Source organism: Chelon labrosus, assembly GCF_963514085.1.
Source record: "Chelon labrosus genome assembly, chromosome: 15".
Classification (NCBI taxonomy): Eukaryota; Metazoa; Chordata; class Actinopteri; order Mugiliformes; family Mugilidae; genus Chelon; species Chelon labrosus.
Window position 1 is genome coordinate 26,165,714 of NC_140348.1, and position 72,089 is coordinate 26,237,802.

At 42.8% G+C, this 72,089-nt stretch overlaps 2 protein-coding genes across 3 annotated transcripts; one reads left to right on the forward strand and one right to left on the reverse strand.

Moving 5' to 3' along the window:
* Window positions 1–32,986: 32,986 nt before the first annotated feature.
* LOC311500422 (uncharacterized protein) lies at window positions 32,987–52,869 on the reverse strand (the record flags this gene model as incomplete). The annotated part of the gene is made up of 3 exons (XM_084561820.1): window positions 32,987–33,158; window positions 50,462–51,533; window positions 52,642–52,869. The coding sequence occupies 3 exons, from the start codon at window positions 52,867–52,869 to the stop codon at window positions 33,097–33,099; spliced, it is 1,362 nt and encodes a 453-aa protein (XP_084417946.1). The 3' UTR covers window positions 32,987–33,096.
* Window positions 52,870–53,483: 614 nt separating this feature from the next.
* soul2 (heme-binding protein soul2) lies at window positions 53,484–58,170 on the forward strand. Of its 2 annotated transcripts, XM_084561256.1 has the most exons (6): window positions 53,484–53,510; window positions 54,860–54,916; window positions 55,348–55,509; window positions 55,590–55,716; window positions 57,200–57,368; window positions 57,675–58,170. In XM_084561256.1, exons 1-6 carry the CDS (start codon window positions 53,499–53,501, stop codon window positions 57,844–57,846), a joined length of 699 nt encoding a protein of 232 aa, XP_084417382.1. In that variant the 5' UTR covers window positions 53,484–53,498; the 3' UTR covers window positions 57,847–58,170. The 2 variants fall into 2 exon arrangements, with proteins under 2 accessions (XP_084417382.1, XP_084417383.1); XM_084561257.1 differs by lacking the exon at window positions 54,860–54,916.
* The last annotated feature ends 13,919 nt before the right edge of the window (window positions 58,171–72,089 follow it).

The window sequence follows — 72,089 nt, forward strand, 5'->3', positions numbered from 1 at the left end:
TTGCTTTGCACATTATCTGGTTTAATGTGTTAAGAGATAAAAAAGGATCAGATGCTTGAAATAACAAATTCGAACTGTGACTAAGTAGTTGTTGCACCCGTCTGTGTTCATCTAAAACCTTTTAGAATTGTAGTTCTTCTCATTTTAAGCATCAACTTGACTAAAAACCAGCAAGAAAATCACAATAGCTTTTTGAGCTCATTTACGATCAAAACACTTAAAGCGAGTCAAATGCTCCAACACAAAAACGTGGTAGGCAAAAAGAAATTAACTGGTTACAACTGGTGTACGAGCATGAAGGGGTGTGCACACAAGAAAATAGCTCTGAGCTCAAGCTACGATAGATTCAGTCCCAATTTGCGATCTCATTCTTCTGGTCATTAAGTTCTCTCTGTCGGGATGCTGAAGAATCTTTTGCATGAAGCTCAGACACTTGAAAGGATCTAGCTAGCTGCTAGCTTGCATTCTGATTAGGAAGCCACCGGTGTTTTTACCTGCACAACCAACCAATGAATGACCAGATGTCTTATCTGGTCTGGGAATGCCTTGTGATCTCCTGGAGGAAGTGGAACATGCTGAAAATGACAGATTTTAGTTTGTAGCAGTGTTGTGCTGTCCAGCCTCTTCTTGTGGAAGAAACACTGGAGCTTCTGTTTGCAGAATCGCTCCATTAAATACTAGACTGACCCCCTGTAAAACAAGAGAAGGCTAATCGGCTCAGGAGTTACGGGTTCTGCTCGGGCCCCGGAGGTCCTGCTGCTCGTTGGAGCTTGGAAACGATCCTGTTCTCAGGACCCTCCTCATTTTTCATGCCTCTGTTTCTCCCGGCATAAAGCTGTCCCACACACACACACACACACACACACCGGCCTTCACGCTGTGATCTACGTTAGCCTGTGAAGAAATATGATGTCAAACTCAGTCATAAAAACCTTTGAGGAATCGTGTGTGCTTTTGCTGACACCAGCGGTGTTAGAAAGGTAGAAAGGTGCTACAGCAGCGTCTCACTCGGCCTCCACAAAATGTGCACGTGCTAAAATGTAAAAAAGATCAGTTAAAGACAGGAGGGCCCACAACAATCACCACCACCACTCCCACCCCCCACCGTAACCTCTGTCCTCCAGCAAGCGTTGGTACCATCAGAGTTAAATGTGCCAAACTGGTTAGTTCTGAAACATACCTTCAGCACACAGTAAGCCACGCTCCATTTACTTTTTCTATCATGAAATCTCAGTCAAACTGCACCGTGGGACGTCCCGTGGTACATGTCTCGCTCATATAGACTTTACAGATTTATAGCAGCGGCTGCAGATGGCTGCGTTTTTGCTGACACTCCCATTCATTTGGCTTTTAACCGTGTCTGCTCGTAGGGGTTTTGCAAGATTAGTGACAAAAAATGTACAATTATATTATTATATTTCTTTTTCTTCTTTACAGTGGAGATTGCACATGCTGTCATTCACATATAATATGATATATGGCCTGGTTCTGAAAATCTGTAGCGTGGTAAATTATGGACTACGGGAGTTTCAGGCCGATTCATCTCCTCCCCACAATCACAGACGGAGTCAACTCCAGATAATCTGTCATTTTGAGGCGCTGCAGTCGATCCAGTCTAACCAGACACGTCGAACCGCTTGTAGTCTCACTAGTGTATAATACATTAGCATTAAGCAAACTAAAGATGTCCATAAATGTAGTTCCTGGAATGAATCCTTCTTGTGAATGCTACCTCTTTTATCTGTTTGTAGAATATGATCCAACTTCAAAAAAAATGATAAAGGACAGCACAGCAGGCTGATCTCCAACTCTGGTAAGGGATATATGAAGAATTACACAAGAGAGCAGTGTTGATGCAGCCTGGATTCACATTTCTGCTGCAGATATAAGCTTCAATTAAACTTAAAAAATGAAAATTCTGAGTACTATTTAGTCTAAAGACGACATACAACATGTATAGCTGCCAAAAGTACTGATGTCAATTGCAGTTTGACTAAATGTAATAATTAAAAGTTGGCTTTTTGACGACTAAAACAAAAAGAGAGGTGAAAGTGTGACTAAAATGTGACTAATAAGCATTTTTGTCTTGATTTGATTTGATTTGTCACCAAGTCACCATAGGTTGTTGCAGCACAGTTTCTCCTTCACCATGAGATTATAAGAGGTGGTGCATTTATTTAACGCTCCCTGATCTGGCATGATAATCTAAATCTTATCATGAGGCATGCATTGCACTGTTTTTCTCAAATCTCATGACTTGAGATGTGTGTTCACAGGAAAAAACCCACAGAGCACCTTTTTATTGTGATACTGCTTCTTTTTGCATATCTTCATATCGTTCAGTTTTTCAAGCCAAGAAAACATCCAACAAATGTGTTGTTATTATACTCCACCATTAGCTGAAGGCTGGTGTTGCGGCGGATGACGAATATCTACAATATCGTTGATGCAAATTAGTTCTAACCATCAGTTTTCTCATAATTTTCTTCCTTTTTTCCGTTTTCATTCTTTATCTCAGTTCTGAATTCTCTCTGTTTGCTGTCTTTTTTTGTCGCTCCTCCGTTTTTACACATCAGCCTCCCTCTGTGTGTCTCCTCCCTCCTTCTCGCCTCTTCTTCCCTTTTTTACATGCAGCGAACGAGTCGAGCTTCCGTCTTCTCTGAGAAACTCCGCGTTCTCACAAGCTGTTTTAATTCTCACCTCTGGCTCGTACCTGCTCCGTGAACGTTTCCCCGTTTTTCATTAGCACTTCTGACACAGTCGTCAAAAGCATTTATTTTTTCTTCTTTTTCTGGAGAAGTGAAAGTAATCATTTTGACTGAAGCTGAACTCGGTAGAAACATTATTTGTTTTGGAAAAGCAATAATCACAAGTATATCAGGCTGAACTTTGTGTGAAAGCAGTTTTTAATCTTCAGTTTTGACCTCGACTTTCACTTTGAAAATCTGAAGGCCCTTTACTATTCAATTTGAAATAAGAAGAAGACATCAATTCTGCTTGCTGTGGCCACGAATATCACAGACTATGCCTTAAAAATCAGAATGGCACAGACAGGCAAAAACAAAGAGTTAAAAGACGCTAAAACAGCAGCGTTAATGCTTTATAATATCAGCTGATTGTGGAGTAACCATCTCCTCTCTGCTTTGACCTCATTATCTAAACCTTTAAATCCCCAAACGGATGAGATCAATAGCCCACCGTCCACCGTCGTGACCCTTGACATGATGGAGTGTTGTCACGCCAGCTGACCAGTGGCTAGTTTGTTTCAATTAAAGTTAATTATAAATGAAAGTGAACAATAATTGATCGGTAACATCATCAGTCTTTTCATTTTAAACAACAATTTCAAACCATAGACTGTATATAAATATGGACAATGTGTCTCCACTTCCAAGTGGTTATTTTATTTTTTGTGTATTTTAGTGTTTTGGTTTGACCCAAGTCCCGCCCACTAACATGGAGGGGGTGGAGCTTATGACCTATACTGCAGCCAGCCACCAGGGGGAGCTCAACTTACTTTGGCTTCACTTTTGAGGAGCAGTTCCTCATCCAGCTTTATACAGTCAAAATCAAAATAATTATATGAAGAATGTAAAGACAGAGTTCAGTTAGCAAATTTCTACACTTGAATTTGCTCATCCTTATGCAGTGAACCACAAATTTCTGATTTGTCATTTGGAGTCATACCCAGCTTTCTCACTCACTCACTCTCTGATGGTAACCATCTGTTGAACCACTATATTAATTTTGGAAGTTACTATAATTAAACACAAGGAGCTACTCTGTCCACCTAAACCAGATTGCATCTCGTCTCATGTCTTAACTAAAAAAATACTTTTCTGTGTTGAGAACAAAACCTGAAATCTAAATCTTAAACTTTTAACTTTAGGTTAAAAGTCTGCACTAATTTTCACACTGTCCCAAGCTACACACAGTAAAGACAGAAGACTACAGTTTACAAAACAGAAGACCGTTTGTTTCTAAGGATATGGTCCATTTTCATCACTGTATTGGCAGTGCTATAAGGGTACCTTCTCAAACGTCAAAGATAATCAATATTAAATGATGAACTGAGAGTTCAAAGGTCACCAGATCAATGAGCACAGTTCTCAGTTACTTTCAAATGCACCGTCTCTCTCTGTGCTCTCATTAGTGGGGTCAATTTAAACAAGCAACTGAGGCGCAGGTAAGCCATGCGTCCACCATTTAGGTGCTTTCTTGGAAGAAGAGCGAAGGAGATTTCTGTAGAAAATCTGTTTGGCCGATCATTTGTCTGCGAAGGTTCTCAGGTTCATGGTATATTGTAAAAACGAACTGAAACAAGGGCAACTGGACTTTTTGAGCTTCTTGAAGATGTTTCACCACGCATCCACAAGTAGCTTCTTCATAGAAAGTAATGCTCTGCAACAATGAAATCTATATTCTTGACCTGAATCCATATACTGAGAACAGACAGCTCATGTGCTACATACTATGAGCTGCAGATATGTATAGCCTGTATAAAAACAGGCAGCACCTCAGCACCATCAGTAGCATTTAATAGTACTCCACAGCGTGTTGTTAGATGGGATAGTGTAGCAAGTATTTCTCTGAAACCTTCTCCGTGTACTGCAGCTAAAGGTCTAATAACGTCATTACTGCAGTTTACTCTTTCCTCTTCCATCAGGAAAACTGCCACTGAAGGCTGAGGAGAATTGATTTGATCATATATGCATTGTCTGAATCTCGGTTGTTTAGAAGCCGTTTGTTTTCACATCTTCAAGGCGAGGAGAGGGACGCACTGGGAGCTCTGAGCAGCGTCCTAAAAAAACTGCACACCAGAAAGAAAGAGAAAGAGTGCTCAGTGAGACATTTTTAAATTCTAATTTATGAATAAAATAAATCATCTGGCTTTTATTAATAATGTATGACAAATAAATTAGTAGTCATTCATCGTGAGCAGAATAATTATTTGAGTCTATAAATTTAAATTTTATTCAGGTCAGTAGTATTTATACAGCCTATGCCATCTCAGGGTATTTTTACATAGCGAGGTCAAGAAACTAACCACTGTACCCTTGAGCAAGTCGTGGAGGAAGGAGTCACATCATTTACAACTGCACTGTAATAAGAACGTACAACTGAAAACCCTGCACTCAAAATGTTAAAAAGAAGTGATTATTATAAGTTAAGTAAAACTACACAGAGTTCTGCAGTAAACCACGTCACTGTGTCAGTGTCCATATATGTTTGGACCCAGTTTTTCTTATTTTAGCTGTTTACCAGAACATACTAAAGGTAAAACTGTGTCATTAATATGGGATTAACGTCCCCAAACCTACACCCTCTACCCCCTGTTATATATTTCTTAATTCCAGGGTCTCGTACTGGATGCAGCCATACATAGGATGTTGACTTTAAACATGCTGTTGAAGGTTCGGTCGGCACAGTGGTGTGGTGGTTAGCACTGATGCCTCAGAAGCAAGAAGGTTCTGGGTTCTAATCCACGCCGACTGGTTCCTTTCTGTGTGTAGTTTGCATGTTCTCCCTGTGTCTGCGTGGGTTCTCTCCAGGTTCTCCAGCTTCCTCCCACCGTCCAAAGACATGCTGGTTAGGTTCATTGGTGATTCTAAATTGGCCGTAGGTGTGAGTGTCTCTCTGTCTTAGCCCTGTGATAGACTGGAGACTTGTGACAGTCCCCCGACCCTCCAGAGGACAAGCGGTTACAGAAAATGAATGAATGAATGTTGAGGATCCTTTGCGGGTAATGATTCCCTGAAGTCTGGAGCAGATGGACATCACCAAAGAATGTTTCCTCCCTTGTGATGATTTGCCAGGTCTTTACTGTCGTGTGTTTGTGGGTCTTTCTTCCTTTAGTTTTGTCTTAAGTAAGTAAAGTGTAGCTTGATTAGCTTGAAATAAGGTTTGAGCACCGTCCAATCAGCTTTGCTTGTGTCCATATACAGTTTTGACCATTGACTTCATACAAGTCAGGTTGACATGAATCCAATTTTAATGAGGCTAATGAATGGTGAAGACTCTGTAGTTGCTCTCATGAAGTCTTCTCTTCATGGTAGACATGGACAATGCCTACCTCCTAGAGAATGATGTTCTACACTTGGCTGGACCCTTCCAAGCATAGGAGAGCGTAATAACCTTCCAGGAGAGGTGCTAGAGAAATTACTGTAATGACACCATATTGGCTGTGAAGCACAACGTCTCATCTTTCAGAAACCGTTAGTGCAAACTGTGATGTAATTACGGTGCCACATTCAGTTTTAAAGGGTTAGACAGCTTTATTGATTAACATACACAGAAGCCTATTTTTCTGTCAGACACACGTGAGACAACTCAAGAGCACGGCTGAAACCCTAGAGTAGTAAATACTGTGCTGGCATAGGATTATAGGATTTACCATCATGTGTTCCATCACCGATTGTTCTCCGTGTGTCTTATCTGTCTACACAGTCCTCCAGCTATCTTTTCTCGAGCCAACGCTGACGTGCCAGCCCAGTCGAGGGATTATTTGCTCCCTCGCCCTGACCCCCTCGCAGGTCAGGCTCTATGGGTTAACGCCGCATCATAACTCTCCGCCGTCTGCGGTGCTGGTAATGCGGTCTGCAGGGAGAGGCGGGCGCAGACAGAAAGCTGGGGGCGGTCGAAGGAAGGTACCGTTGAGAGGTTGCCAGGGTCAGGGGCTCGGCTGTGACCTTAATGGGTGACGAGGAGTATCGGGATAAAGGAAGGTTGACAAATCAGTCATGTGGTCCCGTTTGTGTCTGCACACTGAAATACGGTATAGTCTATATCATAGATTGACAACCGGTTGTCCGCGGACCCCTAGTGGTCCGTGGTGTAATTGCAAGGGGTCCGTGAAAATAAAATATCTTTTAAAAAAGATCCTGTGACATTCATAGTATCCGCGCAGTATCTTAGCTGTTCCTGGGACTGAGGCTTCTGATGTTGTTCATGGGATCTGCTGGAGCCACAGTTTGGGGGTCACTGCCCCAAGTGCTCCTACTACCACGGGGACCACGGTCACCTTGACCTTCCACATCTGCTCCAGCTGTTCTTTCAACCCTTGGTACTTTTCAACCTTTTCGTGTTCCTTCTTTCTGATGTTGGCGTCTGCTGGTATCGCCACATCTATCACCACCACCTTCTTCTGCTCTTTGTCTACCACCGGTTGGTAGACAAAGAGTAGTATGTCCCGTTGGTTAGCCAGGAAGCTGAATGAATGAATGAATACATATTTAGGGATGTCAATCACAATCATCTATCTTTGGCTTGTTTGAAATTAACCTCTAAAATCAAAAAATGTGGTGTTGTCACAGATCACATATATCTGAGTTTATCTACTAACTAATGTAAATATATCTAAAATTGCCAGCAGGTGTGCATGTGTGAATGGATTTTGGTTTCTTAATGTTTGATAGACTGGCGACCTGTCTAGGGAAACCTCATGATGTCACATTCTGCTGGGGTCATGACCTCATGACGTCACATTCTGCTGGGGTCATGACCTCATGATGTCACATTCTGCTGGGGTCATGACCTCATGATGTCACATTCTGCTGTCTTTGTTTAAAAAATAAAATAAAGACTTCTTTTATAAGGCCAAAATACATTTTATCCAACACAGACAGAACCCCGAAACTATTTCTTTGATTATTTCAAAAACTAAATACACAAACTGAGCTCAATTTCAAACTTTCCATTGTCACCACGACCTTAATTTTGATTGGCTATGTGCTCTGACAGTAACATTCACATTGTGCTCTTCAAATGAAAGGTTAGTGCAATATTTGATATTATCATCTCTTGTGCTTTTAGTGCTAGGTGCTGCACTGAATGCAATTTTATGATGCATATATACATTTTAAGATGTTCTGTTGCCGCATGGATTTAAGCCTAAAGAAATGACACAGCATGTTGTTATGTTACTGTTCATTTGCAGATGTAGGAGCATCACCAGGTCACCCCTCAGCTGACAGACCGCCCTACAAAAATCTGCTTGTGCTATTTTAGTTTAGCACAAAGGTTTGGCATCCCCCTTCCTCTTTGGTTTCTACATTCAAATCTGATCTTTTATTTTAAAATGAAGATGAATTCTATTTATTTTTTGGTGACTTTTATGCATAAGCATGTGTTAAATCTATTCATAAATAATGAACTGTATTGAACGACACTGACATTTCCGTTAGTGTAACAGCAGACGACAGCTTGTCCTTTGCCATTTTCTAAACTACCCACTATCGGATCAACGCCATCATCCACAGCAGCACATGCATGTTTTAAGAAGCTTGAGCGCGTTGCACAAGGTACCAGCCTCTTTGTTTGTGATCATTTCTCCCGTACGCTCTACGCAAGATGTGAAATTGTTGCACAAAATGAATTTGACATGAGAAATAGGCAAGAAGAACAGAACTGAAAGAGAAAAAGGCTAAGTGTCAGGGACAAATGGCCGTGCGGCGAGGATGTGACAGTGACTTTATGGAGGCAGCCGTGGGACGCCCACTCAAAGGGGAGGTGCCACGATTACATCACGATGACAGATGCGGCTGCCGGTCGAGGAGATGGAGACGGGAGTGTCGCGGCTCGGTGTGACGCCGCCTCGCCGCTCGTTCACCTCCAGAGACTAGAGGTGTCAGGCGTATCCAGTGGCAACGAAGGATGTCGGCATTAATCATTTAACTGCCACACATGTAACAGACACTCAATAGTTGTGTTATAGACGACATCAGTCTGTTTACACATTGCCGTCACATGACTCTCATCTAGGAACCATAGGTAGGTCTCTATAATATAAATGAGAGGATCTTTGTCAGAGACTCTACTAGGGTAAGGGTTTAAGTTGGAAAACGTTTCTAGGACATTTATGCAAATCGGAGTGATAGCCTCTGAAGTGAGGAAGTCATGGCTGTGAGTGCATGTCCCCGTCTGTGGTGTCAGACAGCCATATGTGCCATGTATGGCAGTCTCTGACACTGTGCCACGTTTGGAAAAAAATGGGTTTTGTTTTACCCAGAACACAAAATGATGGACAAACAACTCAAGAGATGAACTAGGCCCTTAAAAAGAGGTCAACTGAAGAGAACAAGACTCAAAACAACATCATAACGCAACTAAGTGACCAAAAAATAAATAAATGGTGTCACAGTCGATGGTCTGGTCCATTTTCTGGGCCTCTGCATTTAACCACCTTTCAACACATCCTTTGGCCAAACCAAAGTTATGGTTTAAGTTATTATGTATTGATCTTAGCCCTGACGTGAGTTAGACCTGCACAAATCTCAGATTATAACTCCAACCATAGGCACCGTTAATCTCTGGTAATAAAGACATTGGTGATTATTGAGGAAATAGTAACTTATCTCCACATGACTCCTTATACATCCACTGATGCCGGAGCACCCCTGATGATTAGGAGGTCTTTAACTGCGTTAACACTACCAAAGGAATGTTGACACCACCTCCTGACTTAGTCAGAGATCAGATCTCTCAAATGCAATCTCAAATTCTTGGGGGTGTTCGACTGCCCAGATCGGATCTTAATGCAAGGTCTGAACAGGCCCATTGACAAAGAAAAGTCAGTCAGTCATTCTTCTGTCACCACTTGTCCTTTGAAGGCTCGTGGGGGGCTGGAGCCTATCCCAACTGCCATTGGGTGAGAGTTGGGGTCCACCCTGGACAGGTCTCCAGTCTATCTCATGGCTAACACAGAGAGACACTCACACCTACGGCCAATTTAAAATCACCAGTGAACCTAACCAGCATGTCTTTGGACGGTGGGAGGAAGCTGGAGAACCTGGAGAGAACCCACGCAGACACGGGGGCCAATAATCTGGAATTTCCCCCAAAACATGTCCTCTTGTTTTTAGTTAAACGACTAAACTGCATTAAACTATGCGTGGGAGGACGTGGAGGCATGGAGCCAGGAGTTTATCTTGCTGGAACGCCGTCTCAAGAGTCGGACACCTCTAAGGACGGCAGCCGTTTTCAGCACCTTGCTGTGATGGCCGGTGGCTACAGAATCACTGGAAGAGAGAAAAGACTCTGAGATTAAAAAATAAATAAATGAGAAAGGGATGATAAGTGAGATGTAGCAAAGGGAAGAAAAAAAACACTCTCCTGCATAGCTCCTCTTATCTGTCTCAGCGGGGAATCTTGTCAAAGGCTGCTGGCGTCTTCTTCACACCTGTGTCGACACTACTGGTGTCTCCTGCTATGTGTTACATGAAACACTGAGCTGGGAGACAAACACTACAATCAGGAGAACAACGGAGACTGATTGAGTGATAGCTGAACAGTGGTTTTTTTTTGTTTGTTTTTTTGCGTGGACCCCAAAATGCAATCACAACAAACGCAACAAACGACGGGGATGGAGGAATGGGGTTTCCACGGTAACTGAGAGCCAAGCTGCCAGGCTTCAGAGCCTTGAGGGGGGGGGACCTCGGCCGAAAAAGATGTATGTGTGTATCCCCCCAAGGCTCGGTTTCTCACGGCCAAAGCAAAGGCAATAAATCTTCTGGTGTCCCGTTGCAACGTGAAGAAAATCAATTAGATGTATCGTAGTCCCACGCTGCATGACACACGGGTGTATCCACCCGGAATCGATGGGAGCGGCACATTTAGCTACACGAATAAAGAAAAATACAATGTGTGCTTGTGCAGCCTTAATGTAGACTTTAATGAAACGCACCAAACAGAAGAATCGGTGTGGGCCTCTGTTAATAACAAGACACAAAGAATGACGGATTTTCTAGTGGGGTTTTATAGGATTTTCACTCTATACATATGAGCAAACGGCACATTGTGCTAGGCTAATAGGCTACGTCCATGTGACATTTATCTGCTTATATTGTGAAACAATACAAGGAAAGGTTGGCCTTCTATTTATATATCCCTGAGCTTCAGCTATTCTTCAGCAATGTGTGTTTTTTTCTGTTAAGAGACGGGCCTAGAACTTTATTTGATATGATCAGGTGTTTTGATTTGAATATCGGACGTTCAAAATGTGCGTCCCTGTCGCTGGATTGGATAAGACGGGTTGTGCGGTGGCAGCGTGGAGGGGGGTGACTCCAGGACGCTGGAATTCACTGTTAAGTCTTCTCGAGGTGTCGTGGGCCTAACTTAATGAAACATCAGTGAAGGGAGGTGCCCACTTGAAAAGCCCAATGACATGCTGCATACTGCTGTTGTTTAGGCCAGGTTCCTGATGTCTTCATATTGCTAGGTAGCTATGGTTAGCTGCTGAGCGGACCATACAAGCCAGCAGCGTTAGGTTAGCTTATGTTTCACAATGTTTGAATTATCCTCTGCTGCTCTGTGGGCCTACCAGCCAGCAGCATTTACTTAGGTACATAGGTACAGGTACACACCAGGTCTGGCCCCGATGACAGCTGGGATAGGCTCCAACTCCCTGCGACCCTCCACAGGACAAGTGGTTACAGAAGAAGAGGACCATGTAATATACATAAAATAGCTAAAATTTATGTTGTTAGTTGCAATGGCGACTAAAACTATGAAAAATAACAAAAATGTGACTAAGACTAATAAACATTTTCGTCTGAAGACTAAATCAAAGATGGGAGTCAAAATGAACCCTGGTGTAATGTCACTGTGACGTGAAAGGCTGATGCAAATTATACACTGGTGAAGATCACATCATCCATTTGCTGTGAATGCAACATGAGTCAAACAGCTATAACTGTACTGTGTAAACATATCTTTCATATTCTGCATGACGCACCATTCCTTGGTGACTCCCCGTTCACAGATCACACCTCACCCTCACCCCTCAATGTGTGAACGGGAGCGAGGCAGGGTGACATCTCCAACACAGAGAGGTCTTTTACTGGAGACAGTTATATTGTCAGTTGTGTAACATCCTCAACAAGAAGAGCCCCGGCTGGCCCAGTGCGAGTCAGACACAATAAACCAGATGGGAAATTACATTACAGCGGCTAAGTTATGCCAACTTCAGCACTGGGATTTAGCATCTAATTCTGTTAGATTGGTCTCATTTGCAGCCCTGCTAATAATTGAGTTTTGAATTCACAGTGGGGCTGTCTGACTCATACGGCGTCCTTGCATACATCTTGAACAGAAATTCAAGAGAGGAAACTATTGGTTATCCATGAGCCTGTTGGAAGTACGTCAATATCATTGTACTGCAGACTTGAGCGCCGGCTGCGGAAGGGATTTTTAAAAAGCAGACCAATAAAAAGGTCCACGGTCAGAGAAAATGTAGCGTGATGCTGCTCCCATCACTTTCATTTCATCAATCCCTGTGAACATGGATTGACAGTTAACTCTTTTGACATTCAAGGTTCATGTCAGAGTCCTTCAACTGAGCTGTCGTCCAACAGAGAGACAGTTTTAGCTCCATTCTTCACTGTCAACCATGGACGAGATGAAAGTATGGGAGCACCAAAGTCTCCAAAGGTTTGTGGACATAGTCACAGTTTGAACATAGATAAAACATAATTGCAGTGCAAACACTACAGATCTAAATTCCAACCCCTTGTTGCGATGCACATCTACGATAAGTCTTATCTACAAAAGGGGGTGGAGGCCTTGCAGAAAAATGTTGAAAACCACTTCATGCCGTTTAGCTTCTTTCTGCTACAGGATATCCACGTGGCTCGCTGAACAGTCTGCAGGAACAATCTGCCGTCAGAACCAACAAAGAAGAGGAAAAAGACGAAATCGGCAAGCAATTTAGAAGACAGCCCTCAAACTGGACCAGTGGTAACTTCCCAAAAGAACTTGTCAGGGAAAGGAAAAGGAAATATATACTCTCAAAAGATGCTTGCCTTCCTACACGTGGATCATTTATCTCGAGCAGCTTAGCAGCATACTTTACAAATGCGCTAATATCCGTCTCTTCTTGAATCTTCTTTCATCTTCACGTGCTCACAACAAAGAACAAGACGGGAGAGGACTTATTCATCATTGTGACCTTGTGTTTGTCTTTTGTTTAATTCGTTTTTTGTTTTTTTTGCACAGCCGAATAATGTTTTATTCATGCGATCACATCAAACACAGGTAATCGTTAACTGAGAGCCATTAGTTAGCAACCTGGAGATGTCAAAGAAGGAGTCCAGTCAATTAGACCACAGAGCCGAGCTTCACAAATTGCTTAGGCTGGCAAAATGAACCAATTCCTTCCCCTGCTCAGGATAACAGCAGCACGAAGCTCTAACACCATATGCTAGCTCTGTGACCTCAACCTTCTACTGAAGACAGATCAGTATTAATTATCTTGAATTGGAATTAAACTTACTGTACTGAGCGTTGAACTTCTTGGAAATTTTAAATGACACAGAGTTAGGTAAAGACATATGGGTGCGTGATGTCTTGTTTAGAACTCCAAACACACGTTTGTTCAAGAATACCACCACTAACTCAAGTTCTGTCCTCAATCTTAGCAGTGCATCTCACTGTTTGCCCACATCAGCTGATTATTTAATTGCTTTAGTCTCCCTAGCTTTGCTGGCTCATCTACAGACAGCTTTGCCATCCACCTCCACCTCCGCTCCCACTTTTTAATGTTCCGTCTCACTAATGTCATGTTTCATTTAGATTCTGGGAGGAACAAACAGAAAAAAAATGTCTCAACAGTGATGCCAAAAGGGAACATGAAAGCCAAAGCTGCCATAAACACGGCTAGTAGTTGTTGTAGATATGTTTTTCGCATTTCTTAGTCCTCATTTATTTCCAAAATGACACACACTAAAGTCACAGCAGACATCATACATGCAGTACAACCCAGAAACACACACATGGAGGAATTTTATGATAAAAGTAGTAATCATTCATATCATATTGATCCCAGATGGGGAAATTCTCTCTCTGCATTTAACATTTGTTCACATAGTAGTGTGTACACTTGGAGCAGTGCCACCTGTGTATTGCTTGGGGAGCAATTTGGGGTTTAGATGATTGCCATGGGCAATTGATATTATTTAAAACCTCTATGTACCCCTGTAATTTCTACCTGTGGTCATGTTTGTTGTCACTGGGTTCTGCTTTGTTTCCTACATGGAGGATTTGATGCTGCTCACTGAGACTTAAGCCACATACACCGATCAGCCATAACATTATGACCACTGACTTCTGGACCTGGCATTCATTGGTGTGGATGTTACTTAGACATGTAGCACCCACCTAGACCAGACCAGGCACCCCCACCCCATAGCAATGACACTCCTTGATGGCAGCAGCCATCCCCAGCAGGATGCAGCCTGACACAGACACACACACAAAAACACTTTAAAAAAACATGAAGAACAGCACAAGGTGTTGACCTGGCCTCCAGATTCACTAGATCCCAAACTGATCAAGTATCTGTGGGATGATCCACAGAGGCCCCTCCCCTCAAAGGCCCCCCACTAACAACATTCTGTTGCTAGACACCACAGGACACCCTCAGAACGCCCATGTCCATTCTCTGATGAGTCACCACAAGGGAGACCTACACAATACTAGACATAATGTTATGCCTGATCAGCGTATTGTTGACTATAAGATAATGGTTTGTAAAGATAGAGGCTCAACGACAAGCACGGAAAAGGACAAAGCAACGCTGTAAACAGCAAGTATACATTTAGAAGAATACATGCAAATATTAAAGAGAAGCACAAGATATTATTTTAGTTTTACTCTTGAACAGATGCACCTTGACAAGCATAGCACACTCAAAACATTCAATTTAAAATCCATCAGTTTAATACTGTAGGACTTCTGAAAGGATTTCAAATATAATGAAAAAGACATTTAAAAACACACAGTCATTCCTTGGGGTAAAAAATAAAAATGACAAGGCAAAACAAGTTTTGCAAATATTAAGTATTCTGAGAATGTAACAGACTGAAACTCTGCAGATTTCTCCTGATTCAGTTGAGGTGAATTCATTTGCATCCAAACAGGTTTTCAGTGTTCACTGCAAGTTAGTTTGTGTAGTGTCTTCAAGTACGTCTCTGTGTCCCTCCTTGATGCTTAGAATATAAACCTGGCCAAGATGGGAGGAAGCCTCAGCCGGGGGAAGCATCCTAAACATTTTAACAGCTCTGCAAGACTTCTAATGAGGAGGGGAAACTGCTGAGCACTGTTTCTCACCATCTGTGTCACTTTGAGATGTCACCCCCCCCACCCCCATCTCAATTCCTTCCCAGCAGCATTAAATAACATCGCCAAAACACTGTATTTTTAATGACGATGCTGGCAGCCAGTTGCGTTCTGCTGGGAAATCATTTCACTCAGATTGGTTTTATTGATGACTGGGAAACAAATCTTTCCAACAAAAAAAATGCAGTCTACTTTAATAAATGTTTGTTAGCCGAGATTCCCAAGAAATCTATGATAAAGATATGACCAAGTGCTCCAAAGGCAATATTTCATTGTAGGTATACGCTCATGCTAGTGCAACCTCACAGGAAATACCCACACCCTCACACAGATGGTATGTCCCAAGAGTTCACATTTATGTGAGTGAGATTAAGTGCATTGATTGTGAAGTCTCTTGCTGAAGGGCTGAATGCTCACCAGGACCACACCAGCATGTGCAAAGTTAACAACGGGAGTCCACATAAACTGTTTAATGTCTGGCATGGTGCTACTCCACTATCTGGACTATTAACAAAAAAAATAAGTAGAACCTGCTAATATCATGGGAACTGGAACTGAATTGGGACATTCGTCTTGATTGTTAAAATAAAAGTAAAACAGTACAGTCCATACCACAAAAGGCACCAAGGAACAACAGAGCATTTTGATTCCATAGTGTTCTGACTGACGTCTCCATGGTAACGTAGCAACCACTCCTTGAGGCTTATGGCCATATTTAGACTTGCACAGCATCCTCAAATTACTTGATTTCTGCAGAAGCAAAATTACCAAAAGGCAGTGTTAATCTCCATGAGTAATTTATCAAATAGTCTTCTCGCAATGTGCAGTAGTCAAGTCCTAGACACCTGTCTGTTTAGAGGTATGCATAATTTAACAGTGTGGCTAAATTATTAAAAACTGGTCACACCACAGCACAGCTTAATCCTCATTGTGTTCTTGGTTCTGAAACAGCAGTAGAGTAGTCTATTAGAGGCAGAAGCTGTTAAACTATTCTACTGGGACCCAGGTGATGTCAGTGTTTATTTACATACAGAGAAAAATGAGATCGGATCTGGAGAGCTGGCTGGAGACGCATTTGGAGACACATGCTAACGCCAGGTCTGAACACACAAACCTAAAGCTGGTCACTTGGGATCGGATTCTCCAGGGTGAATGTTAATGCAAGGTCTTAATGGGGTCTCAGATAGACTTGACTAATTTACTCAATTTTTCCCTTCATCAATTTTAAGTGCCAACATAAGTCAAATTTTCTTCTGCTCTCATAGAGTCCCCAGCTGAACACAGAGGTGTTTATTACCTCTGGCTAGCAGCCACACTGGCCTCATTCAGATAGCACTCTTATTGATTACAGTCTGGATGAAATGGATTCCCTCATTACTGGCCTATTGACAGTAACGGCTGCCCATAAAATTAACAACCGCTAATGTTACCGTTTGTCGTGTTCAACATCTACTGCTTTGTTAAAAACACATTAACACGGTGTTAGAGATTCAATAGGACTTTAAAGCCAAAGGACGAAAACTAAGTGTAGGTAGCTACGGCAGACTGTCACAGAAGGTTCACTAGATGGATACAAACCCTTTTCTCACCACTAAAAACTTTGCTGCTACTTGTCACCGTGGTTTTACTGACCAAAATAAGCTTAGTGCGAATATTTATTTTGCAGGATGAGAACTGTTGTTGAGTATCAAAGCAAAATATTCATGTTTCTAATCCCAGAGCTGCTGTCATAACTCACAACACTGCTATACACTCATCTATTAGCATTCATTTCTCACATGAAAAACACATTATTTATTCAAAATGGTTAAAGTAATACTGAACCCATGAGGAACCCCCAGAGAGCCTTCCCCAGTTTAGATTTTTTAGCTGTACAGTTTTCTTTCCTTTTTTCCCCCCACTTTTAAAGCAACATTTCTGGTTGCAGGAAGAAGTTTCAAGTGAAAAACGTTCTGAAAATCGTCTACTCTGTGGTGAGCTGGGGAGACAGCACTAAGAAGAAGGGCAGCTCACGGCTGGACAAGCTGATACAGAAGGAGGGCTCTGTGGTAGGGGCAGAGCTGGAGTCCCTGGCATCAGTGGCAGACGAAAGGACCTTGAACAAACTCTGTTCCATCATGAACAATGTCCACCACCCTCTACAGGACACCATAGTCAGGCAGAGAAGCTCGTTTAGTGACAAGCTGCTGTCTCTGCCCTACTCCATGGACAGGTTGAGGAGGTGGACAATTTCCCTAGGGATAAATAAAATATCTATCTAAAACAGAGAAACACAGTTATAGTTGATTTTAGTATTTGATACCACAGCATGCTAAAAGTATTTTTCCTAAAGAGCTGGTGGAGACCAAAACAGAGCAAAAACTGAGAGTGAATGTTGGGCATACTAGGCAACCAGAAACTCAACTCTAAACAATCATTAAGTAACACATTTGTCTGATCATACTTGAATACTTAAGTAGGATTTTTAATTCAGAACTTTCAGTTGAAACTTTTAACAGAGAAGCAAGAAAATCCATTAAAGTTACTGCTTCAGTGAAAACTCAACTCAGTGAAAATGTGGAACAGAAAGTGCTGCAGGGTAGGCTAGTAAAACACAAATCAAAAATAGGTGAAATCAATGAAAGAAAAAAATAAAAACCAAAGCACATGGAAGAGAACACAGGCAGAATCATTAAAAAAAAAAAAACAAACAGGTTACTCAAGTGACAGCCTGACAAAGAGAAAGAGGGCCATATATATACACCCAGGAGTGGACGAGACACAGGTGAAACTAATGAGGGCGGAGCACACAAGGAGAAACCAATCAAGCAGTCAAAGACAGGAAAAACACAGGTAAAGCAAGAAATAAAGAGATAAAACACCAAGGCTTAAACTTTCAGAACAAAAACAGGAAACACACACAAAAAAGGATTACAACTGTGGAAACAAAAACACAATATAATGACAAATGAGGAAAGTACACTACATTGCCAAAGGTATTCACTCGCCCATTCAGATAATTGAACCCAGGTGTTCCAATCACTTCCATGGCCACAGGTGTATAAAATCAAGCCCCTAGGTATGCAGGCTGCTTCTACAAACATTTGTGAAAGAATGGGTTGCTCTCAGGAGCTCAGTGAATTCTAGTATGGTACTTTGTTGAAGCTTTGACATGCGATTCAAAAAAAGGTTCATGACTCGAAGCTTCAATGACGCAGTGCTCTATTAGGACATCTAGTGGACAATAAAATGTAAGGCAATTGTAATGTGTCTTACTGGTCCATGCTTGTATGGGACTTGATTTGCCATGCACGTTCCTGTTCGACTACACAACATGGATATGTGGTTTAAAGCTGATTAGAAATAAATTGTATACATATAACAATAAAATATATAATAAATTAGAAAAATCAATGGAAATTGAACCCTTGCTTGATTAATGCAAGACTGTTGTTTTTTGGACGTACAACTTATCTATGTAACTAATTTATCTATTTCTCTCTGTAACTTACTATCAATCTACAATGATTCTCCACAAAATACAAAATCTGATACAACACTACTAACTCTCAAAGCAACTAACACCAACAACAGCAACAAACCAACCTCTGCGAAGAAACATTCAAATGAACACCACACACCAAACACACTCGATCCCACCAAGTGATTCATATGACAAACCACACAGTGGTTCGATACAATCGCTTCATGATCTACCGCGCATGTGTCTGAGCCTTGCGTGTCAGAGGACCATCACTAAGTACTGCGATAGGATGCCACCTGTACAAGTCCAGTCGTGAAATTGCCTGGCTACTAAATATTCCACAGTCAACTGTCAGTGGTATTATAACAAAGTGGAAGCGATTGGGAATGACAGCAACTCCGCCATGAAGTGGCAGGCCACGTAAAATGAGTGGGGTCAGTGGATGCTGAGGCTCATAGTGCGCAGTGGTCGGCAACTTTCTGCAGAGTCAATCACTACAGACCTCCAAACTTCATGCGGCCTTCAGATTAGCTCAAGAACAGTAGAGAGCTTCATGGAATGGGTTTCCATGGCTGAGCAGCTGCATCCAAGCCATACATCACCAAGTGCAATGCAAAGCGTCGGATGCAGTGGTGTAAAGCACGCCGCCACTGGACTCTAGAGCAGTGGAGACGTGTTCTCTGGAGTGATGAATCACGCTTCTCCATCTGGCAATCTGATGGACCAATCTGGGTTTGGAGTTTGCCAGGAGAACAGTACTTGTCTGACTGCATTGTTCCAAGTGTGAAGTTTGGTGGCTTGGCCCCTTGGTTCTAGTGAAAGTAACTCTGAATGCTTCAGCTAAAAGCATTCAGCTCCCAACTTTGTGGGAACAGTTTGGGGATGGACCCTTCCTGTTTCAACATGACTGAGCACCAGTGCACAAAGCAAGGCCCATAAAGACATGGATGAGCGAGTTTGGTGTGGAAGAACTTGACTGGCCTGCACAGAGTCCTGACCTCAACCTGACAGAACACCTTTGGAATGAGTCAGAGCCAGACCTTCTGGTCCAACACCAGTGTCTGACGTCACAAATGTGCTTCTGGAAGAATTGTCAAAAATTCCCATAAACACACTCCTAAACCTTGTGGAAAGCCTTCCCAGAGGAGATGAAGCTGTTATAGCTGCAAAGGGTGGGCCGATGTCATATTAAACCCTGTGGATTAAGAATGGGATGTCACTTAAGTTCATATGCGTGTGAAGGCAGATGAGCCAATACTTTTGGCAATATAGTGTGTGTCTTCCTAATACGCCAACTGGAATGTGGTGAATTTAAATTTTAATGACTATTTGTGGCAACTTTTAAATTTACCCCTTCGAAATCACCACTGATCTCCAGCAGGCACAAAATCTACAATAACGTGAGAGTGATTCTTATAATCAATTCCTAACAGGACAGGTTGTGCCATGCATTTGTCCGGTGTTTTCTCTTACAGAAAACAAAGAGACATGTTTAGGTTTTAGACAGGTTTGCGAATCATCCACGTAGATCCAGACCAATGGTTGTTGCATTTAAGAGGAGGATGATCAATAAAAGTCATCTCTGTGCAGTTTCAGCGTTCTGGAGTTACATTTGCAATATGAACTTGTGTGGGACAGCCACATCAATCCACCAGTGCGACCATCCCACGTTCCCAGTCTATTAGCCCGAGATGAGATTGTTTAGGGTAGGGCAGGGTGGAGAAACTGGGAATTGTGGCGAGCCTGGAACGAGTCTGGAGTCAGTCTGTTCAAACAGCGGGGAAAGCGAGCCCATCCATCACAGTGGGAATCTCATTTCCACCATGTGTCCAATGCAAATGAACAGCCCTCGCAATCAGGAGGCTGTTGTTTTGCCAATAGTGGCAGAGTAACGGGGAGGACGTTAGCTCATCCGTCGTGGCTTCGAGTAAACAAAGCTCTCAAATTCACGTTCGCATAGCCAAGCCGGGAACGCACACAATGTCGTTTACCATTGTTATTGTGTGTTATTTGTGGTAATGCGACGTTACTGTACTTTCATTGATGGAGATCACTGAATAGAGAGCAGCTTTTGTTCTGCTTCTTGTGTGCTTATCTCTAACATTTACAGAGAGAGGGAGGGAGTCAAGAAGGCCGGAGGAGATATAGAAGGAGGCAGATGTCTTTCTATTGTAATCCAAGTTATCTGTCTGCACTGCTTGACCTTTTTACGAGTGGTCCTTTCATAAACCTTATTCAGCAGATTATTCCTGGAATAAAAGAGCTACAGGAGATCGGCAGCAATAGCAGCCATTAACAGGGAGATTGTGGCGTACCTTACGTATCTCTGCCAATAAAATGAATCAAACCATAGAACGTTTAGCTGTTTGATTTGAACCATGCTTCCCCCAGAACTATCTAGTGGATGAGTAACATGCAACGCTTTGTGACATCTCGCTTACAGCACACTGAAAGTTGACACTAGTGTCAACGATGCATCACCACAACGATAGTATTTGTTCTAACGGGCTCCTCTGATTCGAAGGACCAAATGTGAGCTTGGTCCAGTTCTTTACATCTTATTTCTCAGGCTGTCTTTGCAGAGTGGTGTGTTCTTGAAGTAGTTTCATGACCTCTGCTTTTTTCTCTCTTTCAATTACTTTCTTGCCTGTCTTGATCTCCCTCTCACCTCCTTTATTCTTTTGTCTCTCTAATCCTGCAGAAGGGCATTGGAGACTGTGATCAAATTTCTAAAACAGTGTCCTCCTGCATCTTACACACACACACACACACACAGATTTACATAATCGCACAGCTTTATGTGTGCCGCTCAGGGTGTTGGATGAGCGAATTGCAAGACAGCCCGGGCCGGCACACCTGACAGTGACAGATGAGAAAGCAATAAAGTTCCTGAGATACTCTTTCATTCTTTTGTGCCGACACAGACACAGAAACACATTAGTGTGTTTCATTCTGGTGTAGGTGCAGCTTCTTTGCATTCCTGAGCACATGTCAGCTCAATTTTCTCCTCGGGACCTCTGCCGTAGACGTCTGTGGCCATAGCCTTGTTCAAAAATGTGCCAAACCATGTGTTTTTCTTTTTCTCCCCCAGATGCATCAGGGATCAACTGATGACTGGCAATTTACAACTAGTTTTGTTATTTACTTTTTGTTTTTTGTTATTCTTCTTCTTCTGTAACCACTTGTCCTGTGAAAGGCCACGGGGGGAGCTGGAGCCTATCCCAGCTGTCATCGGGTGAGAGGCGGGGTCCACCCTGGAAAGGTCTCCAGTCTATCACAGGGCTAACACAGAGAGACACTCACACCTACGGCCAATCTAGAATCACCAATGAACCTAACCAGCATGTCTTTGGACGGAGGGAGGAAGCTGGAGAACCTGGAGAGAACCCACGCAGACACAGGGAGAACATGCAAACTCCACATAGGAAGGCCCAGTCGGCTGGTGGATTGGAACCCAGAACCTTCTTGCTGTGAGGCATCAGTGCTAACCACCACTCCTGTTTTATGTTCTGATTTTAGTTATTAATACTGTACAGTTAGGATTGTGAATTGAAAGAAAGTGTAATATCAGAACCATACGGGGCCTCAGGGATCAGGAGAACATTGTAGAAAACTATAGTGTCAAATACATGCTTGCAAATTGGGGGGAGGGGGCTTCTGCCATGGACAGAGGGGCCCCAAAGCCCTATTTGCTACAACACACCTCTAGGTGACCAAGAGGTTCCACTGAGATTTGAACTCGGATCACTGGATTCAAAGTCCAGAGTGCTGACCATTACACCATGGAACCGCTGTTCATGTTCAAAGACAGGTTAAACCAAGAGAGACACATGCAACACACCCAAAGCCATGAAATATACTGCATGTGTGCATTTGGTTTTTACTGCCAGAGAATTCATGCTGAACCGGACTTCATTAGTTGATGTGAAATATTTTACAATATATGAAAAGCAGCTCTTGTTGCTGACAGATGGCAAACCCACCCTGATTACAAAAGCTATTTAAAGAAATGTAAATGTATTGAAGGAAGGAGATGATTTCTTCTCTTCTTATAAGGCATGCAGACTTCATCCTTTCCGGCAACGACGGAACAATGGGCAAATAGACGAGACGACAGGATGAAGGAGGAGGTGAAAGTTGGGTCATTGACACCAGATGATGGCGAAATTGTTGTGTATTCATATAATCAGGCGTGTGATTGGTCGTGACTCTGTCGTGCTCCCATGTGAGTGTGGCCAGTAATTGCTCTACTCATCTCTTGATGATGTGTTGCTTCCATGTATTGTCAGGGTTGGGGGGCTGTTACAGCTCTGAGCTACTAGAATGAAGATAAGGCTTCGCCAGGAATAATCTCTCAATGGAGAGCTAATGAAGTAAGTGGCTGAATCACTCTGTCAGATGTATCGGTGTGTATGGTGGGGGTGTTATTGTTCCAGAGAAAAGGCCGGATTAGCGGGTGTGGAGTCGTCCGTATCCATGAAGGTCCGCTTCATATCCTTTCGAAGTTTAATCCTAACACTGAGTTCACGTTTTAAATTAACATCCAGGCTAAAGCTGTTAGCATTTGGCCCTCAATCCATTGTGCATGTCGGGGTGCACCACAGTTGAGGAATTCTTTTGCTTATTGTATCTGCAGACCTGGATTCGTATTGGATGTTGCACAAATGTTATATACACCAATCAGTCGCAACATTATGACCACTGACAGGAAAAGTAAATAACATCGACCATCTTGAGACAATTCAATGTTCTGCCGGGAAACTTTTAGACCTGGCATTCATTGGTGTGGATGTTACTTAGACATGTAGCACCCACCTAGATCCCCAGCAGGATGCAGCCTGACACAGACGCACACACAAAAACACTTTAGGAACAACTAAAAAAAAAACATGAAGAACAGCACAAGGTGTTGACCTGGCCTCCAAATTCACTAGATCCCAAACTGATCAAGTATCTGTGGGATGATCCACAGAGGCCCCTCCCCTCAAAGACCCCCACACTAACAATATTTTGTTGCCAGACACCACAGGACGCCCTCAGAAGGCCAATGTCCATTATCTGATGAGTCACCACAAGGTAGACCTACACAATATTAGGAAGGTGGTCATTACAGAACACCTACCAAGAAACTAGAAAAGCACAACAGAGGATGTAGTTGCCGGGGAAGCAGAACAAGTTCAACAAGACACTGATTCCACAGCTCCATCTCTTCTTCTTCTACTCCCTCTCCTTACACTTTCCATCACCATCTGGTACACTGCTGCCACTGCTAAGGACAAAGGGTTTCTTCCCAAGTTTTTGAGGAAAACATGCTGCTTCTCCCTGTAACAGTATTGAATAAAAAGCTTCACAGTATACACAATAAGGTTAAGCTCACTTTGCTATGTCAGGTGGAGACATTTATTAAACGGGATGAAGAGAGGCGGGATGTCAAACCAGTGGAGGATGCTATGATCCAAAATAGATTATGCTGGAAAATAAATCCTATAACTCTGTATAAATTAACATCAAGATCTCAATTACCAGTTCATGCATATGTATACTTGCACTAACAACTTATGAGAAAAATGGCAGCGTATCACATCATAATTTCTTTAGTCTTTTACTGCAGAGATTGCAGCTCGTCAGTGAATATTTAGGATTCAAACCGACAAGCTGCTCTCTCACACACACACACCCAAATAAACACCCCCACATGCATAAAACACACCAAAAATGCACACTCCCCCAAGCTGAGAAATCTGGCGCTCGCTCTGAAGACACGATCAGCGTCAGCAACATGCAGTGTGTCATATCACATAATGTAAAGCAATGTCGCTATTTTGCATCCCATCATCGTTAAATATTCGGGATACAAAATGTCCCTGGATGTCAGTTTGAGTTTAACAGGGAACACACGCCATTTCTCTGTCGCAACCTGACTGCAGTGACTCCTGGGAACATGAGTTTCCACAAGCTAGGATTAGCAGAAGAGGTGGGAACGCTGATAATCGCATCACGGCGTGGACGGAGAGTTTAGGTCTGTTACCATTGTGACGGGGTCATGTTGGCCAGCAGTTGCTTATGGCTCAGCAGACAATTATGTAAGGAGGAGTGGGGTCAATGAGGTGGAAACCAGTGTGTGTTGTTCCATGTCAGTTATGTGGTTGACTAATGTGCACAGGATATGCCTTCATTTAACTGTCTGCTTCGGTGCCCATTGCTCACTTATGGTTGCCCATTCAGAACAAAGAAAGAAACAGAGCGTTTTAAATTGAATCAGACCGCCCACTCCTCCTGATCTTCATGCCCACACCAAAAATAGGCCCTCAAACTTCAGGGCGGGCAGTCAGAGGGCCAAGGGAACCTGTATTCTTGGCTTTTTTAAAGCATAAGTCAGTAAGTTCATGTCATATATCATAATGCATCATTGTAGGCATGCAATGTGTGGGCAAAATAAAATAAGTAATACTATTTGTCCATTGGTCTGTGCTACAAAAGTAATTTCTGTATGATTCCATTGCTGAATTTGCATATTTCCTGTTCAAATACAGGAAGAGAAGTGAGCTGAGACAGCGGTGACCTAACCTTCACTTCGAATTGCGAAAACTCTCACAAACTGGGTTGGGCCTGTGCCGGTGGCTAACTCTCCCTGTGCTTCATCATGACACCAACACAAGGAAAGTAGTTTTAGTTTACAAAAGGAAGACCGACAGCAGAGCACACAGTGATTGAGGCAGGATGAGTAATAACATTTTTAATAAAACTTGCCTAAGTCGATAAACAAAAAGGTGTTGCCGTTGTGCTTTAGCCAACAATGAGTCTATTAAAGATCATCCAAAACCGTGAAGTCCAAAACCGATGAAACTAGGAGATACCAGGAGATTTTCAGGAACATGGGGACCATGGGTGAACATGACTGAAAATAGATTAAGTGACAAAGGGCTGCAGGAGAGACAACGTAATATGTACACAATGAATGGGGCTGATGGGGTAACTAGACACAGGTGAGACTGATGAGGGTAGGATGGAGAGGGTTACAAGACACAGGTGTTCTTGCCTGTACTGGTGTTCGTGTGGACTCTGACCAAGTCCAGATGTGTCCATGCCCTCCATCCACTCATCTGTACTTCAAGTCAAATGTGTTAAGTGCCACATACGTTCATCAACATGGTATTGATAAAAGCCCAATTACACAATCACAAGGTCAAGAAAAAGACAGGAAGTAAAGCAAACATGAAGCACCAAGAAGAAGAAACCCTCAAAAATAAATCACAGAAATCTGTCAGTCAAATCTAAACATAAAAGTCAAGACTATACCAATAATGCTCTTTTTAATATGCAGTTTAATTCACATCAAAGAAATATTTAGTGTCTGATACGTAGTGTGTCCCATACTTTGTGTTTCTGTCTGTCTGTTTCATTTCAGCACTTTAGCACAAGCTGTCCTTGTCTGAGCAGAGCCAGGGTTATTAGAAAATGCGAAGTGTGTGAAAACAGATGGGTGTTGTCAGACGCAGCCACAAACACAGACAGGGTGACTCACCAGCAAATACAGTCACGGAGGAACTGGGACAGACGGGTATACTGGCAAACGTGCAGAGAAGACAGGAGCCCGACGGTGCTGCATTGCAGAGTGAAGCTACAAGTGCTGCAGTTATATATTCTATATAATAATAATGTAATTGATCCCACATGAGGAAATCCTTTCTCTACATTTAACCCATTCATTTGTTCCCACAGTAATGTACACTCAGAGTTGTGGGCCGCTGCTTTTGCATCGCTCGGGGAACAATTTGCTCAGGGGTTAGTTTGCTGAAGGCACCTCAGCCACGGACATGGGGGGGATGTGAACTTGAAATTACACAGTTGAGATTCCCACATTAGGGGAATTCACAGGGGGTCAGCACAACCTGAAGTGTAACGGCCGAGCCTCGCCCTGGCTGAAATGCCTTTTTGATTATGGTATTTCCCCCCGCCAGGTGAGTATATGTGCATGTGTGAGAGAGGAAGTAGTCTGGAGATTCTATCATGCTGACAGTGGCACACTTTAATACACGAGTTACCTCCTCTACTGTGTGTGAGAGGAAGAAAGAAACAGTGATATGTAAATAGCAGAGCACCCACACCACTCAACCGCTAATAAATAATTGGCTACCATTTCCTTTGGCAGCGATCCAGCCGGGGATCAATCTGTTCACTGTACACACACACACGGACACAAATACACGCACTGTATACTAGCGCTGTAATTGAATGAATGAATAAAGGATGCTCGAGCTGCTTATTGTGCACACGCAAACACTGCAAGTTATTGATGAGGCAGCAGAGTGTGCACCATAAGAGCAGCGAGAGCCATCGACGGGTCAGAACCATATATCTCCATTTCCTCCCATTGGTCAAACTAGTGCTGGTATCCCCTGGGTTTTTGGGTGGTGCCATCTTGTGAGTTTGGAGCCAGAGTCTGAGCATTATTGTCCAATAGTGTCCAATTTTCGTTTAATTACCACTGCACTCTCAGAAAAATTGACTCTTGAGCATGTATTCGCATTATATTGATCAGAGAGGTGGTAAAGGTGGTACCATCCTTAAAAAATATATATTTGATGTGTATTTTAGTGTTTTAGTTTGGCCCGAGTCCCACCTACTAACATGGAGGAGTTGGAGCTTATGACCTATACTGCAGCGAGCCACCAGGGGGAGCTCTACACACTTTGGATTCACTTATAAGGAGCATCCACTTGTTATACAGTCTATGTTGAAAACCTAAAAGCTCAATGGTTTGGACATTTTATTTAGTTTTTTGTTGTAGACAAAACTTAGAATGAAATTGTGCTAAACCGACTCACAACAGCAGCTGTACACAGATGCACAGAAAAGTGTAACCGCTACTGCCCACAGCTTTTGCATGGGATCTGATGTCCACAGAAGAGTGGCTGCAATGGACATGTTTTTTTAAAGACACTTCACAAGGATAGTTAAACCATGGGCGCAGTAGGTCACGGTTGAATTTGGGTTGTGTGTTGTGATAAGTGAATCCAAATGATATTATAACTGTATAACTGTAACTTTTAAGTTATTCGCACAAGTAAACACAGACACTTGAGTTTATGTTGTATACTCTATTCTTCGCGTCTGAACTTGACTGGTCCAGGGTCCTTTCAGCTAAAATCTTCACTGGCCATGTTTCCAGAAGATTGTTTCTAACCCTAACCCTTGCAGCCGCAAAGGCTCTGGATACATCTGAGAAATTTCAGAGAGATTTAGCGATTTTTAGTTTACACCCAGAATTTTTGATGCCACCATATATGTTAGTAGCAAATTAAAGATGCACATAGATATAAATAACACAAAGAGCAAAATTAGTTGTTTTTACATAAAGACACTTTATTAGTTCATACATACATCTCTGGATATAATAATTAGTTATATAATACCAAGTCAAAAATAATAACTGTAGTCATATATATACTATATATATAAAACTAAGCAGATATACTACTCTCGACTTTTTAAAAACATTAAGGTCTTTGATAACATGTTATATAGTTCCTGTCTTGTTTCACCTGTCACCAATTCTAGAAAAACTCACAGGGAGAAGAGGCTATACACGATGAATTCAGGATAAATGTATATGTCTGGATGTCTCTGTGTGTATGTTAGTGTGAGTCACTGTGTGTGTGTGTGTGTATGCGTCAAGTCAAATGTCACATTTCCCACGCTTCCATGCGTCTACCTTCATCAGGGCAGTTACACAACCTTGATCTTTTCATCCTGGAAAGGCTCAGCTTTTAAAGAAAGTTTGACCTGCTACGTCTGGGCTTTCGGTTGCAATTTCCTCCGTGGGAAGCCAAATTTGTGATGAGCTTGTACGTGAAAATGTATTCTTCAAATAATGCCGACGACGAGAAGCCACCGATGGAAATGAAAGCTTTATGAGTTTTCTCATAAATTCTGAAATACAGTTACACACTTCTCTGAAAAGCTAGGAATGTATGTGCACATTTATGCAGCTGCTGGGCTAAATGAGGGTAGGGCTGCATGTGTAATCATTTTATATCCAAATTGTGACCAGAAAGAGTGTACGGGTGTGTTCAAATAAATATATATCATTACAAACCCAACAAACCGGTTGGGTTTGAGATTACTTTTCGTAGCTTTACATTTCCTTTACCATCACACTGTGATAGAAAGTAGCTCGAGGCGTGTTGTCAATGACCAGATCCCTAGGGTTTGATATGCGCACACACACACAGCAACAAATAAATGACTGAAAGCTGACACAAGGTTTAGAATACAATAACACTTCTGGTATAGGAACAGACCTCGACACAAAAGCTGAACAAGGAGCAGAGGATTAGCAAAATGTTCCTCCCTAAATAAGAACATAGTTAACCCCTCCCCCCACCCCGCAAACACAAGCCTCCATGTTCTCTCTGTAACCCTTTAAAATACAGCACCTGGGGTAAATGCCTCATAACAGGAATTACATTTCACACAGATCATATACATATACTTTCAGATATGGCAACAACAATTTGTTTGTTTCTATATTTTTAGCTTATCTTCTTCGGACTGTGTGGGTAACTCCACAGATTGTATTGGTTTGAACTGACGGTTCCAATCTGACCAAAGGTCAGGTAAGTCTTTTGAGTAGAAGCTGTCTTTATTATAACCTGACTTGTAGTTTTGACCATCATTTCTTTCAATAACAACAACATTGTACGGGTGAGGACATAAATCTGTTTACAGTGTCACATCAAAAGGTGAGTGGGGTCACAGAGGGAGTCCCCATAAAGTGAAAAATCAGACTACCCCTAAGGTTAAGGTACTGTTCAGGTCAACGGGTACTTTAACTTTAGGTTAAAGTTGACCTGATAAGCTTATCCTGTCTTCTCAACGATGGCAAGTTTAAAATGATGTGGTAAACGTATGTAAAAGTGAGCTCAGGCTGCAGACCGCTCAATCTGGATTTGTTTTTATGGAAATCTGCTCGATTACAACGTCAAACTTCGGCCTTCTCGATAAATGTATGTACTGTACATGTTCTCGCAAAAACACTCTACTTGAGTAGCATTATATGCGATGTATGTACACCGAGATACAAATCATCTCCATTCCACCTGTATCCCGCAAAAAGCCTGTCAACCAGGAGATGTTTGAGGCTGAACTGAGCAGGTGGAATGAGAAAAATAGAGATCAGAGCTACAATAAAGGAATCCCAGAATTAGAATACAGAGCTGGGAATTAGCCATACAGGTATAGGGTTAGGCTTAGGTTCATGGCTGCAGCAAAGGATTTATTTAATGTTGATTCTGATCTCTGTTTCAAAGAGAAGCTACTCTTGTCATCAGAGAGGGGTAAACAAGCAGGTGGCCATTTTTCTAATCAGTTAATCAAGTCCTTTAAGCTCTAATCAAATTGATTGCTGGGATTTGAGACGATGGCCTTTCCAACATCTGTTATTTTAGTTAAAAACTTACACTCGTTGGGAATTTTTCCTTGAAATATCATTAATCCAATACAGAGAGAGTCCTCATCACTGAAACCTTTTTTTCACCCCGTACTGAGCAATCAAACTTGCTTTGAGGAAAATGAAAGCAGGTCTGGAGGAAGAAATCTTATAGTCAATATAGACTGGAGAAAACAGAACTCCGAACCCTTAAGATTCATCTTCCAGCTGCAAATGAGCTGAAAACAACACATCGCTGCTGTGGGGCCACACTGGATGGATGTTATAATGCCTCACCTTAGCTTATCTTGGATTAAAGTAGACGACAGAGAGATGATTTACCTCTGAAACAGCAGAGTTAATTTCGTTAACGAAAACAATGGCAAAAAATATTTACCAACAAACATTTTTCTTTGGTGCGGGCTGGCTGGCTGTCACTGGATTGGATAAGGAGCGTTGACGGTCGCCTACCAAAACTAGCAGGCTACTACAAGCCCTGTGGCTACAAATGAGGTGGAATAATATGACATTTGAAGGTGCATCGCGCTGATTTTAATGCTAACTATGAAGTTAAATTAGTCTCATCCAAGTACTTTACAAGTTCCTGTTTTACACTTTGAAGTTAAACAGTGGACAGTAGAGTTAGCATTTAAAACTGAAACTGTCCATTCCATCTACTGGAATGAGTCCTTCTTGTGTAAAAAAGGACAGCACAGCAGGCTGATATCCAACTCCGGAAAGGGATATGTAGAGCTGAACAAGAGTGCAGGGTCGATACATCCTGGATTCACATTTCTACTGCATATATAAGACTAGGACTAAATCAAAAAGGGCTGTCACTAATTCTGCAAAACAGTCTGGCTGAACTGGCTTGTTTACCACCTCTCTGATCATTTTCTCTCTTTCTCTTTTGGACTTTGTTGTTGTTCCAGTATGTCTGTGATCTCAGGGATTGCTCTGATTAGTGACAAATCACAATTGCTAAGAATGATGGCCAAAACTATCCGATTTATCCTCGGTAAATAACTTAGTCGCTCATTTTGTGCTTTAACGGCGGCTCCACGACGACTTGAGAAAGGTAGTTACTGTCATTACTAGTTGGGTTTTGTGTGAAGTGTGAAGAGACGGGTCTTTAAACTCCACTGTTAGCAGGACAAGTTGCTCTGGCCTCTGTCTTTCCAAAGAGGTAGGACAATATTGTTGGCAACACAAAGATTCTCGGCTGTCTTAATTATTTTCTCTTCCTTTTGGCACTGCAGAGACGAGCCTCCGCCTGCCCAAACCATGACATTCAGTCTTTTCTGGTGTTCCGTAGGGAATGCATAGCAGCAGCAGCAGCAGCAACAGCAGCAACAGACAGGGCAGAGAAGGAGATCAAGAAGTCTGTTTCCAGTGAATTGCCACTTTGTCGCCTTGGTTCACACGTCCACTCCCTTGCCTTTCGCTGCTTCTATTTGATTCCCAAGAATATTCATCCACCCAGTTATGCATCAGTCCTCTCTCTTTGTCTCTCTGGGGCGTGTGTTGTCAAAGCAGCGTCTGATCAAGAGGCATGTCGTGGTCAGGAGGCGTCGAAGCTGAAAGACAAGAAGGAGACGGATAGTGCACTTCTTTTTACACGTGAGCGTGTGTGGACCGTGTGGTCAGCAGAATGCAGGAATCCGTCCACCTCAGGTAAAGATGGAGGCTGATTTATTCACCCATTAGGAACTGCTCCATCATTAAATATTAACCCAGAGCCATCAGTCAGCTGATGCATTAAAGCAGGGGTCATACCAGGGTGACCTCTCTCTCTGTCCCTCTCTCTCTCATGCACACACAAGTTTATGTTGGCCAGCAATTATCAAGTAAAAGAATAATAATAATGAATAATAGGAGTGTCCCGATAAGTTTCGGGCTTCAGCGTCCAGAGAGGGTTAGGGAGTTTATGGCAGTGTTGGATGACCAGAACATTTTTGGAGTAGAGAACACAAGGTACCAGCTACCCTCTCCAGTTGTGTATGTGAGTGGAGCAATAAATAAAATCTCAACTTTTTCTGAATGAGAACATTAGATTTTTGATTTCAAAAACCACATTTTGACTTATTACTGGTTAATAATGGTGTATCTAAACAGGGAAAATGCCCATAAATGTTAGAGCTGGGTTTGAATGTATTAGAGGGTTTGAAAAGAGGGTTTTTTAATAATACACGCCATGTCCTGCATCTTGTTGTTAGAAATCTCATTGCGGTGTGAGGGAGAGCCAAACCAAGACAGCAGCTACAACTCTGACAGCACCGTCAGGTCTGAAAGCTGATTGTATTTAAAAAGTACGATGACAGAGAAGAGCTGCACAAAAGCTAAGACACATGGAAAAACTAGAAGGAAAATATTGAGAAAATACCACAAATCTCTGGACGACGTTAATTTTGTGAAAATCTTTTTCATAACTAAGTGAAATTGTTGAAATATCTCTGAATGAATTGATTTAATCAAATTAAATCGAATAGGGACCTTGTGAATCGAAATCAAAAATCCATTCAGGTGACTGTAAGAAGCCTTTTTAAATCATAAAATCCACAAATGTTCCCAAATGCCGCAATTTTTTTTGAAGGGGAACTTAAAGATAACTTGTGGCGGTGGATACAAGCTCAGTATTTCCAAACACATGGTCCTACCACACATTTAATCTGACAATACTCACAAGTTTAATCTGAAATGAAAGGCAGACTAAGCAATATGTTTGTGATTATGACGCGAAATGTGTCTCTGATGGTGAGAAACCCAACATCATTATCACTCAACTCTGCAGTCTCCTCGGTATTACACACAGTATTTCAGATTATTGAATGGATTTCAACGCCCACGACACTTAACTGGAGAACAAACTGAAGCATTTAGCAGCTAAAGAGACAGATTATTTTTTCTGAGGTTGGTACGGATCAAAACTGAAGCTAAAAGAAGAGATAATATTTGACATTGCAAAGCGATAAGTGTTGTGTTTAAACGTTGTGTTTGAGGGTTTCTGTTGAAGGGTTTCTGAGAAGTTGTCATTCTTTCCAGCATTTGTTCTTCATTCTACAGTTATGTGTGGTGTGTGACTCAGTGTGACTCACCTGTCCCAAAGCTTTACACTCCTACAAGAGTTGGTGCAGCATCCGGCAGATATCAGAGCTGGAAAGAAAAGAGAGAAAATGCACAGAAATAATCAGGAGCTGGCAGCAGAGTGTGTGGCTTCAGTCTAAAGTGCTGTATGAAACATCCTCGCTCTCTCCCTGCCAATCCTCCTCGAGTCCTGTCATGGATGGGCAGCCACTGGCATGGCATGATGAGAGGATGATGGGTAATAGCACGTTACCCATCATCCTCTGCTCTTCTTTCATTTTGTGACAGTCACCACAGATATGTCAATCTGTCTGAATCTGTTCTAGCTGCAATCATTAAAAAAAAAAAAAAAGGATTTTAAAAATTCTTAGAAGCTTCAAAGCCACCGACGCCAATAAGCTACTCTGTGCTATAATGACGGTGAAATCAGACTTTCAGCTCTGACTTTTCTTGTGTATGATTCTGAAGGATGAGGCGGTCACACCAAATACTGTCACTGCCAACCAGACACGCAATTATAGTGACTGAAGGAAGAAGAAGGAGCTGTAATGTAAATCACTGCCAGCGGCTCTTTTTTCATAACCACAGAGGGAGGGCGTCTAAGACGAGGATGTCAGTTTGATGAGGTTAGAAGGTGACTTCTCATCATCATACACACGACACAAACACCTCTTTCACGGTCAACATGCTGGAAATACATGGACAATTAGTAGAAAGGACGATACTGTAAGATAGATAGATAGATAACTACAAAAGATCAGGCTTGGCCGAAGCCTGATACCGATCCAGGTATTTTTAAAATGATTGGATCGGTACGGATTGGGACATCCCGACACTATAAAATCCCAAACCTTGACGCTACTCCAACAGTCAAAGCTGGTAGAATATTAAAAAACTCAACGCAATCTGGCGGCGTGTACCAGCGCAAACAGGCTTTGTTCACATCAGACTCATGCTGCCAACCTGCAATTTCCGACAGTTTAGCAGAGTGAAACTAGCGGTCTGCTGTCGTGTGCTGCACCACTCCAAGTGAGCATGTGGCACAGCAGCTGTGGGGAGGGAGCAAGGCTGACCGCTGACCGTGGTCGTCGATCAAGCCTCAAACACAGATAACCCGCTCAGTGTGTCCGTGTGCGCGGGGGTGATTAATATTCTAATTAAAGAGTAAAAACCCGACAGTTCTTTGGATTCACTTGTGCTACTCCACTCCTCCCTCCCTGTCTCCGTTTTATCTATCCTACACCGAGACTGTCCTCGTTCTCACGTTGACCTGCTTACTCCTCTGGTTGTGTCCCAGTGGTCCAGGCTGTCAGAGACACACAGAGAGAGAGAGAGAGAGGACAGGCCTCTGGGTCGGTTCACAGCTGTGTGCTCTGCTTCGCTTCAACGCACATCAGTGTGTCAGGGAGAGTGATGGAGGAAGGGGAAGAAGAAGAGGGAAATAGTGTGTAAGTGTGTGTTAGTTTTCAGCGTTGATTTCTGTTACGGCCCGGCTCCAGGGATGCAACATAAAGTGGAGACTTCTTCTAAAAATACGTTTTTGTTTTTTTTTTCATTGAAAAAGAAAAAGGCGACATGGTGAGCCTCTGCAGCTGAAAAGTGGTCGTCTTAGGCCTCTTCATCAGTGCCCTCTATTCACATCTTTGCAGGTGTGCCTGGTTAAGGTGATAAAGCACAAGCCAAAGACACCTGCACTTCCACTGTAAGGCCAGTAGAGGTGCAACAATTTCATTTTCTATTTTATTTATTTATTTTTTTTTAAGGAAAGCTCGTGTGCAGAGGACAGAGATGGGGGATCGCTTTGAACATGAAAACTATCCTTCTGTCCACCATCAAAGGACAGTCACACACACACAGATGGTTGTATGGCCATCTTTGTGAGGACATTCACTGATAATGATTTCCCTGTTCCCCTATTATGCTAACTCTTGCCAACTCAACTAAGTCTTAACTCTAATCAAGAACCTAATAGTTCCCTTTACCTTAAAACCAAGTCTTAACCCTCAAACAGACTTGTAAAGAAGCGAGGACCAGCCTATATGTCCTCAATTTGCACAAATGTCCTCCGATGGTGTAAAGCTGAAACTGGTCCCCAGAAAGATAGTTGTACAAGAACAGACACGATGTGAGGACATTCACTGATCTAAGGATTTCCCTGTTCCCTTTCCCTAACCTTTGCTGTCTCAGCTAAGTCTCTTACAGATTTGTAACAAAGCAAGGACCGGCCTATATGTCCTCACTTTGCACAAATGTCCTCCCTTCGATGGTGTAAAGCTGAAACTGGTCCCCAGAAAGATTGCTGTACATACAAGCACATAATGTTTGTATGGCTAGCTAAGTGAGGACATTCATTCACTTTCCCAGGCCCTTAAGCTTATCCTAACCATAACCTTATTATACCTTCTATCTTAAAACCACTTGCACAAATGTCCTCACTTGGATGGTGTGAAACTCAAACTGGTCCTCAAAAAGATAGCTGCACAAGAAGCCACACACTCACACACACACGAGGTGGTAGAGGGACAGGGCAGCGTCTTTTCTGAATTCAAACGAAGTCTAATTTCTGCTTTGCACAATTATAACCACCCACGCAGCTTTGCACACACACACACACACACACACACATAAAGAGAGAGAGAGAGAGAGGGAGAGAGAGAGAATATGCGAATAGGCTGCATTTATTTGAATACATCACCTGGCCTGGAGCCGACACCTGGACACTTATGTTTTTTTTCATACGCTGGCTTCTACAAAGAGATTTTAAATACATGCGAGTGTGTGTGTGTTGGTCAGTGTGCTAGAATATAAGGTGTATTAATATGCAAAATGTTGAAATAATAGAGGCAGAAAATAAAAGAGGGAGGGGGCTTCAAAGCTGACTGGAGATGGATTGCCAGGGATAGCAGCTGTTGGCCTAGTTAGGAGGCCTGTCGTTAACACAGGACCTCTGATCACACACACACAAACACACAGACACACAGACAAAAGCTTATATTACACAAGCTGATGCACGCTCCCGCACATTTGCACATGTAGCCCGGGATGGCACGGCCTCACACACGCTGCCAAACTTCGGCCGAACTTTGCCAGAGACCTTTGCGCACCTCCCTGACTTTCTATCCATTGTGTGTTATTGTGTGTGCTTGTGCGCCCCCGAATTCACGGTGCTGTATCATCCTGTAATCCATCAGGCCTGCGGGTCAACGCTTAAGAACTTCTCCTGCCAAATATTCCAAGGCTCCTCTACTTCTTCCCTGTCCCACTTTCTCTTAGAGTTCATTATGTGTCGTACAGATAAAAACTGCAAACAAATCTATTTATTTATTTATTTATTTGTAAAGTACACCTGTTTTATCCACCAACCTAAGAAAATGTAGGAATGTCCCATTTCAGAAAGAGTCAGCTAACCAAGATGCTGGCCTTACTCCTTCTGCTCTCAAGCACTCAACTGTCAACTGCTGGCAAATCTAGTCCACACACAAGCACATCCTACATTATACATAGTACAAATTATGTATCTTAATTATCTCTGATATTTTATATAGTATTTCTATAAACTTGTATAATTTCATCCAAATACCCATATATCTACATATCCATATTTACTGCATTATATATACACTGATCAGCCACATAGAGTAAAAAATAAATTACATGGTCGGATGGAGGGTTAGGGTTAGCGCCCATGTTTTTTGATGATGGTGGGAGGAAACCGGAGTACCCAGAGGAAACCCACGCAAGCATGGTGGAGACCATGCAACCTCCACACAGAAAATCCCTGAGAATCGAACCCTTCCCTCTTCCTGGTAAAAGTGAGTTTTCCCTTCCCATTTGGGATTTCAGGCTCGTTATTTTGCAAAGCATCTTGAGACAATTCAGATTCTTAATTGGCCCTAAATACATATAATTTAATTAACAAAATCAGTGCTCAATAACTGCAACTGGCAACTTGCACTGCCTAAATATGAGTCAGACACTGACTTAGGTTCATGCTTAACTGGGACCATTCTCTTCAGTTTCTTGTGCGTTCATGCTGAACGTTGAGACAATTTGAAAGGTGAAGCAAGTGTATCAAGAACCAAAAGAAGCAATGAAACAAAATTAAATTTAAGAACCTCAGTAACTATATATTTTTTTTCCCCACAAGCACTTTTGAGCAAGTAAAAAACTCAACGCAATAAATAAGACATGCAGTAAATTCATGACTAATCTGCAGAGGGCAGTTTAATCACAGTGAAATACGTCAGATGTGCAGACAGAGAATTCATGGTGGACACTGACAGGCTGTGGATGAAACTGAGAGTCTGGTGTGATAGTCAGAGACTGATGCATATTACATGTATTTCTTTAGAATAACATAGAGATGTTTGTGCTCTGTTTATGTTAACAGGTCAAGGATCTAGCTTGCAGGCACGTAAGTAGCCTTTGGTTTATTATTTTTTCCTAACTTCAGACCGTCATTTGCATTTTAGAGCCGTTCTTGATCAAAAGACAAGAAGAAAGGGAGTCCAACATTTACTTTTCCTGTTAGCTCTGATTTGGTCTGTGGTCTATCAGCCGGGACATAAAACAAAAATAATGAGCAGAAAGACGTTAAAATGCTCTGCAGATGTGACAGGAACTGACAATCTAGTTGAAATTATGTTCCTGCTCACGCTATGAAGCTGAAAATGGCCACACTCCGGTAGATGTTAGAGACGTTGAGGTAGTGAGGACATGTAAGAACTCGTGTTTGACAACTTACTCTGGGGTTCAGTTGCCTAGCAACAACAAAAAGACACTTCCAGGCTTTATTTCCCTTTATTATTTGCGAGCTTCCTTGCTCTGCGTGCCGTGATTGGGCCCTTAATGTGTTCATTTTACCTAATGGTGAAGAAGTGCGCGTGAATGTGAGTGGTTGCATCTGCCTTTATGAAAGAAAAACTGTAATTATGTTTGTGAGCAACCGCTTCTGTTCAATCGTGAATGCAGCGTATTCGTCTGCACTGACAGTAGAATAACTTACACACTTAGAAGAAGAGCTGACTGACAGAAAGACAAGGAGGGATGTTTAAGGTGTGTTGACATGTGTACTAACTTTCCATAGTCTAGGTAATGTATTCCATGAATGTTTGTGACATATTTAGTCTAGCTGATCTGACATTAAACTGCATGAAAAAGCATGAGGTTAGGCAGCCAGTGCTTCTGCCTCATGGAAGAGGGCGCTAGTGAGCCACCAGTTCATGCTGTTGCTCTTCTGAGTCTTCATTATTTCTCTGACTGAATGCCAAAAATGGAAGATCATATATCTAAGCTTAAAAATCCCTAACCCTCAAATAACGGAAGAGCTTTTGTTAAACACTCTGTATTCAAATGGATCAAATCATCAGAATATAAAGCTTTAACAACTCAATATATTGATTAAGGTCTAGATTTGGTTTTAAATTTTGTGTATTCTCATTAGTTTTTTTGTCAAAACTGAAATACGTTTTTCTTTTAGTTTCTTTGCACACTGAGTTCTCTGATTTGTGTTGACGATGCATGAATTGTGCAACTACAATGGCAAATGTGCGCTCATAAATATGGCAGAATTGACAATAAAGTTGACTTTGACTTAAATTTTGACTACTGAATGGTGAATTGACGTCATTCCATTGGGTTCAAAGTTGTTAATCGGACTCTGAGAGAGTCAGTGCCTCACCACCCACAAACCTTGCTGCATGTCACTGATATGCAAATACTCTGTGTTTGTGAGTGCATCTCTGAGGCTCCAGCAGGCCACACAATGATCCAATGCAGGAGTGTTTAAGTCTTGGATGTGGAGGTAAAGACAGCTGCATCAAGTTCCTGGGCTCAGAATAACACCACAGAACACAGTCACTGAAAATCCTCCACTGATTTGTGTTCTACATGCTGTAAACTCAGACGAGACATAGTATACATTACTACGGCGGTGTGTTTTTATTACTAGGAGGCAATCAGCTGAGTTTCTCAGACTAACAGTGGATAGTCATGCAGTGGGTTACATGTAAACAGACAGATACCTGTCAACTGTAAAACCTATATATACTGACACCAACAAAGGAATGTGGACACATGTGAACCAGACCAACTCACACCTGTCTTTTACACTTGTCTCTTGGGATCATAACTTATCCTGCAGCTCTAAGGCCACTGCATCATCTTGCAAAATGCTATTCTCGTTTGCATTTGTTGTACACAGTATGTGCACGTAGGAAAGTTAAAGAACCTTGAAATTCACTGACAGAAAAAAAAAGAAGTGAAAGAGAGGTAGAGATCACACAGTGAAGAAAATGGAGGGAGTGATGTGTGCACTTCAATCGAAGTTACTCAAAGCGATCGGTGAAAGACGCAGCGACCTTCAGCTTTTTTGAGACTCCTCCGATGCTAATACTCACTGCTCTTTCAACACACACAGCCTGCGTCATCCTGCCAGGTTGCGTCAGACACATTGTTAGTCGTCCCGCAGCCCTCCCTTTCATTAGATTCAATCCAAAAGTGGCATTAGTTGGATGGAGGCTCACACATTTAAATTTGATATCTGATTTTCTTATGAAATGCTTACGCAGACACACCAGTTGTCACTAGCTGGGGGAACAGATTGTAGGGGCTTAGCCAGCATCGAGGGTCGTGATTGTCCGTTCCAATCCGACCGCTATCCCCATTTCCCAAAAGGGAGCCCAGGCTAGGGTAAAAGCCAGTGATCTGCTGGACCCTCATCCAGAACACTGACGGATGAGGGAACACGTGGCGTAGTGGACACGAGAAGAGATCGGATTTAAGTTTCATGATGGAGAAACTAAGTCAAACTATCAACAAATTGAGACCAGACAGGATTAAACACATGCAACTGAGAAGAACTGAGTCTCCGGCGGCATCAGGCTAAATTATTTTTTGCATCATAATTCACACAACTCATTTTCCACTTGCCACTGTGTTCAAATAACAGTCCCAGTCTGAAGTGTTCGCCATGGTTCAAGTGTTTGTCTCGCACACTTTTATGTCACTGCTAAAGCCCCTGGAGCGAAGCTAGTCTTATTGCTCACTGAAGTTCCTCAAATGTAATTTTTGGACGATGGATGACGTCTTTGAACATCACATCATCTGCTGTTTAGCAAACAGTCCCAGGCGCTGCTTTAAATAATCACAATAAGGATGATTTCTCAAATATCTGTTTGGGGCATTGTCTGCATCATCTGCAAGAAGAACTGTGCCGTTGTTAGTGTTACATAAGAGACGGGTCATGTTTCTAACTTCCTCTGTCTTCTAAGGTTTAATCTGCGTTTGATGCGGTCTCACTTTATGTTTACACGGTGTTCAAGTCAATTTTGTGCTTCCTTCCACCGTTATGACACTTCAATCGATGACACTCAACATTTAATGCAGAGATCTTTCACATTAAAAGGCTTCATAGGCGCTTAGGGTTAGGGTGCCGTAATACGTTTTTCAGTTTGAATCCATCCTGAGCCCATCCCCAATGGTTTTTATAGGCTTTAATTATCTGTCAACATTATTTGTTTGTACTGGAAGATGTAATTTAGGTGAGGACCTGTGTCTTACTAGCCTGGAAGCCTGGAACCTGAGTTCCCCCACCCACAGCAAGTTGGTCTGGAGTCGGGGAACTGATTTGAACAGACTATGCTCCAGCAAAGATCTGCCGACCAATTCAAATCATTTGGGTGATGGACAGAAGCGTACTCTACCCTATGTTCCAATGATCCTAATGAGGAGTATAAACCCTCTCCCTCCGTTATCACAGGTAGCTGTCCAACTGTTTGTGGTGATAATTTCAGCTTAATATGCAAATGACTAAGTGCTGTAAGCATTTTACATGTCACCTTTTAAGTACTAGCTTAGGTAGTTCAAATGGTCATAGCGTCATCTGTGAATAAGTTTGGGTTCACATTTATTTTAGTGGCAGCCTGAAAGCTGGAGGTATCCACAAGAACATGGCTTTAATTAGTAAGTTTATTAATAGAAGCAGCAGCAGCAGCAGCCTAGTATATGCGCTCCCTGTGTGTATGTGTGCACATCATTGTGACCCCAAGCAGCTGAGCCTCACAAAAACTCCTGCATTTTAATTTGCACCTACAGCAATGATGAAACACAATAGACATGCAAACACGCATGCATGGCCATCTGTAGCAGGCGACACCGTACCTGACCCTGCTAAACGAACACGGCACCAAAACTGTAAAAACCCTCACACACAGCAAAGATTTAATTTGGAGGGGAACTATGCAGCCGTGTGCTACTTTCAGTGTGTGAACATAGATGGACACGCTGCATCTCCCTCAGACTTTAAAGTCAGTAATAACAGTAATCGAGACGGGTCATTGGAGAGGATTCAGCCTGTTTAACTCTGGCTCCATTAACAGATGAACAAGGACAAAAGAGGCCGTTCTCATTTCCCAAATCACCTGTAAAACTGATACTGTGATGTAAGAGACACAAATCCTGCAGTTTTAGACAGGAGGCCGTAATGACCCGTATTTCTACAATAAATCTGAACATTTTGGTGATCTTACTATCTACCTGCTCTTGAGATAATTGCTGCTTCACAGGATTTGTAGGCAACAGGCTGAAATAAAACCAATGGCATCCAGAAAGAGAGGCTTTCATGAGCACCTCTTTTTATACTAATGTCCACGGAAATCAGGATTCCTGATAAACTTATTATTGGAGTCAGAGATGAGCTTTTATTTTTTAGGGAGCATTGCATGGAGAATCTTTAAGATTTAATCTTGCAGCAGAGATGTGGCAGAATAGTGGCCCAGAGGCCCAGTGATTTAGGTGAACTGTTTGTGGTCAGAAGGTTTAGCATTAGGAAGTCAATTATACAGCTGATGAAGAGATCACTTTAGAAAAATGCAAAATGATCACTGATCATCAACAGATTCAAAGTGGCCACAAAAAACAGATCACAATAAAATTAAAATGTCCTAAAGACACATCAAATGACTAGAAACTACACAAATTGTCCCAAATACAAAGATTAGAGCAGTGGTTCTCAAACTTTTTACACTTGGTACCACCTGAGAAAATACTTGGCTCTCCAAGTACCACCTAATGACCAACATTAAAGTACAGTAGCGGAGTAGGCCAAAGTTTTCATGAAAAACATTTTAAAAGTTTTATTTAACAAGTTTATTTAATATTGTTGGCCACGGTAACAATCATACACAGATGGAACACTGTGTTTAAAATTGGAAAATCATAAACTTTACTTAAATAAAAAAATCAATTAAAATGCACTGCGTTTTTTGCTAACAGTAGCAGATGTTGTGGTGCTGGTACTGGCATCACTGTTCGCGCTTGTGCTCGGCTCACACACGTCCTCCTCTACGGTTGTTGTTATCTCCTGTTGCACGTCTGTCTTTGATTTAAGCCACGACAATAGTTTTGTCGTACGCTTCATTTTTAAAGTCCTTGTTATTACGGTAACTAAACCATCTTCCCATCACAGCCCAGCTACAAACGGCGCCTGTAACGGCGGGAATATTACATATATCGGCTAACGTTACCCAGAAACACTTGCGGATTTTTAAAATTATTAACTTATTTATTGTCTTAATTTCCTTCCATTTTTTGTCATCGGTTGATAGTTTTTTTTTTCATACATTCTCATATATTAAATCGTGTTTCACCTTTTAAATGTATTTTATTTTATTTTAGTATAAGTATTATTTTGCGTACCACTAGAGGGAGCCCGCGTACCACTAGTGGTACGCGTACCACAGTTTGAGAAAGGCTGGATTAGAGCAATTCGAAGACATTAAGACTCTCAGAAATTCCACAAATTAAAATAAATGCAAAATGACCAAAAACAGACACAAAATGGACACACAAAGACTAAAAATGATCTCAGAAGGATTCAAAATGACCACAAACAATTGCAAAATGACTATTGAAAGATTCAAAATGACAATGAAGAGGTAAGGGAACGAACAGTCAAAATGAGTATAAATTGAAAAAAAAATACAATAAATAACTAGAAGCGTTTCATAGGTACATGGGATTCAGCGATAAGTACCCAACCAAAATTTATATTCATTTTTAGAAAAGAGACCCGAGCACAACCAAGGAACATTAATGCACCGTGATGCTCCATCGATTCATTTAGTCACTTACTAAGCAGTCACAGTGGGAAAGAGCAGCAATTTGATAATTGGTCCATGTGCTTGAAATACAAATTTATATATAAAAAATAAAAAGTGATACAGCACAGGCCTCATTCAGAGCCACTTGTGTCCTGGATATACTGACCCATAGACCTGAAGAAGCCCACAGTCATAAAATGAGACCCTTTTCAACCAGTCAGAAGTCGATTTAGGGCTGACCCCAGCAGGAGGAGCACCCTTGACCGTCGAGAATCACTAGTGCAGGGACAAGGTTACGATCCCTCATTGGCTTCCAATCAGCAACAGCTAAACTTGCCAATGCAACATAGGGTAAATACTAGAGACAAATCTTCCAGAGAGGGTTAGGGAGTTTATGGCAGCGTTGGATGACCAGAACATTTCTGGAGTAGAGAACACAAGGTACCAGCTACCCTCTCCACACTACATTAACTTTGACAGAAAGATTTATTGGACTGAATCCAGTAAGATCAGATCAGGACTTGCATGAATATCAAAAGATCATCCCAAACTATTAAGGCTACCACTCTACAAACCACTGTCTTGAACTGTGATAGCCAATAGACCAACACAACTGGAAACTTTGGTAACGGTGTGAAATCAGCTTCTAATGCACAATTTCTAAAATGCTCTAACCGCATATGTACTCTGTTATTGCTTCTATTTCTATCTACTATTACTCTAAAGACTGCTGGATGTACTGTACGTCATGGTAACGCTTCATAACCAGAAATCTTAACTGCCAGTTGGCCAGTCACCACACAGAAGGGAAACGGAATCCAGAGACAGAAGACGGACTTTCATCAAGAGAGTTATGGGAAATAAAAAGAAATTGTGCTGATTTACAGAGAACGTGGGGAAATGACAGGAGCTGGAAAGATGAGAGAACCACGGGATGGAAAATGTCAGCGTTTAGATGGACGAACGCAGAGCTGCACCGCCGCGCTCCAGCTCCTGCTGTCTGTTAGGATCTCTGGGGGACGCAAATTACATTCCAGTTTGACACCAAAGCAGCCTGAGTTCATGCTGCACTGATGTGTGCGCACACACACACAGACACACAAATCTCACTCATTTCAGAGCTAGTCTAATTCAATTAGGCCAGCACAGGCTAAATAGGCTTATCTGAACAGCACAAGCTTGTTACATGAAGCCCTTAAGCCCTGTGTTGGTGTGTGTGTCGCTGTGTGTGTGTGTGAGAGAGATTTATTCAAAGCATGAAACTACAAAAATCCCAGTGTTCATCATGAATGGAGAATGATTCCGTCATTTATTTTTATTTTTTTTACCTTTCAGCGACTGAATGACTGATGGTTATGCAAACACAATGCTGAGTAGGTTACACTTACACCGATTACGACCACCTTCCTCATACTGTGTAGGTCTCCCTTGTGGTGACTCATCAGAGAATGGACATGGGCCTTCTGAGGGTGTCCTGTGGTGTCTGGCAACAGGATGTTGTTAGTGGGGGGCCTTTGAGGGGAGGGACCTCTGTGGATCATCCCACAGATACTTGATCAGTTTGGGATCTAGTGAATTTGGAGGCCAGGTCAACACCTTGTGCTGTTCCTTGCTGTTTCATGTCCTGCTTTACTTCCTGTCTGTGTTTCTCCCTCTGATTATGATTGGTTTCTCCTTGTGTGCTCCGCCCTCGTTAGTTTCACCTGTGTCTCGTCAACCAACCAGCCTGTGTGTGTTTATATAGTCCCGTCCTTCGCTTTGTCAAGTCATCTGTTGAGTTACCTCTGAGTTTCCTGCTTGTGGATGTAGTCTTGTTTATCCTTGTATTTTTACCTTACAGGCCCTAGACAGTTTCTATACCAGATTTTTATAAATTTCATTGAATTTCGTTTGTTTCCTGCTTCTGCCTCCCCTTGTGTCTGTGCATTTAGGTTCTACCTCCTCTCCACGCAGCACAACATATGTATCACATTTCATTACTTCCAATGTTTCTGTTTCATAAAATACTGCACAAGAATTCATTTTCATGCTTATAGTGTCTCGGACACTTGGAGCCCCAGCAGACCACTTGAGCTGCACATTAACTCTGGAAACGGCATGTATTGATACTAGCAGCACAGCTATAAAGGGTGGAAAATCACACAGTGCCTTTTCAATTATTTAGTGTACTAAGGCTGCAGCGCTGAGAGACCATTGCAGTTAATGACCTCAATTTGTAAAGGGATGGGCTTTGATGGAGGCCGCTTAATGAAGATTTACACCCGCTGTGTACAGGGCAGCAGCAAGAGGTGGAGAGCTGCTTTTAAAAGACTGGTGTTGCATGCTGCTGGTATATTCTAGAGTCACTGGGCAGATAGATGTTAGCGGAAAGGAAATTAAAGTAGAATGAATGAGAGGTGGAGGAGATGGATGAAGTGAAGGCAGGAGATGAGTCTGGGATCAAGGAAGAGCAGTGGCGAAGTACTGGCTGCAGAGAAAATAACTGAGAATAAAGATGAGAGTGCTGTTGGGTTTTCTGTTCTCTTCATGAGACTGAGCTTTCAATATTTTTTGGTTTTCTTGATGTTTTATTGTGGTACAATCCCTTACCCTGTGTCAGCTTCACTATAGGTCAGGGCTACCCACACTTTTTTGGCTTGCAAATTACTTCTACACAGACCAAGTCAGAATGATCTACCTAGATTAAAAAAATACATTTAAATATATTTTTGGTTTCTTACTTGGTCCAGCATTCGCACTCATTTTTATTCCCCTTCTTTAATCAATATAAATTGGAAGGCCAACTAGCTCTGCAGCATCGCGCACATTTGACTGAGCATGCATGGGAAGTTCTCAAACTGGCCTCCTGTCAATCCGTCGTTGTACCGAATGTCGACCAAGTGTCAAATGCCATAGAGAGGAAAGATGATAGACTAACATCTAAAACATCTACCGGTTGATTGCGATCGACTTATTGGGCATCCCTGTTCTAGGTGATTGTTTTCAGTTTCACCTGTGTCTCATTTCCCCCTTAGCTCCACATGTATATAAGGTCTTGTCTTTCCTCAGTAGTTTGTCACTTCATCTGTTGCGTCAAGTCCTCCTTGATGTGCCTGTTGCGTTTCCTGTAGAGTTCCTGCTCGGTTCCCAATATTGCCCGGTTCCTAAGTTCTGAGTAGGTAGGTTTTTCTGAACCCAATCAGACCGTAGCTACTTCCCACTGAGGTCTCTGTTCCATCGTGCAATGGGTGCGCCCCACCTCACCTGGGAGATTTTACAGGCCCATATTCACACAGGTGGAAGAAGTCACCTTTATCAAATGAAAACTTGTTTTTGTGAGGTTGCGCTGCTATTGGGTCACTAAGTTTGCTTTAAACAGTAAGTTACACTTACTTAATGTTGTGGAACTGATACAGTGAAGACTGAGTCACTGGCATGGGGGCAGATCCCAGTGTAAACTATGGAGATTTCCAAAGTAGGCAGTGAACCTCCCCGAGCGGTCTCCAACATTTTCAAGGGATGTTTAGTGAATTAATCTTTGGGTTGGTCAGAAGTCAGGCACTGCTAAGATGGCCTCCAAACGGTCTTTGTCAATCTTTATTCACATGGTCTATGCTTAGTACAGACCTATGTACATGTATTTGGTGTTGTCACTAGTTTGAGTAAAAACACATGTGGGACAGTCTGTCTCTACTGTTTTCTTTCTATGGCAGAGCTTTTCTGAACCTAGCTGGTGTTGCTGCCAGCCCAGGGTGAATCTGTGCTGATTTAAATGGGAAGAATTAGTGTGCAAAACTAATTAGGCTCAAACAGGCTCCAGTACAAACGACTGTTGGTTTGGGATAAAGTCTTTGTTCTTTCTGAGGATGAGAACAGAAGATTCTCCTCGTTTTATTTGGAGCCCAACATCTCTCTCAACGGAAGCATCAAAGGCGTTGCTAAGGATGTGTGCACAAAGTTGCTAACACACTAATATATAAAATACATAAGCATGCCAGCCTGTTTAAACAAGTGCACACAGATGCATATACTGTATCTACACACACTTATGCATGCATGTACACACATTTCTTCTCTGGTGTCCTCATCGGTAGCATGCGCACACACTGTATCGTTTATTGGAAAGTGGGAGTCCAGGGTGCTCATTAGATGACTCCCTACTCTGAATGCTCAGCCTGAGAAGTGAGTCTGCAACTGTTTTCAGAATCATCACCTCTCTGTCGCCTTCATGAGATGCAGACCACTCACCACGTATGAGCTGTAACAACTTCCTGTAGTGGAGTGTGAGGAGATTCAGTAGATGTGAATGATATCGCAGCATGTAGTTTCATGTCCATCTTTAAACACTAATGTAATAGTAAGAATGGACAGTACACAAAAAAGCATGAATCTCAAAATGGGGAGAGAATTTGTGTGCCAGAAATAGGTATGAACTACTTTCCATTTGTAGTCCTTGGGCAGGTGCACAGAACAAACACCACAAACTACAAAGTGCTCACATTTGCATGATTTGCCAGTACACAAACACACAAATGTACAGGCAACAAAGATCAACGTATGACTATGAGCCTGGTCGTCACTTTATCACATCAATTTATCACGAAAAAGAGCCTAATTCATGGTCAAAGTAATGTTGTTGATGCTCGCTGTTGGTTTGTCCACCACATCAAATGGAAAAAAAGCATTATCAATTAGGGATGTCCCGATCGATATTGGGGTTCAGTCAGGCCTGATTTTTGTAGTTAGTTGTAGTTTAAGGCCTGCCATAAACCAAAACCACATCCCTTTTAGCATCAAAGCTGCCAAAAGTCAAAGTAGAAGAAGTAGAACCAAAATCACCTGAGTTGGAGTTTATTATGTAGTACTACCAACTAGATTCGCCAAAAAACTAAAAGGAATATGCAACAAGAACAAACACTGAACAATGTGTTTAAAAGCTAAGGTACAAGCTACCCTCTCCACACCACATTAACTTTGACAAAAATAGTTATTGGACTTAATCAAATTGCACCATGCACATGTGAGGTAGTAGAATCCAAGTAAGTCAAGAAAAGCCTTTATGAATCTCCAGGGCAGGACATTTAGTTTAATTAAGATCGGATCGGCTGATACTGAATATCAAAAGATCGGTATCGGATCTGGGAGCTAAAAAAAGCTTTATCGGGACATCCCTAGTGACAAGGTAATGTCAGAGAGAACACAGCCCAGTATCCAAGAGAGCTGCTGACAGAGACAGAGCATGATAAACTAAATGAATTTCCATGTTCCTGTCACCAGAAGGTCCAAATGATGTTCTCAATAAATCCATTTATAGCCAAACTATGCTCCAGTGTCTTTTACTCAGCTGAACACTATATAGTCTCTTCCCAGTGCAAATCCCACTCTTGGGCAGAAAAGATAAGGAGAACTGGCATGTGATAAACTGCAAGTGCAACTAAAATGCATATGCTTGGTACTGTATGGTAGTGAGATGTATGAAAAATAATGCAGCAGCTCAGCTTACGGTACATCCAGCAACTATTGTTTCCCGGTAACAGCTGAGTCAGGGATCCTGCCTTCACCCAAGGTTCAAAGCTATTTCCCATGGCCTCAGCTGTAATATAGAGCACTTCGACTCAGCACGCTGGAAATCATTACTGCTGCTGGACTACCACAGCATAGCACCTACACGCTCACGTTTCAGCAAACTGCATCAAATACAGATACAGTCGGTGATGCAGCAGTAAATACAGACTCAACTACTGTTGTGTGACCTCCAGTGTGCAGTCTGCCGTTGGCAGAATTTCAAGAGTGCTTTTAGCTTTATCTGGCCATCGAGAAAAACTGGATTGTCTGCCATTTACCAGCACAGTATTATTGTGCTGGTTGGTTCTCAGCTACAAAACATAAATGTTTTTTAAAATCTAAATTCCGCAGCTAATTACTAGAAGTTAGCAGGATGCAGGAAATATGTTGGAGTGTCACCAGATCCCAGATGTTAAAAGAAGCGTTCTAGGGCCTCTGAAATACACTGGATGGTAAAAGATCCTTAATCTTGCTTGCGTTTCTTTTTCAGACAAAAGATAAAAGAGAGACCCTGATAGGGATTTACCAAACGGCATCAGGAGATTGATATCGAGGCGGATTTAGGCATTTTTTTGGGGGGCATTTCAGCCAAGCCTGATATTCTGTAGGTATTTATTTTAGGTCTGCCATAAACCAAAACCACCTCTCGTCAAGATGTCTTCTTCCTTCCCAATTTTAAAGGCAGGTTGCTAGCGTCTAAGCTGCAAAAAAATCCAAGTAGAAGAAGAGGAACCAAACTCATGTCACTAAACATGTCTGATATATGGGAGAATTCTACTCGGTCAGACAGAAATTTGTAAATTGTGCAATGTGAATGTTCGTTGAGGTGGTAGTAGGAGATCATGATTCAATACTCCCAACTTGATCAAGTCCACTGAGGAAAAGGCTGCACTGAAACATGCCGGACAAACTGGTCAATCAAAATAAGTATGACAGCACAGAAAAGCACATGTAGTTTTGGTTTGCTTTGCCACAGTGAACTTCTGTATAAAGATAAATCAGGACCACATTTGATAATCTTCAGACAAGGTCAAGTTACTAGATGTTTCCAGAACATTTCAGGACTTTCCTCAATCGTCATGAAGACTCGCCAGATGTCTGAATCCTCCTGACACCAAGTTTACATTAAGTCCTCAAACCAATATCAGTCAAACCACTCGAGGTCTTACCACCAGATGGGATACTTTCCTAACAATACAGGACCAAACTTGGTTGATCTTGTGGTACAATCAACTTAACACGTTTGTAGTTTTTGCCCCAAATCCCTGACCTGAGATATTTAATATTGAGTATCTGCCAATATTGAGTCTTGTCATTTGCTAGTGCACATTGCACACTTCAGGTAGCCTCGGTAAAAGTCTTTACAAAATCGGTGCAATGCATTTTAAAAGTATTCTCTAGCGTGTGTTGCCTCTATGCCACCTTGGCATGAGTAACTTGACTAAAGCCCATTGTGCTCTCCTGAGTATTTGCAGTGTAGTAGCTTTCTGGATTAGTTGCTGTAGCCAACTGATACGACTTACTTTGAGTTTGCTCCTATCTGGTGTAGGTGAGAGACGACAATGTCTGGATTTTAAGAATAAGATCTGGATTGAAAAATATTGAGAATGATTTGAGGTACACAAGGTAAAATCAGTTCTTATAGTGTAACTAAATCAGCCATAGATTTACAGTATATCTCCTGAAGTAATGAATCAAAATACAAGATAAGAGTTACCATGTGCCTACCGTTGTACAGACTCTGGTGGTGGGGGGCCATCTCCTCTCCCACTGGCCTCCTCTGACCTCCATCCCTGCCAGGAGAACCAGTGTTGTACCTCCCTTTGCCATGCTCATGCCCAGGGCTGTGCTGGTAGTGATGTTGGTGCCGCATGGACTCTGGACTCCCAACAATCACCCGCCCTTTCCTCAGGTGCTCAGGTGTCCCCATCGCTGCCTGCTTGGCCTCCAGACTCCCACTGCCACCCCCTGCAGTGTTCGTCTGCCAGTGTCTTTTACTCAGTTCTGGGCTGGACTTAGCTGAGCCCTTCCCATAGCCTATAGGCGCCTGCCCTGACATCAATAGCTGTTTCTGCATTAGTAGGTCAGAGCTGCAGGGTTTGTGGTGGGAGTCACATGGTAACCTTGCGGGTGACTTGCTGTGTTTGTCCGGGCTGTGTCCTCGAAGGCCACGGGGCTCCAGGTTGGTGAGGGACCCTCCGCGGGGGCGACAGGCCTGGGGGAAGGTGTGGTATTCTGGTGTGGCGCTGTGCCTCCTGCCGGAGGATTCGCACGTGTCTCTCGTTTGCTCAGAGGAGACATATCTGGATCCAGAACCAGGGCTTGAACTGGAGCCCAGAGGAGGGGGTTTGTGGTGGGGGTTATCGGGGCTATCCGTGCTCCCTGCACTTGAGGTGCTGCTCCCATCCCCAACGTCCCGCAGGAGGCCAGGCGCCGGCACGCCACTACCCAGCTGAGACAGACTGCTCTGACTGTCTATGGAGCTCCTGCAGCCGGGACCTCCCTGCCCACCACCACCACCACCACCTCCTCCAGCCACGGCCGCAGACCTCTCTTCCTCCAGCATGAGGCAGACCTCCTTGAGCTCCAGGTTCTCCCGGATGACATCCACCTGCCGCTGCTCCAGCTCCTTCAGCTTCTGCAGGTAGATGGCCACCTCCTTCCTCATAAGGCCGGCGCTGTAGCGGCCCAGGCGCTGCCACTCCCGCGACACCCGCTTCCCCTTCTGCCGGTCGTCGTCCAGGAAGCAGCACAGGTCCCGCAGCTCCTGGTTGTCCTCCTGTAGTTTCTGGTTCACGTCCTGGTTTACATAGACACAGAGAAAGGGAGAGAGGAAGAGAAGCACACCGTGGTAACAGTAGCGTCAAATAGAGGGATTACATTGTATGTACTCATTGTGGAAATTGTGAATGTATACGGTTGTATTTAAAGGGTTTATTTATTTATTTTTTTCTTGGTGGTCCAGTACTTGAAGGCCAGGGAGTGTTGTGTTGTCATGACTAGACAGAATGGTTCACTGTCATTTGTTCTGTAATGCAAAGAGATTCTAAATAAACAGACCTTGATTAAAAACTAGGATTACAAGCCCATATCTAATGTGAAAAACTGTTCCAGTGTGAAAGTGTGTGTGTGCTCTTGTACAGCCGTCATTCTGAGGACCAGTTTAGAGTTTCACACCACTGGAGTGAGGACATTTGACATTGGAGGACACTTCTTAACAAGGCATTTAGGCTACATTTTGGATGGGGCTAGGGAATGCATTATGTCAATGATTGTCCTCACAAAGACAGACATGCAGATGTATGTGTGTGTGAGTGACGGGTGTTATAATGTCTGATTGAGTGGGGCTCATCTGTGGGACATTGTAGGCCTTTAACAAGCAAAATACAAGAACACAAGCAGTCAGCTCTCTGCAGCTGCGATTAATGATTACTGTCTACCCATTTATTTCTCATTAACTGATTAATCGTTTAATGCCTGGCCTGACAAAGATCGGTTCTAAAAATATACATTGCAGCTCTTCAGCGCTATAGTTACTGTCTTCAGATACTCCCACAGATATTTAATTTATAATAATATACTGTACAAAAGAGGGGAAAATGCAAATAGCAGCAGCGTCATTGTTGCTTTCATCAGATTATTATCAGCTCAAACATTTATTCTTGTGTGCAGAACATTCCAGGCACTTCACCCTTTTTCTGACTCACTCATGCATCTGTCTTCCTGCTTTAATTATTTTTATACTCCTGGGTATTTAGTGACCATTTTGACCTTAACTCACTGTCTGTAAAAAGGCTTCCTCTTATCCAGATCCTGCCTACATCATCCTGCTGGCTTGACCCCAGGGGCCCTGGTACAACCTGGCTCCCCGGAGTCTTCTCTCCCCTCCCATCTCCCACCCACCTCACCTTCAAACTCCGGATCTCGTTCAGGTGCTGCTGGAGTCGCCGGTTCACCTCCCGCATCAGATTGCCGTGCTCCACGATGACGCCCCTCTTCTCCGCCTCAGCCCTCCGCAGCCGCCGCACCAGCTCGTCTTTACCCCACTTTAGGAGCTCCTGGTCGGCGATTTTGGAGATGTCCTCGGCCGGACTATCTGCGCTTTTGGGCGGCTGCTGCTGTGCGCCCTTTTCCATCCTTTTACCCCAACTCTGGCTGAGGCTGACAGTTTAAAAAAACAAAAAAAGTACTGCGTTTGGAGATGTGAGAAAGCAAGGAGACCAAACCAAGCCCCAAAATACACAACTCTAATCCAAATGCTGTTCGGGATCCCCCCCACCCACCCTTATCCTTATTACGTCCGTGGAATTACATCGCTTTCGTTTGGATTGTGCTCCTCTCCCACGCCCATGCTGCAGCTCCGAAACCCACCCGGCGCTGTGCTGCTATATCCCCGCTGCTAGAGCATCGCTCCTTCCTGCCGATGAGTCTCCGACTGAGCCCGTTACCGGCTTGGCGGGGCGGGTTCTCTCCAGGTGCATGCCGGCCGCTTTTGCGCACTCCACCGCTCTGTGCGCTCTACCGCCGTCCGGAGGGCGACGGAGGGGGGAGGAGGAAGAGGAGGAGGGCTGCGAGGAGAGTGTGCAGGTGCATAGCCGGAGATGAGGAGGGGATGGACGATAAGGTGCGTAAGAGTGGAGAACGGACTCCCTATTCCCTCGCTCCATCGCTCGCTCCCTCTCCACGCTTCTTGGTCTGGTGGCGCCATCTGCTGGAGCTGTAGTCGGAACACCTGAGCACGCTGGCTGCCCAAGGTTGACTGGACATGTTGGATCAGGTAACAATGTGGACAACTCCTCTGATCAGGAAATTTAGAAGACTTGTTGCTTCCATAAAGTGACAGTTGCTAGGAGATGTAAGATAGAGGATCAATTAAAATACAAACCAATAGTTCTCTGGCAGCTGTAACCAACATGTGTTCAGTTACCTGGATGTTGTGCTTTTCACAAACCCTCATATCAGATGAGCTGATCAGTCCAGCATCTGTTGTGTTCAAGCCACTGACGAAGTCTACACTGGAATGTACTGTCAGTCAGTGACATAACCCAAACATTCGAGCATGGTTGTCAACCGGGTGTGTACTTGTTTTCTGCGTTGGTGCCGGTAAAGGAGGAGGCCTAGACATAAAAAACAAAACAACAATTATCTCTGTGGACTGACGACATCCTGAAGATTAGTCTGTGAAGAAATCCTGTTTAACCACTTGAGGCTTCTTCTACTTTCTTTTCGTTTTCATTCCTGGAAAACCGGCCGGTCTGGCTTCCCTCATTCTGGCACAGTGACAAGAAGGCATACTATGTTAACCTTCTCTCCATCCCTAGGTACGCAGTCAGTGTCAGGGTTTCTAACCACAGTCCTCATGCGGTCAGATGCACTGTTCTACTAACCGGCCTCTTCGCTTTTCAGCGCACCATGAATTGCAACCCATGTCCGAAGTTGCTTCTCTGACCACAGAGTCCACAAACGTTGATACTGAAAGTAAAAAACAACCAACCGCACACTCTTTTTGGCCATTCATTTGATAGGGACAGCGCACATTAATGAACATCTAATCAGACAGCAATAGACGCAAATATGACAGATTATAGCAACAATGCTAATCTGCATCTGCAGTCCCTAGGCAGGGAACACAAAAACATGATAAGACGTAGGACAGGACAATAGATCACAATAAGAGCACAACATGAGACAGTACATTACTAAGAAGATTAAAGTCAATGGTTTCACTGTCAACCACTGCTTGAGGGAAGTTTTTAAGGTTTGTAATGTGGGACACTCCCTTGTGGAGAGTGGTAGCCTTTTGTCCAAAGGCTGTTTTTCCTGTGTGGGACCTCACAGTCCCCTCTAGAGGAGTCCCTGGTCCTTAAGAGAGTCAGTCATCTGAGGTGGGGCAAGTCCATGTAACACCTTGTACATCAAACAAGCAAATTTAAAATCTTTAAAATTCTCGAAGCTGTATGCTTTTTGTGGAATGACATTGGTTTTCTATCAAAGACCTTTAATGATTTTTTTACAGAGCGATGATTTTGCATGTATTTACACCTGCCAGCGACCAGCATGTAATACAACATTCAGTGTGTGACAGAATCATTCATTCATCTTCTGAAACCGCTTGTTCCTGTGAAGGGTTGCGGGGTCTGCTGGAGCCTGTCCCCGCTGTCATCGGGCGAGTGTCACACCAAGGTACTTGAATTCGGAAACAATTTCTTGTTCCTGTCCTCCCAAAAAGGACAGAATGGACCTATTCTCTCGTTGACATTAATTTAATCTGATAGTGTAGTTAGTGTGTGTCACACAGAGATACAAACTATCTCCCAACACAACAGCTGAGGCTCAAAACAGCAAAAAAAACAACTGGTTGAACAACAAAATATTACCGTCCCTACAAAGAGAAACCAATCAGTCACACAGAGGTGATATTTAAATGAAGGTAATAAAGGTGACATTTGCATCTCTATCTTTGTGTCTACGTTGTTCTATTTTTACATTTAGTGCATGTCAAACTCCAGGGTGTCGTCAAACTCACCCGTCCGCCTGTCAGGGGGAAGAGCTAACAGTGTGGGAGTGTCTGGTAACTTGAGCTGTGACTTATTGGTTCCTTCTAAAACAACCAGCTACTGCCGTGCAGTTCTTCAGGACAGTCTGTGAGAATGGATGTACTGTTGAAGCTCCTAGCTCTCTTCCTGGTGTCACTCCACCGAGGACAAGCTTGGACGGCTCCGGACTTTTGCCATCAACAACAATGTCCTCAGTACAGTGTGGTTGATAGGAGACAGGTAGGCTTCACAAGGGTCTACTCACCTACTTGATATCTGTTTGCTCTTTTACTAGTGTTCTCTGCTCGTGTTGTGTGCAGGACTTTGAGGAGCGCTTGTATGTCGCCTCCGACTGGATTACCACCAAGGTAGACGGCACCGGGACAGGAGATGTCATAGCTGCAAATTCCAGGCTGAAGGATTACTGCCAGAAACAAAAGGAAGCAGGTATGCTCCAGTTTGACACATCTTATTGCTAGCTTGTGCATTCTCTGCTATTGACTAACACATACATGGATTTAAATTAAAGCTCTGAAAGGAAAACAACTTTCTAAGAGCTAAGAAGAAGATCAAAGCAACCGGAATCACCAGCCACAGACTGAGACACACCCTGTCCCAACAATAGTATGTGCAAAGGAAAGTTTTATTTTTTTATTGTCGCAAGGTGTCTCTGCAATGTGAGCAGAGAACTCATTAAATGGGTTAGGTTCAGTATTGACAGAGGATGTAAAAAGATGTAAAGCAGTTCTTTTTAAAAACAATTCTGGTGTATGTTTTGGGTAGAATTGTGGTTTGACTTGGCGCTTTGAGGTCAAGATGACCAAATCTGAGCGAGAATTCAAAGTTAATGTTGAAACAGATGTTTAATTGGATAGATTTTAATTTAAAAAAATGTTTTATAGGTCTGAATGTGTAAAGCAGTGTCATGTCAGTTTTACATTGGAGAAGCTGACGTACATTTTGCTGTTATATGTAGCGTGTTTTTTCTCGTGCTTACATATTGAGTGCCGCTAAAAAAGTATTTGTACACCTCAGAAGTTTCTCAAAACATTAGATTTTCTCACAAGTCATTCGAGTAGACAAAGAGAACCCAATCACACAAATGAAACTAAAATATGATGCTTTTGTATTTATTTTTTCAAGAAAATGAATCATTTATTCATATCTGTGAGTTGCAAAAGCAAGTGCCTCCTTGTTTCCAGTATCTGCTGTGACCTCCTTGTCACTAAATGTTTCTGGTAACTGCTGATCAGTGGTCTACAGCAGCTTGGAGGAATTTTAGCCCATTCCTCAGAACAGAACCACTTCAGTTCTGAGATGTTGGTGGGTTTCCTCACATCAACTGCTTGCTTCAGGTCCTTCCACAACATTTCTATTGGATTAAGGTCAGGACTTTGACTTGGCCGTTCCTAAACATTCATCTTGTTCTTCTTTAACCGTTCTTTTGTAGAACCACTTGTGTTCTTGGTTCTCGTTGTCTTGCTGCATGACCCAGTTTCTCTTCACATTCAGCTCATGGACAGATGTCCTGACATTTTCTTTTAGAGTTCACTGGTAGAATTCACAATTCATTGGTCCATCAATGATGACAAGCCGTCCTGGTCCAGATGCAGCAGAACAGGCCCAAACCAGGACATTAGCACCCCCATGTTTGATGGAGGGATGAGGTTCTGATGCTGGAATGATGCAGTGTTGTTTCATCTCATTTAAACCAAACTATTCTACTTTGGTCTCATCTGTCCACTAAACATTGTCCCATTAGTCTTCTGTCTTGACCAACTGATAGTGTTCTGCAATGTTTTGAAAAGTTTGACAAATCTCTACCACAGTAATTCGCCTGCATTCTGACCGTGGTGCACAGGTTTGATCCAAACACTCTCCACCACTTTTTAATTTATTTATTTATTTTTTCTTTCCTTGTGTGTTCCAGGTTATGAGATCTCTGAGGCCACACCAACCCTGATCACCGTAACAAAAGGTGAAGGAGATGATCTTGACTTTTCCATGTCCTGGTTCGTTCCTCCTGGCACCAACAAGCCTGAAGCCCCTGATCCAGCAGTCGAATGGGAAAGCAAACCTGAGGCCACCATCTATGTCAGGTGAGCAGCGGCTACAGTGCACTTTTAACTTGTTTCACACCTGTTCCAGTTTTTCTTCAAAGCAACAAAGGATTGGATCAGCCTGATCCAGATACTTTTTAAGATTACCAAATCCAAATAAGCAGTGCTTTAAATGAATCAAACCAAGACTGGGATTCTAATCTGATACCAGAATAATTTCTTTCTTTTGAACAATAATAATTATTCTAGAATGTAGAGAATGCTGCAAAGCCTATGTACCTCATGGTGAGCGATGACTTTCACAAACCTGAATCCTGCATTTGTGTTCTGTCGTCCTCTATAAAGGGCATTCAGCGGTACTCCAAGCCTGGAGTCTGGAGAGAAAAACGCAAAGATTCTCAGCGAGGCCTTGGATAAAGCTGGGAAATCCTTCGACCGCCACGCGTACTCTGGGGCAGGCTACGACTCTTATTTCTCTCTCACTCACCACAATGAAATCTGGATTAACGCTGCCTGACGACAGCAGATCAGTTGTTTCCTCTATAGTCATCTTCTGAATCGGACTCTTTACCGTTCCACTGTCTTGTCTGAATGTCGGTTAAATGCAGCAGAATAGCTCTGAGCTCTCATTGAACCAACAACGTGTGCATCGGTGCAGCCCTGCTGGAATGAACAGACATGTTGCAAGCAGCCGGCACATTCTGAGATGCTGCAGCTGCCTGGTGGAAACCAGTTTTAAGAATGTTGTGGTATTTACCTGCAGTCTCTACTACTGCTGATATTTTTCTGATGATCCTCCCTGCTCCAAATGTATCTGCTCTTATTAAAAAAAAATGAAACTTTTTTCTACTTTTTTGTTTGTACAAGCTTTTTCTTTCTGTCTCTAAAAAGAATATAATGTTCAGTACAGTTAAGACCTGTGGGTGTGGGGAGTGGGTTGGGGGTAGGGGTGGAGGGGGGATTCCTGCAGGACTTCCATCACAAAAAAAATGAAACTGGTTAAACCTGTTAATGGAGAACACAGTCACAGTCAGTGTTTGTGGAAGTGTCCATAAGGTTAGGGATTTATAAATCAGTATGAATAATATATACACTAATACTGCCACAACATTATGACCACTGACAGGTGAAGGAAATAACATCGACCATGTTGTGACAGTTCAATGTTCTGCTGGGAAACTTTTGGACCTGGCATTCATTGGTGTGGATGTTACTTAGACATGTAGCACCCAGTGAATCTGGGTTTGGTGGTTGCCAGGAGAACGGTACTTGTCTGACTGCATTGTGCCAAGTGTGAAGTTTGGTGGAGGGGGGATTATGGTGTCGGGGTGTTTTTCAGGAGCTGGGCTTGGCCCCTTAGTTCCAGTGAAAGGAACTCTGAATGCTTCAGCATACCAAGAGTTTTTGCACAATTCCATGCTCCCAACTTTGTGGGAACAGTTTGGGGATGGCCCCTTCCTGTTCCAACATGACTGAGCACCAGTGCACAAAGCAAGGTCCATAAAGACACGGATGAGAGAGTTTGGTGTGGAAGAACTTGACTGGCCTGCACAGAGTCCTGTCCTCAACCTGATAGAACAACTTTGGGATGAGTTAGAGTGAAGACTGCGAGCCAGGCCTTCTCATCCAACATCAGTGTCTGACTTCACAAATGTGCATCTGGAAGAATGGTCAAAAATTCCCATAATCACACTCCTGAACCTTGTGGAAAGCCTTCCTAGAAGCTGAGTTGAAGCTGATATAGCTGCAAAGGGTGGGCCCACGTCATATTAAACCCTATGGATTAAGAATGGGATGTCACTTAAGTTCATATGAGTGTAAAGGCAGATGAGTGAATACTTTTGGCAGTATAGTGTACTTGGAAAAACTAGATTCACTTTGGGTGTGGTGCCTGATGTCTAACACTAGATGGTGCTGTAGGAGAAGGTAACCACATCTCCAAGCGTCTAAATGTGTAAAACCTTTGAGGGATCTCCATTAATATCAGACTCTACACTGGTCTGAGAGAGAACACAAATACACTCAAACAAGTCTGGACTTCATGATCTTCAAAAGCTAAAACAAGGACAGAAATATGAGAAGCAGAATGTACTTTAAGAATCAGAATTAAAAAATGTTGAAGTCATCATTTATATGTTGTTGGAATATTGTTACTAATTATTTATGTTAACACAGAGTTAATTTCAAAGACTAACTTACTTTTAAACCAAGTACATGCACACAATAAAATGAAAATACTCAACTAAAGTACAAGTAGTTGTTCTTAAGAAGAGTAATTAGGTTTCTGACTCTCTGGTGCATAGAGATTTTGTCACTTTACTTTTATTATAATTGAGTTTGCTGCAAATAAAGAACATCTACATGTTTATGAATGCAATGACAGATGATTTCACACATGACACTCTGTTAAAGTCCACCAGTTTGCCTTGTAGTAGTTGTGAGGAAACCTTGGGAATTATGAGTGGATTATGAGTTCAGTGGGAATCAAATAAAGTCTGTTTTATTGGAAATGAAGGATCCAGCTGTTTTGAAACTTGTGAAGTATAAGAAACGAAACATTAGGATATCTCAACGTCAGGTTTACCAGATTCTCCTCGGCGATGGAGAACGTTCCGCAGGACACCAGGGCGCCGCTGAGCGTTGGTGCTAACTAGTAAACTGAACATGGCGGTGGAATTTACCTTTAACCCTTTAGCACCTTGGAGGTTCCTGTATGGGACCGGGCCGTGTCTGTTCATGGTAGGTTCATTAAAATGCAACCATCCAACATTTGCCGAAGGTTGTTTGTATTTCAAATTCCACTTTGACATTTGGATATGATTAGAATTCTGCCGCATGTCTCTAATCCACTGAGCCCTGAGTGGAGCAGAGCTGTTACTGACTGAAGTTAAAATAAAAAATAAATACATGTTATGGAATAGTCTTAACAACAAAAAACAGACTGCATGCATGTAGAATTAGACTGTAATCCTAATCCAGCAGAGGGCCAGTCAGAGTTCACATGCCTCAAACTTTCAAAGTTGTATGTACCTTATAATATTCTTTATTTTTATATAAAATCTCATTTAGCTGCTCACATCATCCACCGCTTACACTGTTTAAAACAATCACTCTGTGCTCTCATGCGCCTCAGAAATGAAATTATGTCTCATTCCATTTACAGTACGTTTAGGTCTCCAAGTAAATAAATAAATGGATTTTTATTGCACACGTTACTTTTTCATTACACTTGAAGGCTTTCAGTGCGGTGTTCAGTGTGGTAATGGCTTCGGGGTAAAAACTGTTCAGAAGAATCATCCCACAGATACTTGATCAGTTTGGGATCTAGTGAATTTGGAGGCCAGGTCAACACCTTGTGCTGTTCTTCATGTTTTTTTTTTAGTTGTTCCTAAAGTGTTTTTGTGTGTGTGTCTGTGTCAGGCTGCATCCTGCTGGGGATGGCTGCTGTCATCAAGGAGTATCATTGCTATGGGGTGGGGGTGCCTGGTCTGGTCTAGGTGGGTGCTACGTGTCTAAGTAACATCCACACCAATGAATGCCAGGTCCAGAAGTTTCCTAGCAGAACACTGGATTGTCAAAAGATGGTCATAATGTTGTGGCTGATCGGTGTGTAGCAGCGGTGTTACACTCATTTTAGTTCAGGGGGGGCGACATACAGCCCAACTTGTTTAGAAAGAACAGTTAATATCTTAAGAATACGTTCCATGGGCCAGATTGGACCCTCCGAGCGGCCAGTTTTAGCCCCCAGGCCTTATGTTGAACAACACTGCTATAACCCAACCTGTCATTAATATAACCAGGTTGATAAAGTGAAAGTTTTCTATCACAGCATCGACGGTTGAAGGTTATCTAGTGCTAACCTTCAACTGGAGCACCTCAGCGTTGGAGGACCCTCATCCACTGAAGGGACACGCCGTCACCACAGCAACCATTTCTATAGCAAGACCCTGTGCAACAGGTATATAATCACACTTTTTATTGAAAGCTGTTATAAAAGGTAGAAGAGTGTGGCTGTGTGACTCATGCTTAATAAAGACTTGCCTGTCTACCCTTGTGGATTTCTCTAAAGATGGAAGGAACACTTTTAGAGTCTGATTGAATTGATTGGAGAAAAAAAACGGAGCTCAGAACATAGAATAAAAGTATAAGCTTTGTAGCGTTGAGCCCAGTTTTGACGTCTTCATGAACAGTAGAGAAGAAAACGCCTAAAAGCCCAACAACGTGTGCAAAGCAGCTCTTTTAGAGGCGACAGTCATGCAGACAGCAGTGCTGCATTTAGGGCTGATACGTATTTAACTCATTTGCCTAAATGCAAAATGAGTGCAAATTGAGATTTTCACCCAAACACTGGTCCGTTGTTGGTGCAAGACTAGAAAACAGCCGAGTAAATGTGGTCACGTCACCTCACTGATACGGAAATTGTTCCGTTTTGGAAAGTCCAGACTGGAAAGGGCCACGGGCCGTGGGAAGTTTGCAAAACATGTGGTTAAAACTTAAACTTAGCTGCATGACAAACCTGTGGCAGCACCCGAAATGAAAGCATGCAGGAATAGGAGCAGTGTCTGACTCTATAAAATCATGACGTTGGCTCTTACCCAGGCTACAAAACCATGACCAGATAGGGTAGGGGCCAAATCTGAGGAGTTAGGAGTTGTTCTGTGGCACTAACCTGAAACAGGGTATTTTATTCTTGCATTAAAAGAAGCAGACGTAATGGAAGTAACAACGTATGGAGGAAGTGGCTGCAGCATTAATCTACAGACTTTTACAGTATGCAGGAATTTACAGAATTATTTGAACCTGCTGCGTCTAAGAGGAGATTTTAAATGTGGAGGAGGGCTGGTGAGTGCAGGTGCGTTTGTGCGGAGGGATTCGTGTGAATTTAGTCGACCCCTCTCTTTTCTCCATCTCGGTCTCTACTCGTATCTCTGTCTGTCACGCGCACGCAAATCCCGTGTTTGTATTGAACCGTCCAAATCGAAAGTGACGTGCTCATTTCACGGCATCCCACAGGAACCTGCACCCCAGTCGAAGAGCGTGAACCGTCGCTAAGGCTTACGTTGGTTCCACCATGTGAAACGTGTAGGACATAATCTGGGATGTGACTGAATGGAGACTATTTTTGTTTTGCTTGTTTTTTTTTTTTTTCACTTCTTTAATAAGTCATATTTTTTTCTCCTGCCTCTCTCCATGTGCCAATGGGGGTGTGTAGTGTGTGTGTGTGTGTGTGTGTGTGTGTGTGTGTTCTCTCGAGGACGGTGGAGTCTGATAGGGGAAGTCAGCGTCAGCCCTGAGGGGAGACTCCCACTAATAGAGTTTGCTCTGTGGAGGAGAGAGCTCTAAGAATGCAATGTTGATGTATTCAGCTCTGTGTGTGGGTTTGAGAGGGGAGGAGGTGGTGGTGGATGGGGGGGCGCTGTGCATGTGCACTGCTCATAATGGTCCATCAAACTGACAAGCTCTAATATAGGTCCATCTGAGGCAATTTCTTTTTTTTTTTTTTTGCACTCCACTGCAGGTCACCTGCTCTTTCAGGTTTATATAAATGAGAAGAATACTGCGTACCCCACATGTGTAGCTTTAATTTGGTTACCTGTTTCTTTATAGGGATGTCCTGATCGGAATCAGCCCAGTGGGTCGTTGCAGCAAACTAGCAGCGATTCATCAAGTGTGTGGAAATACTTCACTAAAGAGGAAGCCCATACTACCGTGACATGTCAGTCCTGAAATACAACTAAAGTACTACTGCAATACATCTGAAATGGCTAACGCTCGCAGAGGAACGGTCCAAATCCTCTGGACAGCAGTCAGTTAACAACTTCACCAAACGTCCTGTGGTAACAGAGAGAAGGAGGCTGCACATCAACTATTTGATAAAGTTATTAGACCTTTAGCTGCTACACTATCCCATCTAACAACATGCTGTGGAGGACTATTAAATGCTACTGATGGTGCTGCCTGTTTTTATACAGGCTATACATTCATATACATGCATATGTATTCACGTCAAGAATATAGATTTAATTGCTGCTAAGCATTACTTTCTACTGCGTAACACTGATATGCCCCCACACGAGCCACAGGTGAAACCAGTGAGGGGAGGAGCATGCAGACAAAAGCCACAAGGCAAGACAGGTGAGTGTAATCAGACATGAAGTAAAAACTTAAATGCAACGAAACAGGAAAACAAACTGGATAACGAAAACTACCGAAATACAACATCACGACAAAATGGTAACATGCCCAAATTGTCAAGGGGTGTTTAGCAGGTTTAACCATGTTAGGCAAGGCAAGGCAAGTTTATTTGTATAGCACAATTCGTACACGAGGCAATTCAAAGTGCTTTACAGAAGCAGAAGATATAAAAGCAGATTTAAAAGCATAGAACATAGAATATAGAAAACACAAAAGGAAATAAAAACAAATTATTTTAAATAAAATAATTACAGTAATTGGAATCATAAAAGACTGATTTAAAATCAATAAAATAATCAAATGTGTCTAAGAAAAAGCTGCAGCAAATAACAATGTTTTCAAGCCTGATTTAAATGAATGAACAGTTGGTGCAGACCTCAGGTGTGCAGGGAGTGTGTTCAACAGGTGAGGAGCAGAATAACTGAAAGCTGCTTCACCTTGTTTGGTTCTAATTTTGGGAACACACAATAGACCTGTCCCTGACGACCTAAGGGGTCTGGATGCTTCATATGGAATTAGTAAGTCAACAATATATCTCGGTGCCAGACCATTTAGTGCTTTGTAGACCAGCAGTAAGATTTTAAACTCTATCCTTTGGCTCACAGGAAGCCAGTGCAGTGATCTGAGCACTGGTGTGATATGATCCATTTTCCTAGTGTTTGTTAGCACTCTTGCAGCAGCGTTCTGGATCAGCTGTAGTTGTCTAATGGATTTTTTGTTCAGACCAGTAAAGACACCATTGCAATAGTCCAATCTACTGAAAATAAATGCATGAACAAGTTTTTCCATATCTTCAAAAATCCCTTAATTCTGGCTATGTTTTTCAGGTGGTAATACGCTGATCTGGTAATGAGCTTTAGATGGTCATTAAAATTCAAGTCAGAGTCAATAATTACACCAAGATTTCTGGCTTTATCAGTTGATGTCAATGACATGGAGTTAAGGTGAGCCCTGATCTTTGATCTTTCACTTTTGGGGCCAAAGACAATCACTTCAGTCTTATCTGCATTAAGCTGGAGAAAATTTTGGCACATCCACTCATTGATTTGATGAATGCACTTGCTCAGTGAAAGTAAGGGACCGTAATCATCTGACGACATCGAGATATAAAGTTGTGTGTCATCTGCATACGTATGATAAGAAATATTATGGTCCTCCATAATCTGGGCAAGGGGCAGCATGTAGATATTGAAGAGAAGTGGTCCAAGAATGGAACCTTGCGGCACCCCACACATAATCTTTTTTCGTTCAGACACATGTTCACCAATTGACACAAAGTATTCCCTATCTTGTAGATATGATTTGAACCAGTGTAGTACAGTGCCAGTTAGTCCCACCCACTTCTCTAGTCTGTCAAGCAGTATATCATGATCAACTGTATCAAAGGCAGCACTAAGATCTAATAATACCACGACTGAAGTCATGGAAGCATCATTATTGAGATGTATGTCATTTAGAACTTTGATAAGTACAGTCTCAGTGCTGTGGTGTGGACGAAATCCAGACTGAAATGCATTAAAGAGATTGTTCTGCGTCATGAAAGCATGAGTTTGCTGAAAAACAATCTTTTCAATGATTTTTCCTAGAAAGGGAAGATTTGATATTGGCCTGTAGTTACTTATTACTGAAGCATCCAGATTAAACGTTTTTAGGAGAGGTTTTATTACTGCAGTTTTCAGTGCTTGAGGAAACTGACCGGACTGAATAGAGTTATTTATTATCTGCAATACATCTGAAGCTATACTATTAAAAACATTTTTAAAAAAGTTTGTTGGCAGAATATCAAGGCAGCATGTTGTGGATTTTAGCTGCGATACAGCTTCCGTCAGAGCTCTGTGATCTAGAAGGTCAAAATGTGCCAGATTAACTGGAGAAAAAGAAGGCACAAGAGGAGTTACAATTTTGCCTGAGCTGGAGCTGAAAACTGTTTGTCTTATCCTTGAAATTTTATCTGTGAAAAAGGCTGCGAAGTCATTACATGACTTGCTGGATAGCAGTTCCGGAGGGACTGATGTTTTGGGATTTGTCAGCCCATCCACAACAGAAAACAAAGTGCGGGAATTGTTACAGTTTCTGTTAATAATCTCGGAAAAGAATGCTTGTCTTGCCTTCTTCAGCTCATAATTATAGGTGTGGAGACTGTTTTTGTAAATCTCAAAATGAACCTGGAGTTTGGTTTTTCGCCACCTGCGTTCTGCCTGTCTGCAGACTCTTTTCTGGTCTTTGACCAGTGCTGTGTTCCTCCAAGAGGCCTTTTTCCTTCTTGTCAAAATTTTGGTCCTAATAGGGGCAATGGAGTCAATAATAGTTGTAACTTTGGAACTGAAACTATTGACAAGATCATCAATCGAAGCTGAGGGCAGTGTTGGTGATGGTGTAAAAGACTGAGCGAAGACTGCACAGGTGTTATCATTAATATAACGTTTTTTGATTACCTCTGTGACATTTTTGTTATTGATAGCAGGCGTAGTTATTTTAAATGACACACAGTAATGATCAGAAAGAGCAACGTCCGTCACCACAACCTCAGAGATATTAAGCCCTTTGGAAATGACCAAATCTAATATATGCCCTTTATTGTGTGTTGGACATGTTACATGCTGAGAAAGCCCAAAATTATCCAGAATGCCCAAAAGTTCAATAGCACATCTATCTTTGAGATTATCGACATGAATGTTGAAGTCACCCACTAAGACAACGCAGTCAAAATCAATGCAAACAATAGACAGTAGTTTGACAAACTCGTCTGGAAACTTTGCATTGTATTTTGGTTGTTTGTAGATGGTTACAAAGAGAGATCGACAGGGAGATTTTAATTGAATAGCAACATATTCAAACGAGTCAAATTGCCCATAAGAAGCTTTCTTGCCCTGAATGCTGTCATTAAACAACACGGCGACTCCACCTCCTTTCTTATGCCTTCTTACTTCACTCATGAAGCTGAAGTTTGGAGGGGCTGACTCATTAAGAACTGTTGAACTGTTGTCTTGTGTTAGCCAACTTTCAGTTAAGAACATAATATCAAGCTTGTGCTTGATTATAAAATCATTGATTAAGAATGATTTGCCTGCCAGAGACCTAACATTTAAAAGAGCTAAGTTAAATGCGCTAAAAAGTTGATCATTCCCATGTTTGGAAACAGACTGTGGCTGACATGGAATGCGAATTAAATTTGATGATGACATTTTTCTAGAAAGATGAACCAATCTTCTCCTCTGACCTATAGATACATGAATCAATGCAGCTTCCGACACAATGGGCCCTGGATTTTCCTTGGAAAAGTCAGGCACTACATTTGCCTTAAAACCTGGACCCAGAGCACATCAATTCCCAACACAGGTAACAAGCTGTGTTGGGCTCGTATTGGGGGATTGGAGTAGCGTCAGCTTTGGAGGGGGTGGTGGTGATGCCCGTCGGCGGGGAGTGGGTGGTTGTGAGGGCCGAGGTGGAATTTGGGGGGACAGGATCTCAGATGGGCCAGTTGGGCTCGTATTGGGGGATTGGAATAGCGTCAGCTTTGGAGGGGGTGGTAGTGGTGCCCGTCGGCGAGTGGGTGGTTGTGAGGGCCGAGGTGGAATTTGGGGGGACAGGATCTCAGATGGGCGAGGGGTAAATTTAATGCCGACACTGACAAGTCTGTTCATTTGGTCAGTAAACTCCAGCATAGGAGAGGAGGGTGATGGGATACCCTCTGAGATGGATGGAGTTTGGACAGTTGGAGACGGTGTGCAGGGCAGAGTTTTGATGGTAGGAGACAAATCCTCACAACCAGTGGCCCCTGGTGGAGGACATGAGGCATCCTCTTTTTTGCTCTGACATCCCTCATGGTCAGAGCTTACAGGTGGGGGGAGAGTCACTTCTCCTTGTTTTGGTGTTTGCTCCTTTTGTTTGGATTCCTCATATCTCTTGTCCTTGGGAATGGGAGCAGTATGACGCAGGCAGGAAGATAGGTTGCCACAGAAAAGTTTAACTCCTGCCTTGTTCAGAGACATTCCATCTCCTTTGAAAAAGTGTCTCCGGTCCCAGAAAAAGTTAAAATTGTCAATAAAATGAACTGAGTGGACATCACATGCAGTTGAGAGCCATCTGTTTAGTGCAAACAATCTTCTGAATCTTTCACATCCTCCTCTCACTGGTGGTAAAGGCCCACTGAAGAAAACTTCAACATTCAGAGAGCTCACTGTGTTTAGCAGATTACCTAAATCTCGCTTAAGCACTTCAGATTGTCGCTTCACAATATCATTTGCTCCAGTGTGCAGCACGAGATATTTCAGAGTTGGAATCTCTGCTACAATACTGAGGATTCTGTCGGTCATATTGGAGACGGTATCATCAGGAAAACACAACACTTTAGTGTTTCTGCCAAACATGCTTCCCATGTCTTTAATTGCAGAATCACCAACAACAAGAGTCTGAGGCCCAGTCAGTAGCTTTCCTTGTAGCTTTCGGACTTCAGACTTTCGGTCAGGCCTTACCCTTCTCTGCGAGTCAGTGAAGTTATCCAGGTCTTCAGTTGGAAATCCAGGGTCCTGCAGTAGTGGAGCAAAGTGATTTTGCAGCTGCACACTTGAGGGTTTGGGAGGTTCGTTGTTCCTGTTCCCTTTAGCTTTTATCCACGGCTGTGTCTTATTCTGCACTGGCGTTGAGGATGATGATAACGCAGGCCAGCCTGTTGCATCACTGATCTCTGGGCGCTGGATTCTACCCGTTAGACGTCTCCCCATAGCAGGTGATTTATTCTTAGGCCTCGCCCCGAGAGCATTCCAGGGAGGACTGATACTGGAAGAACTACTACCCAGCACACAGCCTTTTTGTTTTGTAGGAGCTGTATCAGAGCTAATTAGCGGTGTGTTAGCATTCCCCTGTCCATTGTTTTGAGTCAGCAACAAAGTGCTGTCATTTCCACAAAGTCCATTCACCTCTGCATTTATTTCCAAACGTTGAATTTTTATCTCCAGCACTGCTATTTTCTGGAGAAGTTTGCAGAGGTCATCTTCGGAAAAGGGAGGCATCTTACTGCCAATTAGCTTAGCTTAGCTTAGCTTAGCTCCTCGATCCCAATCACTGCAGCTGGTATAGGTGTCCTTGTAGGCCACGCTCACGAAGTAAAACTGTTTAAAATAACAGCGGTAGCCTTCAGGAACTTTCAAAAATAAAACTCCAAGTGATATATGGGTGTCCAGGATCCACTTTCAATAAGTTTATAAGCAGAAGGAATCGATTGCAGTGGGAAAAGATAGATGAAAACAATAAAAGCGGAGAGCAAAGGAGTGAAGCGTCTGGCTTGCAGCAGAGCGACCTCATGTTAGCATGAGTTCACATGGTCACACTCACCACAGTAAGGTGACGGTTCAAGGAGGAGAACAGTCACCTTACCGTTTGAGTTTGAGTGCCCTAATGACCCTAGGGGCTATGCTGTCCGGGGTATTTTGCCCCTGGTAGGGTCTCCCAAGGCAGACTGGTTCTAGGTGAAGGGCCAGACATAAAACGGTTCAAAAAGACAAACCAGAGTCCACGTACCTGGCCCGTGGCCCTACCCTGGAGCCAGGCCTGGGGTTGGGGCTGGCTCATGGGCAAGCTCCTGGTGGCCAGGCCTTCACCCATGGGGTCTGGCTGAGCCCAGCCCGAACTGGAGACATGGGCCCACCACCCGCAGGAGGAGCATGAAGGGTCCGGTGCAATCGGGCAGCAGACCAAAGCGGGGGCCTTGGTAACTCTTTTTTAACCATGTCGAAGTCGTCATTGTCTTCTGTATATACATTTGCCAAATTCCATGCTACTGTGACAAGGAAATTTCCCATACGTGGGATCAATAAACGTGTCTTATCTTATCTTGGCGGTCTGATCCGTGGTTATGGACCCTAACCCTTGCCCCTGTTCGGGGGGGGGGTGGGGGGATAATAACTGGATAATGTTAGATCTGTAACGATTTATTCATTGGTGAGGATTCACGGTAGACATTGTAGACATTTCTTATTAGAGTTGTTTTCCTTCCCCTTTGCCTGCAGACAAAAAGAAGACAGAGTCCAAATTCAGTTCATTAAAAAAACCAAAAATGTCAGTGGGTTATGTAATCTTATCACAGACATGATGCATCTGCATAACACAAACCCCTCATCTGCATTTGATTATTATTTTCTTCTCTGCTTCCCAGACTTCACCGTGTCAGTGGGGAGCGTTCACACAGGGAGCAGCGTTGTTCCTCATCCTACAGCAGTTTAAGTTCCTGCTGTCCCGCTACAAGTATACAGTGTTGATGTGGACTTGCATGGATTAAATGGCATTAGTTTGCCCACACAGGGCTTGGTGCAGGATTAGTCGAGTGACTTCAGTCAGATACTCTCAGTCAGACTCTCTCTCTCTCTCTCTCTCTCTCTCTCTCTCCCTCTCTCCACATTCTTACAGTCTTACAGTCACAAGCCAAGAAACGTGCACACATCGTATCCACACAGACAGCACTGTAACACCATGCTGCCTCACTGTCACACTGAAGCAGATGATATATTTCTATATTAAACAGCGTTTCTACTCTGACTGGCTAAATATAATAATCAGTTGTATGTCAGCCCAGAGAACTAAGAGAATTAAAAGAACCAGCGTAGATGAACAGGAGCCTTAAAGAGTGGCCAACAGTGACTGGTTACGCCCACAAAGGTCAGCAGAGAGCACGCTAAAGTTTCAGGATGCTCTGGGGCAGGTTGGTTGGCATCATGCCACCAAACTGACTGATGTAAGATAGATAGATAGATAGATAGATAGATAGACAGATAGACAGATAGACAGATAGACCAATCCAGGCCGACTGGTTCCTTTCTGTGTGGAGTTGTGTCTGCGTGGGTTCTCTCCAGGTACTCCAGCTTCCTCCCACCATCCTAAGACAGGCTCGTTAGGTTCATCCCAAGGCTGTGTTAGCCCTGTGATAGACTGGAGACCTGATCAGGATGTACCCCGCCTCTCGCCCCAATCACAGCTGGGATAGGCTCCAGCCCCCCGTCGATCCTTCACAGGTTACAGAAGATGAATGAATGAAGATGAATGTTGTGTAAAAAATATACAGCAGTGGCAGCAATGACCACGGTCCAGTTGGTTCCTCACAGGGAGGCGTTGCATAGTCGTATATGAGACATAGACAGACTTTACTGTCATTCAGGTATATACAGCACAGACCAAAAAATATATAGAGGAGCAGACTAGCTATGTGTAAAAGTGACTATGCAGCGTGCAGAGTTCAGTAACATCCAGAGTATAAAACCAAATTCATCAGTGCAAGAGATCTGTAGTATTGGTAATAGTGCAAATACAGTGATCTATACTGTATGTGATCTGTACTATAAGGCCTGTATGGCTCTTTTAAAATAATATTTAACTGTTGACAGTTCTGCATGTTGACAACATTTTACTAATGTTTTCATCTATTCCGTAAATGTGTCTGACACCAGGAGGAGATCTATTTCAAACCATGGAGTCACGCTGTGTTTTGATGCGTCCCCTGACGTGTTCTCTCCCTCCAGCTCGTGTCTCGGCGTACCGTGCCGTTACACAATGTGTCTCCTCTAATATGAAAGCCCACTGTTTGATAATCTGCCATCAAGTCTCCCAACCTCCCCGAAAATAACAGATTATGATTCTGAAAGTCATGGCTGCGCCGCGACTCGCGTCTCTATTTATAGGCTTTTGCATCATCCCACCATGTCTTCTGTTCCCCGGCTATTTTTAGCCACGTCTCCTTCTCTGTCGGGATATAGATGATCCATTTCTCAGCACGAATGATTTTGAAGCTCCAAGCAAAGGGTCTTTTTAGATATTAAGAGGCAAGCAGAGGCACAGAGCACAAACAGATGTCACAAGGTGCTCTATACGGCATGAATAAATGTGTGCAACCTGCAAGCTTATCAGCTAAACAATTCTAATTTCATCATGATTAAACATCTTAAGTTAACGTCACGCAAGAGTAAAACGCACCAAGAACAAAATGCAATCAAAATAATTCAGTAAACAGCTCAAAAATAGCATTTCCACATTTCCCAACTAAAAACCAAGCAAGGTATTTGCATGAGAATGTGACACTTTAAAGGAAACCAAACAGGATTCATAATTCCCTGTCTGACATGTGTCACATCCAGCTCTGTGGAACCTGATCATGTTTAACTCCTTCTGGGTTTGTTCGTTTCCTGTTTTATTTTGTACGTCACTCACTCTCTATCATTTCAGACGTCTTCACTTCCCCCGTGTGGTCGCTGCACCTGTTTGCTTGCCCCGCCCCGATGTGTTTCACCTGTGCCTCATTATTCCGTTTGTATTTAGTCTCCGTATTTCCTTCCTCCTTCTGCGTCGTGCATTTGTTATACCATGACATGGTCTTAGCACCATAACTGCTGCTAAATACTTAGATGTCTCTTCACAAGTTGCAGCGGCGGCTACTTGGAAAAAATCCGAACATTCGTTGCATTTGTGTGATCGGTTTTCTATCGCCGTGCACGCAGCGTCCCATCAGTTTGATATGATTTCACTTTGTGGGTTGAAGTGGACGCCCTCCAACTTCTCCTATGACTAGATAACCTTCTG

Coding starts and splice junctions, on each gene's coding strand:
- soul2 (XM_084561256.1), top strand. Junction 55,510..55,589: donor GTGTGGTTGATAGGAGACAG/GTAGGCTTCACA, acceptor TGTTGTGTGCAG/GACTTTGAGGAGCGCTTGTA. Junction 57,369..57,674: donor GAGGCCACCATCTATGTCAG/GTGAGCAGCGGC, acceptor TCCTCTATAAAG/GGCATTCAGCGGTACTCCAA.